Source organism: Mchenga conophoros, linkage group LG16, assembly GCF_057382185.1.
Source record: "Mchenga conophoros isolate Kocher_MC1m ecotype Shallow Benthic linkage group LG16, M_conophoros_male_GT1.1, whole genome shotgun sequence".
In the NCBI taxonomy this organism is placed as follows: domain Eukaryota; kingdom Metazoa; phylum Chordata; class Actinopteri; order Cichliformes; family Cichlidae; genus Mchenga; species Mchenga conophoros.
This window is the reverse complement of record NC_140541.1, coordinates 34432125-34494359: the sequence shown is the minus strand read 5'-3', so window position 1 is coordinate 34494359 and position 62235 is coordinate 34432125. Positions and strand designations below refer to the sequence as shown.

At 39.9% G+C, this 62235-nt stretch overlaps 2 protein-coding genes across 3 annotated transcripts; both read left to right on the top strand.

Annotated features, from left to right (window-relative positions):
- The first annotated feature begins 29623 nt into the window (after positions 1 to 29623).
- Positions 29624 to 41890, top strand: LOC146557203 (protein FAM171B-like). 2 transcript variants are annotated; one of them, XM_085249986.1, is made up of 8 exons: positions 29624 to 29886; positions 36227 to 36460; positions 37077 to 37169; positions 37261 to 37419; positions 38833 to 39003; positions 39117 to 39233; positions 39437 to 39557; positions 40644 to 41890. In XM_085249986.1, the coding sequence occupies exons 1-8, from the start codon at positions 29706 to 29708 to the stop codon at positions 41521 to 41523; spliced, it is 1956 nt and encodes a 651-aa protein (XP_085106112.1). In that variant the 5' UTR covers positions 29624 to 29705; the 3' UTR covers positions 41524 to 41890. The 2 variants fall into 2 exon arrangements, with proteins under 2 accessions (XP_085106112.1, XP_085106113.1); XM_085249987.1 differs by lacking the exon at positions 29624 to 29886 and adding an exon at positions 33745 to 34030.
- A 2904-nt stretch (positions 41891 to 44794) lies between these two features.
- LOC146557202 (uncharacterized) lies at positions 44795 to 48902 on the top strand. The gene is made up of 6 exons (XM_085249991.1): positions 44795 to 44893; positions 45648 to 45918; positions 46027 to 46164; positions 46594 to 46725; positions 46854 to 46885; positions 48196 to 48902. Exons 1-6 carry the CDS (start codon positions 44870 to 44872, stop codon positions 48469 to 48471), a joined length of 873 nt encoding a protein of 290 aa, XP_085106117.1. The 5' UTR covers positions 44795 to 44869; the 3' UTR covers positions 48472 to 48902.
- The last annotated feature ends 13333 nt before the right edge of the window (positions 48903 to 62235 follow it).

Here is a 62235-nt window from a genome sequence, read left to right as displayed (position 1 = left end):
GGAACTCAGAAGTATCTGCTGGCCACAATTTTGTTATAAATGTTTTTTGTCGGAGACACTGGAGGTGGGTAAAGACAGGTAATAAAAACCACTTGCCTACGGTTTAAGAGAGATGGATGTTTTTGTTAAAACAGAGACCTTAATAGCATTAAATCTGCTTGGTAAATGACACATGCAGCTTACAAATTAAGTAAAAAAATTAGAACCAAATGTTCTTTGATCACATGTAAGATCTATTTTCCTTCTATAACTCCCAACTGTACCACTGTCCAGAATTCAAATGGAGTTTTTGTGCTTAAAAAAACACATATTAGTCTAGATCAGGGGTCAGCAACCTTTCACACCCAAAGAGCCATTTGGACCCGGTTTCCACGCAAACGAGAACACTGGGAGCCGCAAATATACTTTTTACTTATACTTATACTTATACGTTCCAGACCATCTCCGAGGCAAGCTTTCCCAGATGAATGTGCTTGATCCCATCTGCCGGTGGATCACTGACTTCCTGACGGACAGGAAGCAGCACGTGAGGCTGGGGAAGAATGTCTCGGACTCCCGGACCATCAGCACCGGCTCCCCTCAGGGCTGTGTTCTTTCTCCTCTGCTCTTCTCCCTGTACACCAACTGCTGCACCTCCACCCACCAGTCTGTCAAGCTAATCAAGTTTGCAGATGACACCACCGTCATTGGGCTCATCTCTGACGGGGATGAGTCTGCCTACAGGAGGGAGGTTGAACGTCTGGTGTCTTGGTGCAGCCACAACAACCTGGTGCTGAATGCCCAGAAGACAGTGGAGATTATTGTGGACTTCAGGAAGCACACAGCCCCACTCCCCCCCATCATCCTGACTGACACCCCCATCACCTCTGTGGACTCATTCCGCTTCCTGGGTACCACCATCACCCAGGACCTGAAGTGGGAGCCCACCATCACCTCCGTCATCAAGAAAGCCCAGCAGAGGATGTACTTCCTGAGGCAGCTGAAGAAATTCAACCTGCCAACACGGATGATGATGCAATTCTACACTGCAATCATCGAGTCCATCCTCACCTCCTCCATCACCGTGTGGTACGCTGGAGCCACTATCAGGGACAAACAGAGACTGCAGCGTGTTGTGCGCTCTGCTGAGAAGGTGATTGGCTGCAGACTCCCATCTCTGCAGGACCTGTACACCTCCAGGACACTGCGGCGTGCAGCCCGGATCTCAGCTGACCCTTCTCACCCTGGACACAGTCTGTTTGACCTGCTCCCCTCAGGCAGGAGGCTCCGGTCCATTCGCACCAGAACCTCTCGCCACAAGAACAGTTTCTTCCCCTCTGCTGTTGGACACATGAACAATAACCACATGACTGTCCCCGCCACTAACACATGACCCTACGCTGTGTCACTGCATCATTTCATGTCTGGCACTGATCACCACCTGCACTCATGTATATATCTTTCTACGTAGCACTCTTAATTCTTATTCTCATGTATATATGTTTGGCACTGATCACCACCTGCACTCATGTATATATCTTTCAACGTAGCACTCTTAATTCTTATTCTCATGTATATATGTTTGGCACTGATCACCACCTGCACTCATGTATATATCTTTCTACGTAGCACTCATAATTCTTATTCTCATGTATATATCTCATGTATATCTCATGCACATATCTTTCTTTCTACATAGCACTTTAATTCTTATTGTCTGCACTGAAGCACCGCAGCAATTTCCTAATGTTGTAAACCTCAACATCTGGCAATAAACCCATTCTGATTCTGATTCTGATTCTGATTCTGATTTGATATCTAAAATGAAGATAACACTGTATATATTGTTTTTTACCTTTATGCTTTGTGTGAATAACTCAAGTGTGTTGCTTATGAAATCTATGAAGTGCTACAGAAAAAATTACATTTTGTTTATGTAATGTACCACCCTTATATCGCCTTTGGGCTTTTGGAGCCTTGACCTGACTTTTAAAAAACAATTGGAAAAAAAAGCAAAAAAAAGAAAAAAAAAAGAAAAAGATATTTGCAATATTCTGCCTAAATATGTAGTTTACCTGGTTAATGTGTGTGGCAAGGCGTGGTCTGCAGCACCGCTGAGCTGCACCCGCAATCACGCCTCGCCACCTTCACGTCTGTGCTATCTATGCTGTTGTGTTGGTGTGTGTCAGGCTGTGAGCTGAAAAGCTACAGCCGGCTGTGTGCGTACAGCAACCGTGTGTGAAAAGTGGTCAATAAAGAGATGGTGAAAAGCATGTTCATGCAAACATCGTCGGGTCTGCCGTGGTATGTTTATAATGGGAGTTCTGCTCCTGAACCTCTGCGCACGGCGTCTGCAACTCGGGGCTGTACGAAGTCACTTTCATCGTTACGCAGGACTGTAAGCTGTCATCTGTGAGGCGTGAGCGGTATTTGTTTTTAACATAGTTCACGGTGGAGAATAGTTGTAGTTAGTTCCGCGAGTGTGACGCTTATTTTGAGCGATGAAAAAATGATAAAATATAATTGTATTTTTATATTTCAATATCACAATCTTCCAATTTAGAACTACAAGTTTAAAAAGAACTAACATAAATAAAATACACTTCAGCTAAATACTTCTAATTTATTTTCCCAAACCACGTGGAGCCGCAGTATAAGGACTAAAGAGGCGCATGTGGCTCCGGAGCCGCAGGTTGCCGACCCCTGGTCTAGATGGTTAAACAGCACATTTGATTAAGTATGAACTCTCTTCAGTTCTGATTAATTGGTAAAACATAATTAAACAAAATAAATACTCAACACTTCACTCTCTCCAAAGTCTAAACGTACTCTTTCTAAGGAGAAAAGCTTCTTTTTCTATAGAGCAAACAGGATAAAAATATTTTCTTTTACTGCCAAATTAATTTATTTGCAGCTGCATTTGTAGTTCTGTAAATTATTTCAGTGATTTTAGTTCATAGTTTGATTACCTGGTATTCAATATGTTAGCTTAAAATGTTTGTAAAAAATAATTCAGAGCTTCACAGACGAGATTTAGGCTGACGGATAACATTGCACCTCACCCAGATTCAGGGTTGCTCAAGGCACGCTGTTATTATTCTTGGGATGACATTGCACCATCTCATCCAGCAATGTGCCACATCTTTCTCCTCAATTATGTATTTGTGTTCATGCACCCGAGGGCCATTTGAAGCTAGCATTAGCTTCCAGTCCCCGTGTGTCTCTGACATATGTCTCTATCTCAAGAATGTAGGATATTAACTTTATTGCCATAGTCCTTTCAGTAGAAGAGCACCTTTACTGTAGCAATAAACATGCACTGCAATAAGGCAAATTCACAGAGGATCGATTTAGGACTTCTAGTAGTGCCGCATTTTCACCTTAGTCTGGACGATACCTCCTTTAAGGAGAGATAAAGTTTATAATGTTCTCTTCATATCTTTCCTTCATTTTTGTTGTTATAATCAGGATACAGCACCAACTTTGAAGCAAGTTGCCCAAGTGTGCTTAGGAAACTTTTACAAGCTCTTGTCTTTCCATGACCTTATCGTCTCGTTTTGTTGACTTGTCTATTGTTAGTCCACTGTGCTGGACTAACTTTTAATATCTTACTTGCACAGGCTCTGTGAGTACCCTTCAATTTTATAGAGCTGCACAGTGAACACTTTGAAGTCAGTAAAATCCCCTGTTTTTGTCTTCTTCTGAGATTGTAATGAAAAACAATAAATTGTATTGTCATGTTAAAATTGCTCGGAGTTGTCTTCTGCCTATAAATGAGCTGAATGTAATAGAGAAGCCATGCATCTCAAACCTTGTGTAATTCAAGATAGTCTGTTTAGCACAGCGTCAGCCACTGGCTTGTAACTCCAGCCTCTCTACAAAAAATACTAGAATTAAAAACTGAATTAATACATTTTTAATAAATTAAAATTGAAGGGCAATATTGACGATACTGATACTTTTAACCTATAAAGGGAACTTATGTAGGGGAGAGCAGTGTGTTATGATTTATGAGCTGAATCATTGTACATTTAACAATTTCTGTACCCATTTTAATGAACACCAAACACCAGTGACGTGATTTTTACCCTTCACAATGATTAGTTAACACAGTAAAAAAAAAAACAAAAAACCTGTCATCTTTTCTTATATATTGTTACTGTATTTTTTTTAGAGACCATTAATATAAATGTGCCTGCCTTTAAAGGATTCTAGGTCAGCTTCTGTTGTTTAAGTGTGCTATAGGCTATAAAGAACTGATGTGACAGTCAACAGAAAAAGGTTCATGCATTTTTCATAGTGCATGTTTGAGGTATGGTTTTCATTTAAAAAAAAATGATAATACTAATGTATTTAACACAGTTCAGTGGGATTCATACTGAAAATTTAGAATGAAAAAATGTATCGATGTGATACTGTGATACCATTGTTGGTATCTATGTTAGTATTTGGATCAATTTCCTTGGGAAATGATATATAGAGACCAAAACAAGTTTTACTCCCGCGTCATTGGACATTTTATACTGCGAGTCTTTGTGAACTGAAACCAGCCTCAAATGGCCATTTGAAAACCTGCATGCAAAATGATTGTACGAGTCAATATTGTCATCTTATTATTTACAATTTTTCAAACTCCAAACCATGTAACGTCAAAGGATTAATTAATTTTACCAGTCCTACATATCTATAGTCCTAAACACCCTGTTTTAAAGACTGCGACCTATATTTGCTCAACTTTGTCATGTTAGGTAAAACGGGCAAGAAAAGAAAGAGAAATTCAACTGAGGTAGAAAATCTGTGTGAGCTATTTCAAGTCTGTTCCATCTTACGTTAAGATGACTGACCACTATGAATAAGACTCAATGCTGGAGACTCGAGACTGAGCCAAGACATTTCTGTCTCTCTCTCTTCTTTACAGTGTGATGATTGAGAGCAGAGGGGCTGACCCAGGACACGCTTTGGTATTCCCCCGGATAAGCTGGAGGAGGTGGCTGGGGAGAGGGAGGTCTGGGCCTCTTTGCTTAGGCTGCTGCCCCCGCGACCCGGCCCCGGATAAAGCGGATGAAGATGGATGGATGGATGGATGATTGAGAGCATTGTCTGTCCTCAACAGTAAAGGTAAAACTTTTTTCTACTAACTGTACACGCTGTGTCATTCTACCCATCTTTGCTATGCAGGACAAAAAATGCGGTTACTAATAACCAAGCAAATCAGCATACATCATAATGTCCTCCTCTGTTATTGCAAATTAGGACGCAGTTGATTTGATTAGGTAAAGCAAGGTCACAAGATTAATCTCCAGCGTTCATCTCTGCAGAAGTCTCCTTCCACGCAGCGCTCCAGCGTGACCTTCCTGTGCTGGGAAAGCCTTTGAGTAAATCACAAAACAAAGATTTCCTACACAGGCTCTGAGATAAAAACCACTTCGAGCTTTGCTTTTTTTCACCCTCATACTTCAACTGCTACAGTCGCTCTGAACACGTCAGCAAAGTTAACATATATGAAACATATATCCATGCATCTTGAAGATTTGAACTACTTGTGATTCACTGAACCTTCTTTTAAGTGCTCCTGTCATGACCGTTTAAAAGTGCCACATTACTGGTGCGTGCTTCAGTGGATCCCCTATGTATCCACGATGACAAAGCTCCATTTATTAAGCAATGATTCACTTGTCGATCTAAGTAAAGAGGCCCAATATAAATTGCAAGTACAACACAACAAAGTGAAGCACTGCACAGCAACTTGCGCATCCCATGGCCAAAAAAAACGCCTCACCTGTGGATGCTTAATTGGAAAAACGACCAGAAATGCCTTCACAGAACAGGTGGTCCGTCTCAGGCTGGAAACAAGAGTTGAGTCATTCATTTGATCATCTTTAATTATATTTGTTGCACCTGCCTTTTATCAGTGTGCCATTAAAAACATCACGAGTTCCGTCCAAAACGACACTTTCTGCGTAACTGGGATATATAATTTTCCTCTGGCTTAATTTGAGCGAACTGTCCCTTTGGAAGCATCCGTTTTATCAATGTGTTGCCAGCACATCATAGGTAATTTGAACACGTGTTTTCACACTCACACTGGTTATGTGTCTATGCTTGGCCAAAAAAAATGTTCTGTTGTATAATCAAGTTACCAGACCGCAATATATCCAAACAGCTGGTGGCCTGTTTTAGGTGGTGCTGGGGCTTCAAAGGCACTGCATCTGTTTTGGATCACGCCAGTGTTCATCAAATTAGGTGAGCTCACATTCCGGTCTCGACTCACTCTGGCCGTGGTAGATCGCACTCAGGTCTGTGCCTGGAAATTTCATTACAAGGAAAGGCGAGGTCAGCTGCTATCTGTGCGGTCCATTTTCTGTCAAGCAAATTTTATTACCATGGCCAAACAAAGACGCTCTCTCTGAGCAAGAATTGATTAAAGGTTTTGCTTCAGTGCGCTTTGATACATTTTATGACTTTAAAGATGCCATTTCAGCATTAAGTTGTGTTTTGCACACATTGTTTTTTTGCACAACACTGGTCACTATATTCTTCATTTCCGGTTAATACTTGTACAGCTGCTGTTATTGTGTATATATTTATTTATATTTAGATTTCTTCATACATTCTTATATAGTTCTATATTGTGTATTTTGTTGTACAGTTATTTTATTTTCAACTTTAATTTATATATTTTATCTTATTCTTCCCAGTTAAATTTACCCTTCATTCTAATTTGTGTTGTACAGTTATTTCATTTTTAACCTTAATTTATATTTTATTCCTTCTTAGTTAAATTTACCCTTTTTAATTTTTCCTATCTTATTCATAGCCTTTTCCTTTTTTGTTTTCTTTAGGTCACGAGCAGTTGTCCAAGCATTTCACTACATATCGTACTGTGTATGACTGTGTACGTGACAAATAAAATTTGAATTTGAATTTGAATTTGAATTTGAATTTGAATTTGAATTTATGTAAGCAAATTGGTAAATGGAAGTGTTGAAAGGAAAAGCATTAAATACGTTAAGGTTTGAAGTGGGATGATGGTTATTAAAGCTCTAAGGATGATTATGTCTTTTAAGAGAAAAAGCAGCTGGACTTTAATTACTTCAGCTTGTAGGGATACCTTTATATAAAGCTGTCTTTTTATTTTCACCACATTCATAGTGTGGTTGGTAAGTTCATTTGTAAAAAATTACCTGACTGAAACATCCTAAAATTTGGGATGGACTTTAAAACTGTGAACAAGTGGGAACCTCGAATGTGAAGTGAAGCCAACATGGAAGTGCCTACTGAGGCTGACTCCAAAAAAAAGTTCCCATGAAAAAGCATAAAAATGGTTCTGCTATCTTTGCATAGACCCCATCTTTATAACAGCTTTAAGGTGGGGGGCATTCCATTTTCTTACTGTTCTCTCAAAGCAGACAAATTCACATTTTATTTAAACATAAAGTTTGACTTTATTTAAGGTGATGTTTCTGCTTAGATTAAAATACAGACAGGCAAAGTATTTATTTATGCGAACCTATACATTTATGGAGTTTATCCATGAAGAAAAGCAAATGTGGCATGATGGACTTATCCTTAGAAGTTTGGCCCCTTTTTTAAGAAATATCTTTTAGGTTTTGAAGTTGAAGGGTGGTGGACCAAAATACAGACATGAGGCAATAAAGCAGAAGTAAAATGTGAGGCTGTAGCGAAGGTGGAACTGCTGGACCCAGCGCAGATAGAAAGGTGTGACGGGTCAGATCAGACTTGATCAACTGTTCATTAAGAGCGCGTGTGCTGGTCTATTAAGGTGCTGAAACTAGAAGAGTGTACTCTAAAGTAAGTTCAACATAGGCAGGCTTTATTTGGAATAACTGGCTTAACAAAACCTGTCCCAACCCCAGACTTTCTCCAAAAGGCTCTGTGAACACTTGCGTAAACAGGGATGTCTGATGTGTCATTTGCCTCTTCTTCTGCACAAAATCCATCAGCTGAGTGCCGACCACTCCAGCCAGAGACGTTATCAGAGGAGCAGGTGATAAATATGTACAAGGAACATGACAAATATAACAGTAAAATATAACATGGTTGTCACAAATAAGGCATCAGAGTAATGCTGCAGAAAATTGGTAACACTGAATTCATGATCATTACGAGCTCACCAAGCAAAAAATATCTATTTTGCTGCACTCAGTGCTGTGCATATTAAATATGACAGCTGCACTAATATTAGATACTTTAAACTGATTCCATTTAAGCGTTACAGGTTAATCAGAGTGTTCAGGTGTTTCACTCTCCCATAGCCTTAAAAAGGAGACACAGAATCACTTGCTGCTGTAACGTTACAGCAGGGCTTCGTTCGGCTCGATTACAGCTCAACGGGTTGCATTTATGAAAAGACAAATCCATATAACACTCAAAACTTGCTGCTATTAAAACAATCAGTGACTCAAACTCTAAATGTATCTGAATATCTGAATATAACCGGCTGTGGATCAGGTTAAGTGTTCAGCAGTGCTTGCTGGGTAAAGAGACAGCCTTCTCTGTAACATGCAAACTCTGACTTTATCCTCAACATAGCTTCCTACACTTTACTCTCACTTCCTGGTGAGTCCTACATCAGAGGGCACAGCCAAGTCAAAGCAAACATGATACATAACAAGAGAGAGTGCAAACTCTGGAGGCATGACAGTCGCAATCTTTAGCAGACATTACCAGGCTTATTGGTTTCATTTCTCACATAACTGCACATGAATACATCTGTAAATATGGTTTCTTCTCAAAATTGCTATAATTGGTTTTGCGGATGACTGTGAGAAGCTGCAGTGACAAGAACCCCCACTAACACACAAAACCAACTGTTGTCATCACAGAGAATAATGCTCCGACACACCACAGACTAACCATCTTCCTTTTCTCTTTCTGTATAGACAAAAGTCTCCACTGCTATGCCTTTTCGTTTGTTTCCCATTATCTGTTAAATAAATCAAAACTATGGGAGTGCCACACATGCCCGCTTCTATTCTTCATGTTATTGAACTAGCAGGTTGGAGAAGAGGATGACAATCCCCAGCGAAAAATGATAATGATTTGTTCTTCCTGCTGCTCGGTGACTGCGGTGATTATTCCTAAGTGTTTCTGTGACAGTGGTATTGATTCACCCTGATATTCACAATCCAATCACCTTTGTACTCTATGTGAGCTGGACCAGCACATTTTTCTTTAAAAATCACTATAGACCCTCCTGTCATGAAACGTGCTCATATAAATCTGCTCATAACAAATTGCATGATTTTATTTTAATGAAAAAGGAAATGAGGAACAGCAGAAACTACAGACAAACATACAGTGAATGCAGTTTTAGTAAATACAAGCAAGGATATGAACTCTTCTTTTACCTGTTTTCCCTTTTTTTTATTCCCAAAGAATACCTTCAGAGCAGCCACAGGCAATAGAAAATACAATACTGTGGCGAACAGTTCAAGGTAAATTATATATAATGTTGGTCATATGACGTCCTGTGATTGCATCTCATACATCCAAACAGCTGCCACTGAGACCGAAAGCCACTGTGTGACTGTGAATTTTCAAAACTTCAAAACTGTGTACTTCAGATGGACTCATCCCTGTCCTGATTCTCAGCTCTGGAGTCGATGACGCTCACCAAATGCTTGAAAGCCCATTACCTGGAATAGGTGCTCTTGAAGTACGATTCAATTTGAAAGGCTTCTTTCCTGCAATGTCTGTTTTGATATCTTGCCTTCTGGGAGTTCTTTGGTGTGTTGAGAGGGGAAAAGATATTAGAGTGGTGCCGTTTCCAAAGACTGTTACAACAAAAAGTATATATCTGCTGTTAGGAGAACATAACGACTGCAGTGCAGACTATGCTTCATGCAAGAATTACAAGTTAAGTAAGTTGGGTTTTTCTGTACTAGTTGTTGAACTCTTAGTAATGTTAATAATAACACTGGTGAAGAGGAAAAATAGCATGGCAGAGTTATCAGCTGTTAACTTTTGAAACAATATCAGTATCAATTAGAATAGAATAGAATGCCTTTATTGTCACTATACAGTTGTACAATGAGATACAGAGCATCTCCTACTCAGTGTAAACATGCTGGGGGGGGGGGGGGGGGGGGGGGTACAGTTCTGCAGCGCTATGTACATATGGACAGTATTAACATAGGGAAAAACATATATATATATATATATTAGGGGTGCAACGATACACAAAATTCACGGTTCGGTTCGATACTTTGGTGTCACGGTTCGATATTTTTTCGATACAAAAAAAATGTTCATGCCTTTTTAATTTGTCATTTATTAAAATTATAAATATATATTTTAACTCAAAAGTACAGTTTTTAAATTTAACCCTAACCCTTGTGCGTGTTTTTTATTTTGACAGCGAATGCGCACCTGCGACCACTTATGTGCAGCCCTGGTTATTTAGCTCGTCATATTGCAGCCACAGAAATTCTTTTGTCCATGAAACCATAAAGCTGCACTTTCTTTTTGCCTTATAGTCTGATTTGTCATAACTTCTCCGTTTTGTGGTAAGCTTTTCTTTGGCTGTCACTTCTTCACCCTGACCTGTCTTATTTGGCTCAGCAGAACTGAAATGCTTTTACACACGGACTCACATAAGCTCAGCGATTCTCTGCGCGATCAACCTCTCACATGTTTAAGCTGCAGGAGATTTCACTTGTCATGTTTGCATAGTAAGCTAACAATTAATAAGACGATGTCAGAGGAATTGGTGCACAAATTATCATCACTCACAGATCAGTGCTGTCGCTCTCTATACACAGTTCGCGCGATTGCAAAGTGAAAGCAAAAAAACAAGCGCAAATTCAAACGCGATTTCAATATGTCACATATTGACAGTGGCTCACCGATGCCAATGACATAATTACCCAGCTACATTTCTGAAAGAATGCAAAAGCATTGACATATATTTTTCCTTCCTACAATAGCCCGACGGGCAGGGCAGAGATAGATTTTGGTAGCCCGACTGAAAAAAATCGCTAGCTCCAGGACGTCGGGCTAGCGATATTGCAAGCCCTGTATCTGATTGAGGAATCACTCATCTTTGGAAAAGAGAGTTTATTACAGAGAAATGTCTCTTTCCAAAATAAAAGCTATACTATCCACTTCTTCTGGGCTATATTCTCAGCAGCATAAGGAGAATCATGTGCTAACAGCTGTCTAAATGACTCGGCTAAAGTTAGTAGCATGCTTGTTGTTTTGGTCTTTGCACTAGGATGATGTCTGCGTAAATGTGCAGTCATATTCGTTGTGTTCCCACTAGTGCTTTCAGGTTAATCTCGTTGAAATGACCTTAACGCCACAACACGGCAAATCTCCGTTAACGAGCTACCGCCGATCGCCCCGTGTGTGGGGCTAGACGGCCAACAGTTAACGAGCTAACTGCGCTAACACACTAGTTCACACCAATGTAATTGAGCATTGCATGGCACATCCAACATACTGTTTTACTTTAGTCCATGACTCGCTTACCTTCAGGGTCATACGTCACATGAAAACCAAAATAATTCCAAACGCCAGATCTGAATGAGGGTGGGGGAGGTCCATGTGTCTTGCTAGCTTGCCCTGCGCTCTTCCTTCTGACTATGCTGTCTGTGTTGAGTGCTCAGTGGATCTGCGCTCGACAGTGCAGCCTAGGCGGAGTAGTCGAACGCAGATTCACTGAGCGCTCAACACAGACAACATCGTCGGAAGGAAAGTTGATAAAATAAATTACAAATGTTGTATTGTTTGATACATATGCGTACCGAACCGAAAGCACTGTATCGAACGGTTCAATATCGATACGAATATCGTTGCACCCCTAATATATATATATAAAATGTACAATATACAAGACGTAAGTAATATGTAATAAATAGTGTTATGTATATACAGTTGAGTTATTGCACATAGAATTGGTATTGCACAGTGGTGGTCCATAGAGGAAGTGGGAAGTGGGGGGCTGTGTTATCTGTGCATGTGTGAGTTCAGGGTGGTTATCGCTTTAGGGAAGAAACTGTTTTTGAGTCTGTGGGTTTTTGTGTTGATGCACGTGTAGCGCTTCCCTGAGGGAAGCAGGCTGAACATGTTGAAGCCAGGGTGGGAGCTGTCCTTGATAATGTTTGCTGCTCTGCTGAGGCAGCGGGAGGAATAAATGTCCATCAGGGAGGGGAGAGGGCAGCCGATGATCTTTTGTGCTATCTTGACCACACTCTGAAGCCTCACTCTATCTGCTTTGGTGCAGCTGCTGTACCATACCGTGATGCAGTAGGTTAGCAGGCTCTCAATGGACGAGTGGTAGAAGGTCAGCAGCAGGTTGGAGTTCAGCTTGTACTTCCTGAGGACTCTCAGGAAGTGCAGCCGCTGTTGGGCCTTCTTGATGACCGCTGAGATGTTTCCTGTCCAGGAGATGTCAGCAGAGATGAGGACACCAAGGAACCGGAAAGTGTGGACCCTCTCCACACACTCCCCGTTGATGTAGAGGGGGGCCAAATAGGTGCTGTGTCTCCTGAAGTCAACAATGAGCTCTTTGGTTTTCTTAGTGTTCAGTGCCAGGTTGTTTTCTGAACACCATGCTGCCAGCTTCAGGACTTCCTCTCTGTACTCTGCCTCGTCTCCCTTCGAGATGAGTCCGACTACCGTGGTGTCATCAGCAAACTTGATGATGAGAGTGTTGTTGTGGGTCGGACTGCAGTCGTGGGTGTAGAGAGAATACAGGAGGGGGCTCAGCACACAGCCCTGTGGGGAGCCTGTGCTCAGTGTGCGAGTGGAGGAGAGATGAGGACCAAGTCTTACAGTCTGGGGCTGGTTTGTGAGGAAATCCTTTATCCAGGCACATGTGAGAGGAGGGAGGCCAAGAGTGACCAGTTTGGTGATGAGGATGTCCGGGATGATTGTATTAAAGGCTGAGCTGTAGTCCACAAAGAGCATTCGGACGTAGCTTTGCCGCTGCTCTAGGTGACTCAGCACAGCGTGGAGGGCTGTGGCGATGGCGTCTTCTGTGGATCTGTTTGCACGGTATGCAAACTGGTGGGGGTCGAATTCTGGGGGGAGGTAATCCTTGATGTGCTGAAGGACTAGTCTCTCAAAGCATTTCATGATTACCGGTGTGAGGGCCACAGGGCGGTAATCATTCAGGCTGGAGATGGGAGACTTCTTCGGCACTAGGATGATTGTGGCTGATTTTAGACAGGATGGGATGGCTGCCTGATCCAGTGAGAGGTTGAAGAGTCTGGTGAAGATGAGGGTGAGCTGGTGTGCGCATGCTCTTAGTACCTTGCCAGGTACTCCATCTGGACCGGCCGCCTTCCTGGGGTTCACTGCTAGGAGCACACGTCTGACATCGTGCTCTGTTACAGTGAGTGGAGCGGTGCAGGAACCAGGTGAGGATGAGGATAGGAGCAGGGCTGAAGCAGATGAGTGTTGCTGTTGTGGTGTTTCAAAGCGGGCGAAGAAGCTGTTTATTTCCTCTGCCAGCTGCCCACTCGGGTTTTCTGTTTTCGCAGTACTGCCTCTGTGGTTGATGATGTCTTGCATTCCCTGCCACACCTCTCGTGTGTTGTTGCTGGACAGGTGGGACCGTGCCTACGATGGTGTAGTGGTTAGCCGATTGCAAAAAGTCACTGGTTCAGTTCCAGCTGGAGACTCATATCCTGCTGAGAACCAGCCTATTCATTATGTCCTCTGTAATGGACATTATTGAACTATATGCTTTGTACCCTGCCTCTCGCCCCAAGACAGCTGGGATATGTTCCAGAGACCCTGAAAAGGATAAGTGGCAGAGAATGAATAGATGTCAGGAGGATATCCCTGTGAAAGGATAGTGAAAACATGCAGACCTGCTTGCTGCGGTGGCCCCTTCTGGCAGATTAGTAGTTTTCTGATGACCGTACTAATAAATAAATCTTATTTATTTAATCATTACTAAGCTCACTTTTCACTGGGCGGCTCTTCTTTCTCGTTTAATAATAACAACTTTTAGTAAAGGACTAACTCCCTTTCCTGTTGCTTCTCTCACACACCAGTGCCCTGTACTATGAAGCAAAGTCAGCATACCTGGGATATCTTGGCGATGGCAGCATCTGACCAATCACAATAATGGATAAGTGTGCTGGCAGCAGAGCCTCTGTTTTTATAAACAAAGTAGAAATGATTCCATTAAAACTCCAAAAGTTGATTCTGTTCATCTGGACGTAGCGTTTTCTGGGAGAAACGTTTCGTCACTCATCCAAGTGACTTCTTCAGTCTCAGCTGACTGCAGGTTTCCCCAATCTTATAAACAGTACATTTGCATAATGACTGAAACCAGCCCACTGAAGGAACAATGGGCTGGGAGGTCAGTTCCTTAATCATAATTATGCAAATTCTCATGACCATTGATCAACAACCACTGACCAAAACCCACTGACCAAAGACCACTGATCAATGGCCATGAGTACCATTCACAGAGAGTTGGGGAATGGCTGCAATCAAAGCATTGTAAGATGGTGAAAGATGAACCCTTAGGCCCCCTCCTCGATTCAGAGATGGTCTTTCCCTTTTCACAGAAATGGCCTCCTTGACTCCGCGCTCAAACCAGCGTCCCTCCCTGTCCAGGATGTTACATCCTCATCATTGAAAGAGTGTCCACTGGCCTGTAGGTGTAAATAGACTGCAGAGTCCTGGCCTGACGAGGTAGCTCTTCTGTGTTGTGCCATCTGCTTCGCCAGAGGTTGTTTGAACTGACCTTCCAGCCCATTCTTCCCTCAGTGGGCTGGTTTCAGTCATTATGCAAATGTACTGTTTATAAGTTTTAGGGAAACCTGCAGTCAGCTGAGACTGAAGAAGTCACTTGGATGAGTGACGAAACGTTTCTCCCACAAAACGGTACGTCCAGATGAACAGAATCAACTTTTGGAGATTTACTTTCCTGGATGATTGAGAATGCATCAAGACGATTCCATTAAAAGTACAAGGAGATTAAACACGTGATACAGTGTGAAACAGCACAGCTGCTCCAGATGTGAGACAAAAAAGCAGTTTAGTATTAAAACCACTGTATGAATGTGTGTGTTCTTTAAAACATTGTGGTTAGTAAGACTGAGATTGAGCTGATTTTTTAATGAAATTTAGTCTATTTGAAGTCTGGAAAGAGAGAAAAAATGGCGATCGTTTCAGTGAACAGATTTATCAACACTCTGTGTCACTAAGACCTGGGAGAATCTGATGGATTATAATTAAATGAATGTTTAAAAGACCGTTTTAGTTTTTATTCTTTCAGCTTTTCTGGAGAACTGACAGGTAAGTATTCCCTAATTTCATACCCCTAACTCTAATCTGGAGCATAACCTGTTGCTTGTAGTGTGCGAAACAGAGCTGATCGTATGGGCTAGTAATTCTAATACCATTACTGACACTTATTTAGAAAGTTTATGTATGGGAGAGTGGTGTGTCATGATTTGTGAGATGAATCCCCATTAAATTTGAACACAGTTTAATTACAGAGTGAGTTTTACTTTCCAGAATAATTAGCTAGCGCAATAAAACACTTTTCAGTCGTCTTTTATTTTGAAACTCGTTTTTTCGGAGACCTGGAATCTATACACGTCTGTCTTTAAATCACTTTTGTTACTTAAGAGCTGCTGAGTCACATGACTGCAGGACAATTAAACACAACAGAGAAGGGAGGAGGGGGCGGAGCAAAGTTTGGAGTGTTGGCACAGTCATGTCTACTTTCTGATGAATGGGAGCAAAGTAGTGAAGCATTGTTTCAATATCTATACCAGCATTGGTTTCTATGCTATCAAGATTTGAAATAATTCACCCACCCCTAACTGCTACGGTGCAGGCTAGGATTGTAGCATAAGTCTATCTCAGGAACAAGTTTAAATTACCTGAATAATAAAGACAGAAGAAAAGATTCCTGTCCCACAACAAACTTGCTAAAAAGCAGTCAGCGCAGCTCCAAAAGCTGTAGTTCGTCCAGTGGCCACTTGTAGCTGGCTCCATTTTTAAAACGTCCAACTTTATGGCATTAAAAAGCAGGTTTACAGCCTGCTATGAAGTGCAAAATCAATCTGGATACTGGAGTTATAGATGTGGTCACTTTGAATGACACTGTGCTTGTGATGTAGATGGCTTTGTATCATCTTTTATGCACCTGTCTGACAAATAAGACTACTTGCTGTAGGGCACAGCTGATCCAAGAAGTGCATGCTCCAGTCTGGTGTGTGAAGTTTTACAAGCTGCTGAGATATCTGAGTGAACCAGACAGGATAAGTGCTTATGAAAATGAACGGAAGGGAGTTTCTTTAACTTGACAGCCACATTTAACGGAAAGTCTTTCTCTCAGCGTATTTTCAATGACCTGAAAAATGGTTTTTCAATTTTCACTTTACAGCCAAAAGCAAACCTTGTTTGGATGTCTGACAGAGCCGTCTTTTTTAACATCCTTTCAATGCTTTTTTGCTGCTTTTATTGACAAACCAATCCGTAAATATAAAATGACTGCAATTCTCCCAAGGCCTAGATTGCTGCTGTTTTATGTCACTGTTTTCTGGCCAGTAAGTTTAATGTTTTGATTTTGTTTTCCTGCTTTGAGCCACTCATCCATATTCAGGAACATCTTCAAATCAGATGTTGGGAGCCTGCAGTGTGTAAACCGTCTGTGTCGGAAAACCGGAACAAAAGGACCATTTGAAGCTCTGTTTGAGTTAATATGCCCCAATGTTAGCTGCATGAAAACACATATTTCACCGACAGCATGTTCAGTCAATTTGCAGTCTAATTATAGCACATGATCCACAGCGAAGGACTCGCCAGTTTGGAACAGTTCCATCTTGAGCAGCACCTGCAGCTGGCCTGTTTCTCTGCCCCATTTGGCTTATCGCCTATCCTTTTCAAAGACCGAAACCAAGATATATGTGTCAGAGCAAAACTGCTGCGGTGTTTCCTGATATAAAGGAAGATCACTTTTACAATACACCTGGGTGGAATTTATTGTGCCAGCACCTCAGCCTTGAAGAGATAAACAGAGGGACCAGCACTTACCCTGTGCCAAGTTCTAACATATAAGAACCGAGACAAGAAGGAGAAGATATGTTTGCAATGCCCTGTTTTCCCCATGGAGAGATGAGCAGCCTGTGATACCTGCAAGTGTCCGCCGCTGGCCCTGTTGTGCCTGAGACGATCGGCAGCATTTGCCTCTGTTAAGTGGCAGAAGAAAAGAACGTTTGTTGCTTTCACTTATTCACTGAACAGTACCAAAACCTTACAGGATATTTCACCTTATTAAGTTTACGCTGTTGCCATGAGAGTATGTCTTTACATTATCCAGCTATAAAGTAAAATAAAAGAAGTACAAAAAAAGAAAACTGTGCTTTGGGATTACTCAACATTGTGCAATGCACTGTCTCATAAATCAGAAACTCAGAGAACTCACAAATCTATTTCTAATTAGGTGAACATATTACAGCAAATACTCTGCAATTTTATGCTTTTTTCATGAGGTACATTGCTTCACAATTCAATTTAAGAAGAAAAGCTCGGAAGCTTATTGTCCCTTTTCTATCTGCCCTGGTAAAATATACTCAGACGCTTGTCCTGGTTACTGAATTGTGGAGCTGATGCTATAAACAGTCCAGTCTCCAAGTGGAATTATTTATAGTGGCGGTGCCTTCTTCATGGCTTCCAGCCTCTCTCTGTTATCTGGTGGGACTGATAAAAGCAGGGACATGACGAAGAGAAATTGGCCTCATTTACTAACAGTGCGTACACGCTTGTAAGAATGTTTCCATTCACATGTTAGTCATTGTCTTCACTTCATTGAAATCCACTAGGCCACTTTATCTAACCCTAAACCCTTTCAACAAAATAAAGGACGAACGCATTAAAACGCACACCCTGATGGAGAGATCCAGTTCAGTTTTGCAGAATTTTAGTGTATCACTGCCAGAATGACAAAGGTGGGAAGTCACCAAAAAGGACCAAAAGATAGAATTGTTCGAATAACTAAGTGTAACTTTCTACACTGTGCTCTATAAAATGATGATTTCCTGTTTGATTACAACATTTGAATCTGAAATCTAAATTTGAGGCTAAAAAATCACATTATTAAGACTTTCTTCTGTCTCTCTTATTACAGGAACAACAAAAATGTTTCTTTTGTACAATTATTTACGAACCAGAGTGTGGACTAAAACTCTTCTAAATCTGACTTTATGAATATTTATACTTCAGCATGAGAATATTACAGGAACATGCCCCAGTGATGCCACCCATGTCCCACTTTTAAAGTCTCTAGATGACCATTTTGGTTTTTTGCAATCTTGTGGCTCTGATTGTGCAATGATGGGACAAAGTAAATTAATGTTAACTACTTCATTGATGTTTTTGGCTAACATGTTGAGTATAAACTGAAAAATCATGTTGTGTTAAATAAGAAATGAAACCACTACTTGAGACTTAAAAAGATTAATGTGTTTACTGAAGACTTTGATCTGACGAGATGAGTTGTTTTCCCTTAGACGCCTGTACAGTCTGACCTCTTTTTCAGAACAGGAGTTGCTGTTGGTACTTAACAAAACTTAAGGTACTTTGCTTCACTTTTCAGTGCAGGACATACGGCCTCAGTCACACAGGTCTAGAAACCAGTTAGCAACATTCTGTCAACCAGTGGTTGCTGGGGAAAATGTGTAGTTGCTGGAGTTGATTGCTGATAATTGATGTGAAATCAGTTGCTGCACTAAAAAAGGGTCTTCTTTGAATGTTTGCGATGACAATGCTGCAAATTACAGGTGAATTAGTGACCTAGTACTCTCAGAGTGGTAGTGAAACTGTGAAAAATGCAGAGAAATAGTGAGAAAGCAAACAAGTCCCGTTTCCCTGTTTACGTCACACTTTTTCAACTTTCACTATCTCGCTAAGAATGAAATGGTGAGTTCATTTTGCCAAGTCTTCATGCAAACTATGGACCACCATGGCTATCAATTTAGCCACCGTGGCTAAATTGATAGCTAAATCAATAAAAGGAGGTTTTTGGTGTGAAACCCTGTTTGTGAGCAATTTCATCTCGTTTTTTCCCAGACTTTTTATACTGGGAGTCCTACAACAAAATAATAATGCCATAGTGTCAAACCCGTGGCCACAATATTAACAACAGGAAGACAAGACCAGGTGGTCCTCCTGTTGTTAATATTGTGTCAAACAGATTTCTACTTAAGGCCACAGTTGTGGCTCTAATACCCATCAGTCCATGTGTGTCCCGTTGCTGACTAATTCACTTTTTAAATCTCGTTTGACCTTTTTGTTCAGTAAGGACAAACGGCGGCTGTTCAAATTAATTTTCAATTTTTTTTTATATTCCATAATTTGATTTTTGAATAATTTAATAAATAAGCAGTCACAGCTAATTTTTAAAATTCCAAATTGACTTTGCCCGAGCCCATTCCCTGCAGGAGCCCTGTTAAACAAAGCTTTTATCGTGAACGCACATATACCTGTGTTTTATCAATTTTTGACAATTAAGGAAATTAATTAAATTTGACTTCCCTGTAGTTTGGATAGAACTTCATCTGTTCTGCAGCTCAGCTTAGACATGGAGTGGAATTGAAAAGCAGAACACACATTATCAGTGATGTCGGCACAACCCACTGAGTAAGAGAATGTCAATTTTAAAGCAATTATTGTAATACCACAGCAAAATCAATACTTGAAAAATTCCCTTTAGACAACATTAGTTTCATAACAATCATCTGTAAGGCCTCCTTCAAAGCTTATATCAAATTATTATTTTAAAAATGTGCTGTTTCCATACTTTTATTTTAATAAAACACCATCAGATTTTCTCTGGTCTTCAGCTTTCATCCCCCATCGACTCACGAGAAACAAATATTGTTCCGCAGATGAAATCACACAAATAAATCGATGGATTTTTGCCTTAGATCTTCAACAACCACATATTCTAGTGTATGCCTTTATCTGCACTCTCAGAATCCACATGCTGATCTATCTGTGTGCACAGGGAAAAGGATCATCAGCTGGTTTTAATATACAGTACCTCTAAGTGCTTGGGAATGCAGAGTGGGGTACTATTTTGGAGGAGAGGCTAAGAAAAGATAGACTTTAAAAGAAATGCCAAATACTGCATCCATCCATTCTCTGAACCACTTATCCAGCTCAGGGTCACAAGGGCCTGGAGCCTACCAATCATCTTATAGTTAGGGCTAACACACATAGTCGGACAAACGTGTTCACACTCACACCAAAAAGGAAATTAGAGGTGCTAATTTTCCCAAAGTTTAAATGTTTGGACTAAAGGTTTTAGAGGGTCTAATCGGTTCTCTAATAACAAAGACCTGACCTGTGACCGCAGCTGGTTTGGGTCAGGCAGCTGTTTACTAATGCATAAGCATTTGCAGCATGTGCACAGATCTTAGGCACTAAAAGAACAGTGAGAGGATGCTTTTATGTATCAGTGAAGTTGCTGTTAACAACAATTTCACAAACTATACTTCTGTGAGCACCTTTTGCTCTTTCTCACTTTTCTTGGGTACAAGTGAACTTTTTCAAGGTACCTTGACAGGAAGTTTTCCCACGTGTCTTGAAGGACTTGCTTCAATTCTTGTGTGGATTCAGAGTGTGTTACTTGCTCCCATCTTTTCATATAATATCAAGGCACTGTGGGAGCCATACCATCTGTTGCATTATGTTCTATTCATTATGTTTGATATTGTTGAATAATAATAATAATAATAATAAAAGTAATGGATTGGATTTATATAGCGCTTTTCAAAGCACCCAAAGCGCTTTACAATGCCACTATTCATTCACTCTCACATTCACACACTGGTGGAGGCAAGCTACGGTTGTAGCCACAGCTGCCCTGGGGCAGACTGACAGAAGCTGGTCTTGATGAGGTCCAGGTATTTCCAATACAGGGAGGCGTGGGCCCAGGGCGTGAACCCACCATGAGTTCCGCCCCGGCAAAACAGGAGAGAGAGAGAGAGAAACAAAGAGAGAGAAAGAGAGCAAGAGATAGGAGCATAATGATCAGTGCCTTGCTGATCCCCCAGGCTGTGACAATTTACCTTCTACCCCACCCAGAAGGATGTTTTCATTTAACATTAAACCCAGATCTAAAGTACTCCAAACTACAGCAGGTGTCTCCAGGACCACACTTTGAAGTACTCACACATTCACTCACAGGGTGAAAACATTAAAAGGCTGGTAATTAACCCTGGAATTGGAATGCTCAGCTTAGGGTGCAGAAAGAGGAACTAGGCTTGTTGTTACACTGTCAGTGTGAATAACACTAATATAATGTGCAGTGTGGTGGCTCAGTATTAATTAAACACAGGAGCTCCTACAAAAACAAAAACATGTCTCTTTGAGATATTTTAAATAATTATTCTTCAAAACTCTTCAGCAGGTAACAGCAAACGGGTGGAGGTACAAGAAGTCGCACAGATGTTGAGGAAATGAATCAAACTAGGAAAGCCTGGAAACACACTTTTTATCTTGAGGATGCTTTGGATTGGCTTTTCTTATACTTTTTGAATCCATGAGTCCACTAGGGTCTCCTTGGATCCGAGTGACTTGACGTTCCAGCTGGACATTTGTATCCCTGCCTGCTTTTTGTGACCGCGTGAATTTCTCTCGTGAGAATTTACATTTTAATCTACCAGCTATACAGTTAGCCCAGGCCCCTGTTATCAAGAAGGATAACAGGAATGACTACTCTGCCTCGTATCTCCAGCTGTCCGTGTCCATGTCACAACAGAATATCATCAAGGTTTTAATCTTTGGATTCAGGTGGTTTCAGTCCTATTGCCACAGGTGAGTAAAACCAAGCCCATGTCAATGCAGTCTACCTTTACAAACTTTGAGTGTGGTGAGAATATTTGAGAATTTGATGTGGATCTCTGAGAGGATGACACTTTTGCAGTCAGTGTTTTAATTTTTGTCCTCCCTCCTGGATATTTTGCGATCAGCTGTAAAGCCTTGATATGTTCTGGATGAGGTTACATGTGTAATTGGTGCATTGTAATGTAAACTTTCTGAGGATGAGTCTGCACGATCACAAAAAACAGGCAGGCACACGGACCTCTGCACTGACCCTTTGTGCTCACCTTCTGATGATGAATTTAAGCTCTGTTAGAAATACGTCTCTTCACTGTGCTGAGTGGGGTGAGATCTACCGATTTACTGTGATACTCCTTGGTAATGCTAAAAAATATTGCCTTAGCCTTGAACTTTGCAAGTAAGCTAAGCCTGCTTGCTAGAGATGTGTCAGATACCCACGTGTCTTGACGATGTTAGGGTACAGTTAAGCCCAGCCTGATAACAAAACAGTATCGTGGATTTGCTGAACTTGTTTCAGAGACCAGTCAAGTTCAATTAGTTTTACCTGTGGAGATCCAAGAGTGTTTTGTTCACAGCTGTAAACATGTAGCCAGGCTCTAGTGGCCAATGCAGGAACTGCAATGTTTGGCAAACCTGCTGTTGTCATCAAGTGAATATTCAACACCTGCTTTTTATTATTGTGATTTAAAGCACCTATTGGAATTTGTAAAAAGAGACCTTGACTTGTGTCGCTGCTCATCCAACATTCCTGACCAGAAATACAAACATGCAAAAAAAATAAATAAAAAATGCACAAAAAAAGACGTATGTGAAGATAAACCTTGGCAGAGGTAAGACATATTTGAACACCCAGGTCTTGGTTGTTAAAGATTAAATCCAGCATGCTGGAAAACAGACCTTGAATTCTTCTTGAAGGCTTTATGGAAATGAGGCAGCTGTCCTTGACAATGCAATTGGATGAGAGTCTACAAACTCCTCTCAGGAAGTCAGCTGCAGCAGCTTGCTGCAGCGTCACACCAGTCTGAAGCATCGCAGCTGATGCTCAACACGCCAGCTCTATAAATCATTCAGGACACATATCTACTCTAAACCCTGTTATTTCTGTTTTATATATGTCAGTATTCAGCGCTGATGTAAATGAGCTTTTTGTGTGAAAACATCAATTAATGTTCTGTTCTTGTCCTCATCTTTTCTCCTAATCTCCAAATCCACTTCATTTCAGAGACCAAACAATGAAAGGCTCAGCACCCACCCCTGCTGAGAAAAAAGTTGTTTAACAAGCAATCAACAAACATTTTAATCAACAAAAGCCTTAGGGGATGAGTTTCATGTCTCACGATGGATAAATCATAACACTTTGGAGTGCACTGAAAGCCGATGTAAATTTGCTCCTGTTTAGAGGCTGCGGTGAAAGTATAAGCTAATATAAGAAGGGGTGTTCGCACAGAGAATACCCAACGATCTGCAGGGTCGATGTGTCCAGCTTGTGCTATGCTCCTTAAATGAGACTCATTCAATATACATTAACTCAGTTAGCCTGGCATTTCTTGCAAAAAACATAGCATGCACAGTGTAACTTCATTTACCCAAAATACTTCAGTCTATCCTGCACTAGGCCCATAAAATATAAATCTACCCACAGATTAAGTAAGTAAAGAGACAGGCCTCCCTCCTCGTCTCACCTTTCCGCCCTGAAGCAGACGTACCTTTCTTAAATCTGCTGTGGGGGGAGGGTTAAAAAGTGTTGTCACGTTCTCTTGTTACAGAGCAGGAGTTGCTGATGGTTACTGCTAAAGGAGCTCACTCTTCCATGTTCAGTAACACCACTTCCTTGGTGGTTTAATTGCAGTTTGAGGAAAACTTTCCTTTATGCACGTCCACAGTGTGAAATGGAGTTCAGGATGTCAAGTCAGAGACAGCTAACAAACACTTCTGTGGGCCATCACCACGGGGCTAAATTTCACCACTGGCATGGTGAAATATTGCCTTGTGGGCAAGACTGAGTTCTGATATAGTGCTTATGTAATACAGAAGGGCATTTTAATGCCTTTATTAGTTCCAGAGAGATATCCAGAAATGAGGGTGAAAGACACTGATCAGACATATCCCGGGCATGTTGAAGGTCATAGTTAGTCGTAAGCCACAGTGATGCCATTTCCCAGAAATGGGAGGAAAATGGCTTTAAGAAAAAAAAAAAGGTACTTGATCATTTTCACAGGCCAGTGCTATTAAGGCAATCTTTTCATAGTTGTACTGAAGTGTGACAATGCCAGATGTGGTTTGTCACTATCAGCTGGTATTTCACCGCAAGATCACAAAATTGTTTTAGTGATATTTAAGTAACCTAAGAAATATGCTTAGGAGCTCATATATGAGGGTACCCATGCTGTGTCAGCCACAGGTTTGTGAAATCCTATTTTGAAGCCTCGACTTTAGCTCTGTGCTCATCACCATCGTGATTTTTGAGTCTAGCAATAATCATATTTGAATGGGAGGATGGAGTGCTATTCCACAAATGCCAACAAGGATGGGACAATAAAATACTTGAGTTTCATTCCTCAACACGGGACCAAGATCTAGGACTGGCTGTGCCACAGAGAGTATAAAACCAAGTTTTCACAGCAATCTATACAGTCCTGTTAAAGCTTTATATAACTCCCATTTTTCTTTATATAGTAGCAGAGTACAAATGATATGTAGATTGTATGTATACTGAAAAAGCCCTGTGGTTCAGAATCTGATTTACTAATATACGCATGGTGGTAAGAACTAAAACACAGGGAAAAAAACACTCCATCGCATCATCTTTGGGACAGTGCCGAGAAATTAGACTACTTCATTATTACTGCTGAAGGTTTGTCATGGGGTGTAGTTCATTTTCCACATGACTGCATAGAGTCCTGTCAAAACTTTTTTCATATGACTGTATTTGTCATAAAAAATGTATTAAAATGCATTTTAAAAATGTGTCAAAAGATACCAGCATCATAAGCATGGATTAAATAAGCATGGATGGAAACGCTGCAAGCCACAGCTGCCTGTGTTAGCATCACCAGCCAAACACTGCAGGACTTGATTCAGATGAAAGACAATACTAAGAGAGATACAAAGGATACAGAGAAACAATGACCATTACCTGTAGGCTAGAACAGATTAGCCCACGGGTATTTGGGCATTGGTTCTCCAGGTCCAACTCTGTTGTCAGAAGGAAACACTCTTTACGGACCAATGGTATTACTTCAATATGTGTTTTGATGTTGGTGATAAAAAGCCCCTTCTACACTTTAGTTATCAAACCATTCAGTGGCCTCATGTGCTTGTATCGGCATCATCACCCTGGCAGTTGGCAGTGTTGATGAAACGCTTCATCAGTTGTCTCTGTATGACAGTTTTTAACATCGAGCCCACTCTCATTAATATTCACATGTCAACATGTATCCCTTTTTGGCACGCAAGTAAAGATTAGAAATCAGAGAAACTTCTAATGTTCTCAAAATGTATCCCTGTAATTGACATGAAATTGTCCAAACTCAATCTTAGGTTTCTTACTTTTTGACTTAAATTTAAAAAAAAATCCAGTTAGTTTTCCAAAAGCAGATGTGGAGTTTGGAAAGCTCTGAAAACTCCCGTGAAGACCTAGAAAGTCTGTTTCAACAGAGCCCTGATGTAACGTCCTGCAATGTCTCCTCTGGAGTAGCGCGATCAGCGTTCTTCTTTGCCATTGTTTTAAAACTTCCTTTTAAGTCTTTATTATCTTGCAATAATATTCCACGGCATGTCAGCAGACCCCAAAAGCCATGCTGATGTTGTCAGTATTAATGGCAAGTCATGCACCTCCAGGCAAGGGCTTATTCACTGCGTGACACGCTGTCTATCACTTTGTCATTTTTCCTGTCTTACACACTCACGTCAGTGTGTTGCCTCTGGTCCAGCCTTGGTATTTTGAAAGAGAGCACAGCTGCAAAGCCCTACATTTTAATCCGCTCCACCCGCTGGTGTCGCCACCTTTTTTTTTTTTTCAAAATGACAGCAAACAATTAACGGGAAATTAGTCACCAAAGCTCAAAGTACTTAAAGATCCACCACTTGTGATATTGGTAAAAGTATATATATATATATATATATATACTCTTCAGCCCACCAGACCTGTTAATTGTTACTGGCAAGAAATTGAAATTGTAGCTTCACATCAGTGTAAGAAGATAAATATATAATTTTTGCGAAATATTGCAAATACACTTGACTACAGATACATCTCAGGTGAAAATACTGACCGCAAACCACCAAAAACAAAAGAATAATTACACATCCTTTGGATTTATGCCAGAATTGTTTCATAATTTAACCCCACAAATCCAAAGGGACCTTAATTAAATCCCCTTTTTTCAGTTTTTCTTTGACAGTAAAAGCTTGTTGTATAAAGCAAAGTTTTTATTTAAGCTAGAATCCGAGTCTGTTCCCCGAGTGCTACAATACCTCATACAGCACACAATGTCAAATGTTGCTGCAGCTCGAGGAGGTGGTGGTGTGGATAATGCCTGCTTTTGTGCTGAGGCGTTTAAAGACCACATGAGTTTAAACTCGAGTGTTTTTAAAGTATTGTAATGGTTCTTTTATTTATGTTATTTATTTCGATTCTTCTTTTTTTGGATATATGAGGTAAATGGTCTGGTACATGTATAGCCACAGCTTTTTCATTCATTCAATCACACACACATTCATACAGCATACACCCAAGCACTTTTTCTAACATTCACACACACTCTGATAAATGCATCGGGGGCAACTCAGGGTTCAGACATGCAGACTGGAGGAGATCGATCCACTGACCTTCCCACTGGTAGATGACCCACTCTACTGCCTGATCCAAAGCCTCCACCTGCACCCTCTATGCTTTTCAGTGTTTCTGTGGAGAACAGTTAGAAGGTTTATTTGGCAATGACACACCATGACCAAGACTCCTGTGGTGATTAATCAAATCCAGCCAGTGTTCACCTTCAGGGTGTTTCTCTTTTTTCCGACTTCACTGTCGTGTCCTAGAATTTTGGAAATTCAAAATGATGAGAAACTGAGCCAAGTGCACCTGGGAGAGGATCTGCAAAGTGAGAAGCTGTCCTTCAGTTGAATTCAATTCAGTTTCCTTTACATAGTGCCAACAAAAATAGTCACCTGAAGGAGTAATAAATATATTTGTATTATGATATATATAGACATTTACTGTAATAAGCTGTTTATGGTGATTACAGTACATTTGGAACAAAACAGCTGGAACTCTTACACTTCAGTATTTACATTTCATGCACAACAACACTGTTTTTACAGTAAGAAACTTATTGTAGATTACAGTAAAGACACTGTCAAACCTACAAATCTAGCTACATTACTGTAATTGCCTTCAGTCAACACTGATTAAGGCTGATATTGTACATTATTAATATTAGTGTTATAAAATATTAGTTTATTTCTAAGGCAATGAGTAGTTAAGCTTAGTTTGATAAAAACAAATTTAAACAGACGTGTTTCTTCCTTTATCAAAAGAAACTAATAAACTGCAGCATTGTGTGCAGAAAGACAAAAGAGAGACGCTATCTGAGCTCCGATAAGATTAATAGAAGAAAGCAGTCAGGGATGGAGCAGAGCGCTGGCACAGATTTCCAGGGTGAAAGCTAGCAGATTTCCAAAACAGTCCCCATAGATGCAGCTATTTATGTGGAGAAATGAACCATTACTGTATCTAATTTGTGGCAAATTGATCCTGGAGACTAGGGCTGTCATCCATCCTCGTGCTTGTGTGTTTAGACGCCGATTTATACTTTGTCAGAGGGGAATAGAGCTGGGAGGACAAATGTGTCAGCTCACTGCCTCGCTCAGGCTCCTGTCACAGAAGAGCTATGATGGTGAAGAAAGCAGCTGGGGAAGGATTCACTCATATTTTGGCAACAGGAAGCTCCGCAGGCGGACATAAGTGAGGAAACCAACCTTCAGGTGACATAATGAAGTGAAGCAGGGCATGACTTGTACCTTATTTAATCTCTCGATATTGTTAGCGAGTACAAAACAGGAAAAAACAACAAAAAAAAGCAAATAAAAACGTAATTATGGTCTGGAATAAAACGACTGCCAGGGTGAAGTGAATAACACTGATCATCCGATTACAATGCAGCGTTCTGCTGGGAAACCTTGACAAGCCAAGCACACCCCGACAGCAGTGGTCTCCCCCCAGCTGCACATGAACTCAGAACATAACAAAGATTTGGACAATTCAGTGAGGAAGCTGAAGTCCACACTGAAAGTAAAGAAAAATAACAAAACTTGTAAATGTGCAGAAAACAAATGGAAAATCAACCACAGTTTACCTAATTAGAAACCTGCAGAGCCTATACTACCACAGTGTTGTTATGCTGACCTTTCCAGCCCCAAAATTTACATTTCAAACTTTAAAACACATAGAAAAAAGACTGAAAACTTTATCTTTTACCCCCTTCACGCACAGTGGCCTTTGGCCCACAGCTTTGCCTCTGTACTCGGGAACAAATACAGAGGAAGAGTGCAGCGTGGTCGAATTTTGAATCACTGATTAAAATATTGCTGTAAAAGTAGAAAGAGAAAACTTTAAAAGACGCCGGAGGCAGAATTAATGTTTAATGAAGGCTTTTAATAGACATGCAAATTTCCACAAATGTATAAATAACCATTAAATAAAGACATCTAGAACTACAACTGAGATTTGAATCATTGCTGCTGCTATCAGCACTGCTCACACTGCAACTACAACTTCATTTAGAAGTAACCGCCTTCAGGTTAAACTGCTGTTGTCAAGATAGTCTTTTGAACTGGTAACTGAAACGGAAACGTTAAGTGTCACTTCGTTAATTGACATTGCATTATCCCCATCTAGTGGTAAAAACCACATGATGCAAGTGTTTGCACATCAAATTAAAACACCATCCAGCGCACGATGAAAACACTGCTGCTGAGGACTAACTTTGACTCTAATGTAAAGCTACAATAGGAGGAAGGTTGCAAAACTTAAGTATGATGTGATGAAACTCAAATATGGTTCTCTACATCTCTCAAACATCAATATAGTCCTCATTTTTTAACATAAATCATTTGCTTCTAAAACATAATCAAATATATTTTTTATAACATCATTTAGACATTGGTCTGTGCTAATTAAGCTCATCTGTCAGTGCAAATCAACGCATTTTGTCCATTTCATGTTTTTAGTTTTTATGTCTTGTTGAAATTTTTTACATAAGGTTAAAAAATAGTACTTGTACTAACAGCAATAATGCTAGCAATATTAGTAATGATGACATCACATGCATAAAAGAAAAGTTTGAAAAGTGCATCAGAATAAAAAGAAATATAAATAAATAAATAAATAAAAGAGATAAAAACATTTTGCAGTGCTTATAGAATTAATACAGTCAGCGTAAAAGTTAAATAAAACAAATAAAAACTATTTTATTTATTTATTAAACTCTTACTATTATTGTTAATTCAAAAACAATATGCTTTTTTTTATAATATTTAGAAATATCTAGGGTTAATACTGTGCTTTATATTAAATAAATAAATAAATAATGATAAAAATAATAATTTTCAAAAACCCTTGGAAAAAAATAATGTCAGTCAAAGTTTATAAGAACTGATTTGCAAAAAAATAAAAATGTAATAAAAAACTGAATTAAACCCATTAAATTAGATGGATGGATGGAGCGGCTCTCGGTGGAAGGGGGCGGAGTTTCCTGCGCTGTTTGAAGGGTGGCTCACAGAAAAGTAGTTGTGATGGCAGCGGAGTGAGCATCTTTGTCCTTGTGTACTTTGTAGATGAAACCTGGACCTGTGGTGAGTAAAAACGAGGCTCTTTGAAAGTCATGCGCCTGCTGTTTTGCGTGTCTCTGCTGTGCTCGCTGGTTTTATGCGGCCGTGGAAGGGCTGAGTTCACTCCGGCTGCGGGACACCCTCTGCATGCCGATGATGGGAACTTTTCAAACCAGGATCCCAGGAAACAAGAGCCCTTTCAACTCCAACAGCAAGCGCTGGAGCCCAGGCCAGGTCGGTGTAACGTCGATTTAAAGTTTACACTCTGTCCTCAGTTAAATGTTTGAGGAGCAAATGAACTGCATTACATCCCGAGAACATAACTTTTCTTTTAACAGTTCTTTTTATATATTCATGCTTCATCTTTCTTCCCCAAAAGGCTGCAAGTACCATATTATAAGAAACCTTTATTGAGCCGGCTTAGACCATCTGTATGAGGATTTTCTCACAAATCTGCAGATTTTCTCATGAGCAATAAGTGATGTTGGATCTTCCTGCTGCCAACTCATGAGTAAGGTGTCTCCATCTGTCTCCTTTTAGCGCATCGCCACCACCAGGCACAAATTTGATCATTTCGTGTGCACATTATTTACAACATTATGACAGTATTAACATATTAAAGTGTTCTGGGATTTGGCCAAAAAGCATGTCAAACACATGCTTGGAATACAGCTCAGACAGCTCTCGATATCAGCTCAGTCTAGATTATAATTCCATGCAAATCATCTGCTGGCGCTACAGCAGGCTCATTCTTCTTTTTAACTTCTTCAATTTGTCTCCAGCTGAGCTGTTTTAATTCACAACATTTAAGGGAGAATCTCATTCGGAAGCTCGTCTGTTCTTCTCCCTCGCTCGCAGACACGCTTGAGCTTTTCGTGACAGACTTTCTGCTTCCAGAGGAGCTGAAAGAGGGATTTGTGACCTCGCTCTTATCAACTGATTTCATGACTTATTCATGCTGATGTAGGAGTGCATTACCATCACATGATCCCCCGGTCTGTGTTGTTGACTACAACACTTGGAAATGTACCCAAGCATGCTGTCGTCTCTGGCCATCCCTCCCCCCGTCTGCAGGCCTGCAGCTGAGTCCTGACAAAACCACGTCCTCTTAGCTTCCCTGTCCCTTCAGTTCCAAGTAAACTCTCAGGGGGAACAAATGCCCACTTTCCACTTGAGTTAAAAACAAAACACCCCCACAAATACAGATGGCCTCTTCACCCACACTGAGATTAACGTCTTCATTGTTGTTCCCTTCAGAACGAGCAGATCGGCAGACTTAACGATTTAATCATTCGGCCTCGGGGAACGTTGTAATTATTTGACAAACATGACCATTTTAGGACATCAGCCCCTACTTCACTAACCAACCCCCAACCTCCAATGTGATTTTTTTTAATGTCTTAAACCTTTCTTCGGTTTGATATTGCTGACTTATGCTTGTTGTACCCCACATATTAAAAAGGTTTAATTGTGTTGTCGTCCATCAGTGGAATATGTGGCCTAATTCCAACACATACAGACAAATGTGGGGGAGAGTGGGGGTGGCACAAGAGATAAGTCCCTGTGGGACCATCTGTCTGGTCTGAAAACTGACCAGTCAACATGTTTGCGTTCCTTCCTGTGGATCTCTGATTGTTGTTGTCATGTCTGATAAAAAGAAAAAGGTGATAATGTGGTGATGCGTGTCAGCATTTAGCCACAGACAGAGTTTTCAGTCATTATCGCCCACTTTAATATTTCACTTCAAATCTGCACATATTTATAAAGTAAAGCTTTGTGGAATTCTTTATTACTTTTCCGCGGAGGATGATAACACCATTCCAGCCACATTGTACACACAATATGGAATCCATTTCTCATCTGCACTCACTGACCTCAGACGGCCCACTTCATAAACCTGGTTCAGTTCGCCAAATGGGGAGATTATAGTAATCTGGCACGAAGCACCTCCACTACAGATTTAGTGACCCCCTTCTGTTATGCTTGGCCACTAAGGCGGAACACACATGAAGCGGAGGCTGCCTCTCCCAACACAAGCCTCCTCGTGTCCATCTGCACTGGTGTAAGTATCTTGGTGGGTTGATGATAAAACAGCCAAATGGACATGTTTGTTTCTCATTGTGGCTGAAAATAAGGAGCTCCGGGCATTTGTCTGCCTCTGATCAAAGAGAATTGTTCGGGGCAGTGATATGGCTTGATGTGGTTATCTGGCTTTGGCACTTGGTGAAACACTGGGAAAGCTGGTCGCATAAAGCTTCATGAGTTTGCAGTAAACCTTTGGCATCTCCTTTGGAAGCAGGATTATAAGCAATCAAAGCAGCAGCGATTTCATCCGCTGCTGCTGTCAGAGTGGTTTTGTCACCATTAGAGAAAGATGCTTATGGCATTACATCGCTGCTGTGGCAGTAAGCAACACTTAGCCATTAATAAAAAGTGTTATGAAGGCATTTTCATGAGCTCATGGTGAAAAATAACTACAGAACTGATGATGATCCAGCTGTTGAGATTTACGACTCCCCAAACTCACTTTCCCAGCTACGCCAGAGGTGCAGCTCAGTTGACAGTGTTTATTACAGTGCATAAGGTGAAGGAAGCTAATGTAGCTCTTACCACAGTGTTGCATCTGTACACAGTAAGCTCTTTGCATGGAGCATTTTCCTTTTCAGCGGCTTTATTATATTTGATATGGGTCACTGGGCTCAGATGTTTACAGCTATTCTGTGCAATCATTCGTTTGATTTCTTTTTCTTCAGTAAATATGTGCTGCTTTATCCTCGTGCTTTGTAAGCTACCATGACAGAAAGATGGATCCACAGAGTTGTTTTACTTCATTGAACCACTGCTTGTGTTTGGACTGCTGAACTTGGCTGTGGAAAAAGTCACAATTTAAAGATGCATTAATTGATTTTTTTTGCCACTTAGCAAAATACGATATGAGCATTAGCACCTAGCTGCCTTTTTACACACTCAACTCTGATATTCATCTGAAAGGCTGAGGTACCTGTCACGTGTTACTCCAACTCATATAGAAAAAATAGTGTGCGGAAATGCAAGAGTGAGGACCCACATACAGGATGCAGACTTAAAACCAAAAGTGAGCTGTTTTATTTGGGATGATGCAGACTGATAGAGTCCAAAATAAAATCCAAAATGAGAATACAAAGAAGAAATCAGGTAGGGTGCTCAGCACACACTGTTCACTGAGGGGACTGAGGGGAGGGTAGGACTATTTATACACAAAGTGATAATCAGGGAAGTGGAAACAACTCAGGGAATAAGACACAGGCGTAGATAATTCGAGACAGAAAATAAGGCTCGAAATCAGGCACCATGGCAGATATGTGGATCTGTAACAGCTCAATAGGTAGTAGCAAACTTTGTCTGCTGTTTGGTGACGAGCAGGGCTGAAGTGTGCAGCGCTTCATAGAATCTTCTGAAACCATGTCCACTGGAGGGGAAGACACGAAAGTCTACAATATGTAAATAATTAAATCTAACAAAATGCATTGGATTATCTGTGCCAGATATTTATTTTAGCACCATCTGGTTACTGTTAGCTATATGCTAGTGAGTTACTGTAGGTAAAGAAATTGCTAATATAAAAATGTTACTCTGAACTTTGTTAATTGTCCACATTTTCCTGCAAGAAAAATCACCAAGCGTCTTTCAAAATGATTAACTTATACAAATGCAGTAGTTTAAAATTGAAATTTATTTATTAGTGGCTGCACTTATAGACACATGACGTGGTTTTTCTGTACCCACCATCAGAAAGATATTTAAAGTGCATGACCACACTGCAGCCCAGACCATAGACTGTATATAAAAGATGGCTGTAGCTTCCCAGTCTCAAATGCAAAGTCCATTCCATTTTCCAGCGGGGGGAAGATGGTAAAAAGACAAGAATCTGAGTGCCTCGGGCTGTTTTGATCTGTGCCATTGTAACATAGTTAAATAGAGTTGAAGTTAAATCCCGCTAAATGGGACATTGGCGCCACCTACTGTCGAAAAAGTGACCCTGAATATTCACAAAGGGCAAGGGATTCTGGGTAATCCTCAGAATAATGGAGGATTCCTGCGAGGTAAGGAATTCGCAAATGTCGTGGGGAGGAAAAATCATATCGCAGGCTGTTAAAGTAATACAGTCTGACCCGATTATTTTTGTTGTTTATACATCATTTGTTGCGGGTCATTTCTCCAGTCTTTATGTTGAACTGAGTGCACGTTTATGTGAGATTTCTTTATTGGGAGGAGAGGAAACAAAATGGGAGCATAGTTAGCTAACTCTGTTGTTGCTTTCCCGTTTAGATTTTGTGCTGATTGCCCACGACATTAAAAAGAGAGCATTCTAACCATTGCCTTTTTGTTGTGAATGCAGGTATGTGACTGTGCCACACTGTTTAGAGAATTTACATTGTTTCATGTACAGCTTTAAAATATATTTCTATATTCCTTTCATTTGGGAAATTTAACATGCAATGTTAATGGTGTTGAAGTTTTTCTATTTTGGTTGTATAAATTTACCACTATACGATCACACTGCAAGTGGAAATGTAATCCTCAGAATAATGGAGGATTCCTGCGAGATTTTGTGCTGATTGCCCACGACATTAAAAAGAGAGCATTCTAACCATTGCCTTTTTGTTGTGAATGCAGACCAGAGAAGACACTACACAGAGGTCACACCATCAGTGCACACTTCACTGGGAAAATCATCAAGTTCATTTTGAGAGTCATGGCCCCCCATTAGGATAAAAAAAGGATTACTAAGCAATTGATTTCTGTGTAAGTGACAAATAGCTTCAGAAGCCACAATAGTGACAGCAAAAATGCTGAATTTGAGTCTTGACAGAAGGACTTTTACCAGGACTAACCAATGGACCACATCATTTGGGTGCATGCACACGCAGCAACCGGCAGTGAATGAGAGCTTGGCGTCAGAATCACCTTAATTAAAAGTCAGAAAATAGAGCAAGTGCAATCATATAAATATCTTGGCACCATAATCAATGAAAAACTGAACTTTGATCAGAACTGCAAATCAGTTGGTAAAAAGGGTCACCAGCACCTTTACTGCCTCAGGAAACTTGCTCATTTCCACATTGACCAAAAAAATTGAACTTTGTTTTATCATTCTGTTATTGAGTCTGTTTTATCCTTTTGTTTGGTGGCATGGTTCGGTCAGACCTCAGTCACTCACTGAATCAGATAGTGAGATGGTCCAGTCACCTGATAGGTGAGCCACAGTCTTGTTTAGCGATGACTTTATCAATCCTTAAAAATGGTTCCCATCCTCTACAGGGTGAATTTCAGCTTCTTTCCTCAGGACGGAGGTTTCTATCTCCAAGGTGCAGGAATAAGCGTTATAAAAACAGCTTTGTCCCTGTAGCTGTTACTGAATTAAATAAGAACTGTTTTTGTTTTTGATTCGAAACATTAAATTACTATATATGTGCTACAGTGAGGTTTATATTTATTAGGTATTTGTGTTTTTGAAGGGATGCCAAATGCTATCATTTTTTTCCGTAAAGCAAATTTAACTTACCCATGGGTATGAATACAGTTACCTCATCTTACCTAGGTGCCTAAATATATATTTTGTATGCATTCATTGTAGAAGACAGAATTGACAAGGAGATACGTTGGCATAAAACGAAAGCAGCCGGGAGCCATGAATCGTTTTCTTCACCAGGGTGGGCGAGGCTTTATCAAGCACTGTCTCTCTAAACATGACCTTGTATGCAAGGCTGCGTATTGAGGATTTAAAACAAAAATAAGCAGCTAAAAGAGGCTAAAATACTCTAATCTAATCGTGTTATGGATTTAATCCAATGCTTAAATAAATATTTTGATTAGTGTAGCTTAATGCATCGGCTTCATCCTTTAGTCAGTGATTCTTGTTTGGCTGTGATGGATTATTGAGTATTTTGTATTGTTATGCAACACATTGCCCTTTAGAAGTCTCCATTAACCTTTTTATTGGTTTATTCAGTGTGAAAGTGGCTAATTGAGTAAGGTGCCTAAATGGGATTCTGTGGCTGCTGCTTGAAACATTTAATGATTAGGAGACTCTCACGAGAATTACAGTATTGAAAATATGTACCCTAGGCAGCTGTCTGCATGCTGATGTGGCAAAATGTTGCTGTGACTGCATGCTTTGCTGGACTAATTGCCCACTTTCAATATTAGCATTTGTGTCCCCATCTTTACAGTCCACTGGGATTAATTGATTGATGCCCTCGAGGGATTCCGTAAACTAATTTTCTTGTTGTTTTGTCAATAATGTCTCGTCCAGGTTAATTAGCACTGCAGCCACCTCTGTTCTGCTGAAATATTAAAGTTCAGTATTTGAAGCTTTTAATGTTCATGGAGCTTAAAATGATACATTTTGTTCAGAGAACATCAGAAACTTGCTCGTTCAGGGGTTGCAGTGATGCACTCTTACATATTTTTTACCTCCTCATCATAACTTCTATAAACTTGCAGATGTAAAGTGTCACATTTGTCAGAGCTGCAGCCATGACTATGCTCCCATCATTTTGTGAACCTGCAGTTATCGGTTTTCTTTCCCCAGGTTCTACCTTCAGCTTGAAGGTCCAGGTGAATGATGTGCTGAGTCGTCAGTACCTGAGCCAGGCAGTGGTGGAGGTCTACGTCAACTACACCAAGACCAAAACAGCTCTTTCTGGGGAGGATGGTGGGGTCTTGCTTCACATACCTTACCACACTGGGATGCTTCTCACAGTTGTTGCCTGCCATGACGGCTACATTTGCACACTGCTGCCTTGTAAAACCGACAAAATGCCAAGTATGTCATCTGTTCAGGGTGTTTGCACATTGTGTGGATGTTTTTTTTTTTCCATGCTAGCTCTCATTTTGAAATTTAGCTCAGCTCAAACCATTTATTCTTTGGTTATAGCTGAATGTCACATGTTTACACCAGCACTGCAGAGAGAGAAGAGAATTGTGGGGGTTTTATTTCATCATGAAAAGCAACCAGGGAAAACACTTTGATTCATGCGCACTTCTTTTCGAACGTTCTCTGTTTGTGCAAGGCCAAACGTTCCTCCACCTTTCTTGCATTTGACACCTAATTAGCTTTTCCTGGCTGCTGCAATCTGTCCGGGATTATTTTTTGACCCACATCTGGAGTGTTTGCTTCTTTTGCTCCTCTTCCACATTCAATGCTACATTTTTCCTTTTAACTAAAGCTTTGAATTGAAACCTCTTTAAACCTGAGCTATTATTGCTGTAAGCCTCTTCCAGAAAAAGGCTTTTTCCTTTGCTTGTATCATTTGAGGGGACAGTATTAGCATTGAAGAATAAAAAAACCCCACACTGCCATCTAGTGGAAGAAAAGTAAACCATAGTGTGCTAATGCTAATTTGGGTTCTTTCCTCCTTTTCTCTTTGTCACTACTGTAGTATTTTCATCAGTGACATTATCACTTCAGGGTGTGAATCAAGGGAACATCTGGCTTTTTGAGGATTCTGTCCTGATCACTGGGAGAACATCTGGTACTGTATAAGCTGTTAAAGTCACTGATGCTCCTGTTCTCTGTTATTGGGAAATGTAATGTCCTTACAAATGTTTTGTATCATTTTGCAGATGCTTCATCCCAGCCTGTGGTCAGTTTTCCTAAAACCCTGCTGAACCTGACACACAGCAGTAATATCACCTCTGTTAAAGCCTTCCTGACCATTCCCAGGCTGACGTCAGAGCAGGGGGGCTTCCTGGCCACTCGAGGCATCATGAGCAATAAATCTGGTATTTAGATGTATTTTTTGTTCTGCAAAAGCATGAATAGCATAGTCAGAATTACCAGGTGTCTCACAGGTGCAATGCATTCATTACTTTTTTCTTTATACTTCATAATGTCTGCATTTTGGGGCAGCGAAGTGATGCAGTGGTTGCTTCAGAGCAAAAAGGTCCTGGGTTTAAACCCAGCAGTGGCTGGAGTCTCGTTGTGGAGCGTGCATGTTCTTTGGAGGTACTTGGGCTTCCTCCCATGAGGTTAGGTTCATTCTAAACCGACCATAGGTGTTTTTGAGCCAGCTCTCTGTGGTAAATGGACTGCTTCTTTTACAGTACTTTTCTACCATGCTTGAGCACTCAAAGCACTTTATACTATGAGTCTCATTCATAGGAGCACATTTTTCTATGCCTAAGTGCTTTCTATCTAACATTCACACACATTCACACTCTGAAACCCATCAGGAACAACTCAAGGTTCAGTATCTTTCCAAAGAATACTTTGGCATTCATACTGGAGCAACAGTAGACACCGAGGTGCACCATACGTTTTGCCCCGTGACAGCTGGGAGAAGCTCCAGCCCTCCTTTTGACCCTGGATGGACATTTCGTTGATTCATTTAAAAAGTTATGCTATGACCTACGCTATGACCAGTGTGTAAAATGGTCACCACAAAGCCACAAGCTATGCATATTTTGACAGAATATCATGGAAACGAAACAGAAAATGAAATGCAGCTCCAACAAAGGCCGGGAAACTACTTTTAACTGGGTAAAGTCGGCAGGAGACGATTGATCGAGTTTCCTTGAGTTATTTTTTAATTTCGTGTTGTGGAAAAAGTGATGTGAAGTGACACATTACTACACATGGCAGCCTCAAAAGAAACGTGTGATCTAAAAGACGTTGGATGCTGATCTGTGGATGCACTCCCACTGAAACCCACAGATGATTAGCAGACAGAACGGCAGTTGAAATGAAAGTAACAGCGTGAAGACAAGTACTGGGGCACAAAAAGGGAATACATGAGTACAAGAAGAGCCGCACAAGAACATAAAAACAAACTTTCTACTTGTCACATATATTTTTTTGAGGGAGTTTTTGAAATTGCCTTAAAACGGAATTTGTTTTCCTTCACATGATGAACTTTGGCACCATCTTGTGGTTCTAAAGACAAATACACGTGAAATTTTGGCTTGAAGCAGTTAAGGCCTTTACACAGTTCCATGAGTTTTGAATGGGTAACAATTATTTATAAGTTCTACACAGATTTAAGCAGTACTAAACTACAATACCAAAGCTGTATTACACTAAAGTATTATTACATGAACCTTTTATTCAAGAAAAGAAAAACAAAGCTGTCGGAGCTAAATTTGCCCAGGGCACATAATAACCTGCTCTTCTCTTACACATTTATTAATGTCCTCTAGGATACGTCAGTGTGGAGTTAAGCCCGGTGGCAGCTGTCAGCGTGCAGCTTTTCTCAGGAGACACGGAGTTACATGTGACTGGGCCTGTGCAGATGAACCTCAACATTCCCGACAGCTTTGGACTTCAGTCTTCGAGTGTTATTCCAGCCTGGTTCTTTAACCAGACCACTGGTGAGTAGAAATCATAATCACACACATACTAACGCCCCACTCATCTGATAAGTCATTAACATAAGTGCGAGAAAAGAGGATATAAGTGTAAAAGGGTTGCTGGGTCTCTTCAGGGGCATGGATGAGAAAAGGATTAGGAAAGGTGACATCAGTAGATGGAAGTCTTGTGTGGACTTTCACAGCTCCTCATCTCGGCTACTGGATCGCAGCACCTGTGTCATCTAACAGAGGTAAAAGTCACTTTTAGCAGTACAGACTTTCAGATATTTTCTGCACTGGAATAATTAATAAAATTGGATTTTATCATTGTATTAATTTCATTATTCACAACCTTGGAAGGCAGCGACTAATATTACATATTATTACATATTTGATCACATTTTATATTTTCTATTCTGGACTCTCTAAAAGTCCTCCTTCTGATCTTCTTCAGGTTTCTTTGAACTTGCCATTCCCATTGACTTCATCATACGGCATTCCTTTTTCCTGATGGTTCTCTTTGGAGGGACACTCGTTATTATCATCTCTCTTCTGGTTGGGTTATGTTATTGCAGGTAAAAAGAAAAGAGAAAAAATACTTTTATACTAAACTACACCAGATCCAACTACAACATTAGAGCCACCTGCCGTATACTGTGTAGGAGCCACCTGCGCCAACACATCAGTTCTGACCTACTGAGATGTGGACCTGAAACCTGTGGCGAAGTCCTTTAATGCCTCGTATCAGGATGTTTGCAGTGGGTCATTTGGGTCCTGCAGGTTTTCATGTGGGAACTCTGTGGATCAGAGTTGCTCTGGGTCAATGCTTTGTGCTCTTCGATGGGATTTTGCAATGTAGCAGAATCCTTTAGTCCTTTATTTTCACAATAGGGAGATCTAAGACAGGGTTGGGCAACTCCAACAATAACACCCTGGGTCAATACACCTGAATCAAATGACTAGTTCATTACCAGGCCTCTGGAGAACTTTGAGACATGTTGAGGAGTTAATTTAGCCATTTGAATCAGTTGTGTTGGATCAAGGATACATCTAAAACCTGCAGCACATCAACCCTTGAGGCCTGGAGTTCTGACAAAGTATCCCAGTTTGGCCCACTGAGCTGCTTTACTTTTGTTAATAATGACAATGTTATGACAAAGGAGTGAAAATGGCTGGAAGGTTAAAATATTCTTAGACTTAGACAAACTCCCTGAATCATAAAGATATGAACAATAGTTTACTTACAGCAACTCCGCTGTCATGTCATGCACATTGCAATTACATGATCATAGTGACCAGAACAAAAACCTTCACACAAAGGCTCACTAATTCAAAAGTGCTGTCCAATCTCTAACTTTCAGTATAACCATGTCCTATATGGGCTATCACTTAGAAGTCACAATATACTTTTAAGTGAATATTTCACTGAAAACCCTCTATCAAATATTCATACTGTGGTCATGTAGCATCACCCAGTTCTGCATAATACAGGTAATGACGCGTGTATCATAAACCTTTGCCCTTTACACACTTGCTGGGCTCAATAGGACTATCAGGGACGAGCTGTTGATAGTTTTCTGTGGCGTATTCCTTTAAAGAATAAAAAATTAATCTTAAATTTACCCAAATAATCATTTACTAATGTCCTGGTTTACCTGCAGGTGTTCCTCTGGTGAAACTAAAGCAGCAAAGATCCTACCAGTGACGACAAAAGACCAAAAAACTTCGACATGTGATGATGATCTCTTTGAAGGGAAAGCTTCTCATTCACAGGACCAGCAACCTGAAGAAAAGAGGGACAGTAGACACAATGCTTCTTTCATAGCCAACACCAGTGCTGTGGCCATTATGCTGGAGAATGATCTGAACACGGACCTGAACGATTTGACGTGTTCACACAAGACTTCAGAACAAAGAGTTTCTGTATCTCTGACAGATAATTTGTTTTTCTACAACCAGCCTGTTGCAATTCTTCACACTCCAGCTTTCTTCCATTTAGAGGAGCAACCAGAGGAGGCCCAGTGGAGCAAGTCAGCCACCCTGCCCCGTGCAGGGGCTTCAAATGGTGCTGCCACAGAGCCTTTGAGTAAAGAAAACTTCACCCAGACACAGACAAAAGGTCCGCCTGAGACCCAGCACCAGGCAGCAGAAACTGAAGACAAGCTTGGAGCTTCAGGTGGCTCCCAGACAGCAACCTCCACCAACACATCCAGGCTCCCAGAGTCAGTGTCAGTGCCCGGGACGTTACATAAAATCTTGGACAGCAGGCACTCGGTGCACGGACAATCCAATATCTCCTCACTTCAGCCTCCTCGGGCCTGGTTTGTCTCACTGGAGGGCAAGCCTGCAGCTGAGATCCATTACGCTGTGTCAGAGCAACAGAGGAGACGGAGACCAGTCGAGAGTCGAGAGACCAGTTTAGACTCTGGGGTGGACATGAGTGAACTGAACCAGACGTCTGGCAGGAGGGCGGTAACGCTGGAGCGAAACGCTACTTTTGTCAAAAGCGCATCGAGCAGTAAACATACGTCTGCACAGTGACTCATCTCTAACAGCCTTATCACCCATATCGCTCCAAGTTTGTTAATGAACAGCATCACGTTTGTATCACAGGGGAATTATGTATGTTATTCATGAGATTCAGTGCATTTCTGCCATAAGACCTCATAATGTCTGCATTTCAGCTACTGTACATCTAGAAGAGTCCACATTTCACAACAGAGCGTATGGACTTGGTGATCGTTCGCTGTGGATGTAACAATACATGTGCTTTTAACAGCTTCTAACATGTGTATGCACTCAAAGAATAATGTATAATATTATAGTAAGATGTTGTATATTCATTTATTTTGTGTTACATATTTCTGTTTTCATGTAAATTGCTAATGTGATATAAAATACCGGAACCTGGTGATGTTTAAAAGATTTTGTTTGTTTATCAGAGGGAAAATCAGAGGGAGAAGTCGTGTAAATCCACATGTTTGTTTCTGTGTTAATGCAGGAAAAATACATGCATCCATTTTTTTCTACTTATTCAAGTCACAGTGGGAGGTGGGGTAAACCCGGGACAGGTCACTAATCAGTCTCAGCACTAACACGGAGACAGACAAACATTCACACTCTCAGCCTGTTCAGGATCACCAGTGGACCAAACCCCATGCAGGTGTTTGGACTGTGGGAGGAACCCATGTACCAAAAAGACAAGCCAGAGCTCTCACAGACAGGCTCCAGGCTGGATTCAGTCTTGTTGCTGGGAAGCAACAGTGCTAGCTAACACCTCGATAATAGCCAGTACTGTCACAACCTGGCAACTTTGAGCCATGACAAAAGGTGAACACTCCTTTAGGGTATGCATGTGTGTGGAGATGTGAGTGTTGTAAATACAGTGAATTACAAATAGCAATAGAAAAACAAGTGGAACACAGGGTGTGAGGGCAAACAGGTCCATGTGAATCAGAATCAGAATCAGAATACTTTATTGATCCCTGGGGGAAATTATTTTTTGTTACAGTGCTCCATTTTAAACCAACATTAAGACAAGACAGACAATACGCTAACTAAGAATAGTACAATATATACATATATATACATACATACATAAGTCACTTATAAATAAATAGTTGGAAAAGAAACATGTGTAGCTGTAGCAGCAAACAGTGTGTTAAGTGGATGCGTTGTACAGGGAGATGGCCACAGGCAGGAATGATTTCCTGTGTCGTTCAGTGGTGCTTTTCGGTAATCTCAGTCTCTCAGTGAACGAGCTCCTGTGACTGACCAACATGTCATGGAGTGGGTGGGAGGTGTTATCCAACATTGTCTTTATCTTGGACAGCATCCGCCTCTCCGACACCACCTTGAGGGAGTCCAGCTCCATCCCCACAACATTGCTGGCCTTACGGATCAGTTTATTAAGTCTGTTGGCATCTGCGACCCTCAGCCTGCTCCCCCAGCATGCAACAGCATAGAGGATCGCACTGGCCACCACAGACTCATAGAAATTCCTGAGCATTTTCTGGCAGATGTTGAAGGACCTCAGTCGCCTCAAAAAATAGAGACGACTCTGGCCCTTCCTGTAAAGTGCTGTGGTGTTTTTAGCCCAGTCCAGTTTATTGTCAATGTGTACTCCAAGGTATTTATAGTCCTCCACAATGTCAACACTGACCCCCTGGATTGAAGCAGGAAGGAAGAAGAAAGGGCCAATACAGAGCCCAGATATTGCCTTTTGGCTCAAGCCACTAAAGCCCTGAAACACACAAAGGAAAGGTTTAAAGTAAGGGTGGTCATAATATGTTCGATTTAAAATTACAGATCTGAAAACAGCTAAACTGCTAAAACAGAAACAGAAAAACAAGTTAAAACATTTTGCCTTTGCCTTTCATCACTCTCTCTATTCTAAAAATGCTGAGTTATAGATATAATTCAGAACATATACATTCACAATTTTGAGCCAATTGTTAGAAACCATCACTGGCTGACGTCCCAAGGAGCCAGACTTTCGTGTTATTTTTCCTTTTTTTTGGACATTGGCTGCGTTTTCACTCATTTTCAATCCAGTCTCATACATCCGACCATTCTCAGATGATGTTTTAGGCTGCTAAACTAGGAATCAAGATAAAAATAAGGTCCTGAGATGCATCTGTCCTTTCAGTTGTTCTATCTGCTTTTCACTAAAACCTCATCAGAAATGGTTGCAGTGGAAGGAGCCATTCTTGAGAAAAGGCCGAGGTATGCAATTTTACACAAGAACTATTCTGAAAATTAGTCCAACAAGTTTTATGTTGTGATGTTTGTTTTAGTTCAAAGTGCCAACTTATACGGAGAGGAGAGAGGTACAACAGTGAGTATCTACAACTATAAAACACCTTAATATCACCTACATGGACCTCAACACTATTGAAGCAGTGTCATCTTGCAGGAGGACAGAACAGAAGGCAGAAAAATGCTTGCTGCACCTACTTCCCATTTTCTTAGCAACATATAAAGAAAGAGAAGGTGGCTCAACACTGCACATATTTGCAACAAGGAGCAACAATGCACACCGAGAGAAGGGATCAGACTCATGAAGCTCACCTTTGTAACCCGCCATGTACCTGACATAAGGTAGAATCTACATTTATGAAACAGGGAGTTAGAAAGAGGCAGCGTGATTGGTACATTTCATAATTCACATAAGCAGCTGAGCTCTGATAGGATTCGATACCAGTCTGAGCAACAGAGACCTTGACCACAGTTGTAACCCACCAGTTAGTCTGCTGATTCTAATTTCACCTTAAAAGAAGAGAAACCTCAAAACAACAAAAACGAGTAATTAACACTACGCAATAAATCAATCAATAGCCAAACACAGCACAATCTGATTCTTGGATTATTTTGCAAAATGTAAAATTAGAATAAAACTGGACTTTCAGAAAGCACCTTAACAAACCCAGCCTCACTCTGAGCAGCTGATCAGTCAGCTCAGTCAGTTCTGAGTATGCTCAGCCGGAGTTAAGCACATTTATGACATTTTTTAAACTCCAAAAACAGCATGTGGTCACATCATCAACAAGGCAATTCTGATGAAGCAGGCTGTTTATTTTCTCAAGATTTCTAAGTTGTGTTCAGTTTGATTTCATAAAGTAGTCTGAACCTAAACTGTCTCACATCTTATTTACAATGGGGAAAACTAAAGATGGGCCAGCTGGGATCCTAACTGGGCATGTGAGTATGCTGCCTGTGTGTTACCAGTATTATACTGTAGTTCGCATGCCTGTCGATGTGTTTGCATGCCACGTCAACAGAATCAGGAAGTAACGAAACTTTTTTTATTTCACAGAACGACAACCACAAGAAGCCCTGGCCCTTCCTTTTCCTGCTAAACTTTAATCGCTCGCTTTAGAGTCAAGTCATGACTGAATTTCTGTCAACAAAGGTAAGCAGCACGTATTTGCCATGTAATGCAGTCCATGTAATTCTACCAGTGATATTATTTCGACTTGATATGCATTAAGAAACATCGGTTTTATTTTAGCCTATACATACTACTGTAACCATTCCTCGCCGTCAGTCCCCTGACCGTGGTCGGGAGACGCGAGGGGAGATGCTTCCTCCAGGGCCGAAGTTTATCCTCCTTCGGGGTTAACTCCCTTCACTTTTGTGGAGTAGTGAGACAGACAGACACTACTCTGTAAAGGCTCTGTAAATAGTTTGCATGTACAGAGGCGTAAACGGCTTGGTCCTTTACGCACAGAAAATTACGCAATCTATTGCCATGTAATCTATTCCATATGTGGCACATATTTTAAGAGAAGTCCTTAAAGGCACCATTATAGCAGAAGAAGCTTCTTCCCAGCATGGTACCAGAATCTTTACTTGTGAGGTTTTGAGTTTATTCATTTAGTACCAAATCGGGCAGAGCACGTGACCCTTGATATTACGCTAACCCAGTAAAACACTTTCGATTCCGTTTGAATAGTTTTCATTTTACGCCAAAGATAAAACCGTTCAAAGTTCGGAAATAGTAACACCGCTAAAAAAAAAAAAAAAAAAAAAAGCTCACTATGTATGATGCACGCAGACCCACATCCGGACAAACAAGTCTGAGTCTCTCACACGAACTGCGTTAAAGTCTGTGTCATGCTCAAGAAAAACGTTGAATTCCACAAAGTATGTCTGCACTATTTCAGGCCACGGACAAACTAAACTCACAGCTCAACAGACTGTGCGTATGGCTTTCGAGTGACCCTGAGTACATCCTGGAGCACTGCGGGGATATCCTATCCGTGAATGAATATAAAAAGGTAATAAAGCAAAGCAGTGGTTCAGAGCAGATGAGAGAACTTTTGGAAATAATCATTCAAAAAGGAGAAGATACCTGTCAGAACTTTATTGACACTCTGAGGAAGCACCAAGGACACTTCCCACAACTGAAGCAGTTTTTCGTCACTGAAGCTGAAGGTGTGTGAAAGTCCCGTGTGGTCTGGGCCGAAAATGAGCCTCGGCCTGTGAGATTACCACCAAAGGAAAGCTGAGATTACATTATTCATATATATGTCTATTTTATAGTTCCAGGTTCATCCACTCCAAGCATGTTTGCTGATGGTAGCAGTGTTGTGTCCTGCAGAGAAATTACAAACACAACTGCAAAAAACATTTCAATTAACATTCAAACAGTAAGCCAGCCGGCAGACAGCAGTTTGTCTGGTAAGAGGTTTTTTATATTTTTTTCTATGTGGAATCATATAAGGGAAACCATTAAATGCACTCATTAACACTTTATATTAGGTACACCTTTTCAACTGCTTGTCAATACAAACATCTACTCAGCCAGTCACATGGCAGCATCTCAGTGCATTAAGGCAAGTAGACATGTTCAAGACAAGCTGCTGAAGCTCAAACCAAGCATCAGGATAGGGAATAAAAACGATTTGAGTGAATTTGAAGTTAATTTGGTTTGGTAGTAGTTCATTATTATACAAGCAGTGAAACAGCTATTTTGCTGTATTTCAGTTGAGTCAGTAGCTATTTTCAAACATATTTCAAGTTTGTTTTCAGTTTGAGTCTTTTTATATAGATTTTATTACAACAAGCTGGAAATTAATTTTTTCTTCTTATTTTTTCTGCTTCTTACAGGAAATATTAAACCCCAAGCAGATCTCACTGCAAGTGGCGGCGGTGTTATATGTGCTGATAAAATATCAGGTGTCCATGTTGATGAGTGTATAAATTTCTCAGTGAGTGTGAATGCACCACAAGAAAACACAGGTAATATTTTGACCTTAAATGTGTAATTATTGTTGTTGCTTTTTGTTAGTCTGTAATTCATAAATCAAATTATGCAAGATTAAAAAAAGACTTTTGGAAAGTAAGTAATTCCTGATGGTTTTTCTCAGGTATGGTAGAGGACACACAGCCACCTCCTGAGGTACAGTACAAGAATAGTGTTACTGGCAAGAACACACATAGAGGTGTTCACTGACACAAGATGGTATTGATGGTTTTGGGATAAGTCAGTTGAAGTTAAAGTTATGCTTCCTACACAAACAGGGGAAAAAAACGGATATCCTACAGTTTTAGTAAATATTGCACATAGTAGGTCTTACCTCAAATGAACAATTGTAATATTTTCTTAGTTGGCCAATGATCTGGCACACAATCACTTGTGAGGTCAAAGTGTATTTTTTGTTTTTAGAATTTGTTACCTTATGCAGCTCTTTCTCCTAAATGTGCCACGGTACTGGCATGGTTATAGGGCATGGTTTATTCTTCCTGAGAAGACTGATTTGCCCTCCTCAGTGTATCATTGTAAACATATAAAAATTTGAATGTTCATTTTTGTCATTTCATTCTAAAAGGTAAATTCGACCGATATAACATGTAAAGTGAAACATTTCAAGCTTTTTGTGATAATTTTAGGTCAAAGCTCATTAAGAATCACAAATTAGAGCATCTCAAATGATTAGAATATTGTCTAAAGTCAGTCAAAAAAGGATTTGTTACAAAAGAGTGCATTTATCCACTCGGTACATGGTTGGAGCTGCTTCAAAATAAGTGGCTCAGTGCAGGGTGACATTTAGCTCAGCTGAGTGTTCCCAAAGCCTGGTAGTGACCTTCGCAGTTCTCTGTTGATTTGGGTGTTTCTCAACTTCCGTTTGGTGTTATCCCAAAGATGAGGTGCAGGTGTGGCGAGTTGGCTGGCCAGTCGAGCACAATAGTATCACGGTTGGCAAGTCATTTAATAGGAGTTGTGGCACTGTGGTCAGGTGCCAAGTCCTGCTGAAAAATGAAATTGTCATTTCCATAAAGCTTGTCAGCAGGTGGAAGCATGCTCTAAAATCTCCTGGGAGAGGACTGTTTTGACTTTTGATTTAACACAACAACATGGTGGAACACCTTCTGTATTCAGCAAGTGAATATATAGAGTTTTTTATAAATTTTATAAATAACATTTCCATAATAAAAATAGTGAAAACAGTTAATCACACAGGTGAATTTGTTTTTTCTGGACTGAAGTTTTGTGAATTAAGCCTCCTCACCTGGACTTTTCAGTCTTTCAGTATTTTGCTGGAAAAATATTTTCCTTTAAATGTAATTAATAATGTAGTTTGGCATGGATAAAAGAGGAATACATGGCACCAGTGAAAAAAAGAAAAAAAATCAAGAATTTATACAAATGCCTAGAAAAAAAATACATTTACTTCAGACTAATCAACAATACACTGTCATCTTTTTCAGGGTCCTGCTGTGAGAAAGATCAAGGAGCACAAGGTGGAACTCATTAACTGCCTGATGGGGGATGTCTTTATTCTGCAGTGTGTGCATGCCAAAGGAATCCTCTCTCCCAGACAATATGGAAATCTGAAGCACTCCTCTAACCCAGAACAAACTGTTACCAACCTGATAGATCTTCTGATGAGTAAAGGTGAAGAGACCTCCGATCAGTTTCTCCAGATTCTTAAAGATCCTGAAGTTGATGCAACGTATCCACAACTGAAAAACATTATAAAGTAACTGAGATCAGATCATATGTAATTTTTTTTTAGCTAGGATGAAATTAAATAATGGTAAAGGGAATTTAATTTTTTGAGCAGTGTATATACACACTTGCACATTCCCACAATTTTGATGTAACTGTGTGAGATATACCCTTCTGCTTTTCAAAACAGGGCACTGAAGTAAAGACTATCCTCAGAGTTTCATACTAAATCTTAAGGAATTAAAAATGAAGCATGTGAAATGATTTTGTCTTGGTAGTTTGTAGATGATACACTGAGATTGGTTGTATACGTGTTATAGCTATGTATGGGCACCAGGTGACAGCATGAAATATGTTTATATTGTTAGTAGAGTTTTAACTACTACTGAAGAGAACACAGATGTTACAGCACACACGAAGTTTCACAAAAGTTGAGTGTTTAATGGAATAAAATGAAACTACTTCTCACACTGCTTTTTAAACATTTTTCTTTCAGTAATAATAAAACTATGTTGCTGTAGTTTCAGTGCATAGCATTTCAAACCATTTAAAAGTATCCTACTAATATCCAGGTTATCCATTAATAATTGCTGAGCTCTAATTTAATAGCAGAATACACATTGGTTATTCTGACTGTGCTTTCCATCCCCGTTGAAACAGTAATCCATCACTACAAGTTTTCCCCTCTTGGGTAATGTTGTATTCTGCTATAGTGGAGACTCTTCATAATCTACCCCAGGGCCTCCTCCCAGTAGGACATGCACGGAGAGAACACAATCTTAAGGGGTTTAATATGAGTGTCCAGGGTCTCTACTCATAGACTTCTTCTACTGCCACTCATAGTTTGATGCTGTCCTTTAATATTTTTGAGCAGTGAACATCAAAGTTGGTAGCCTGTCAATAAGGGCAGAAATTTATTAGACAAGATCAAATTAATCTGATTAAAGTGAATGGAAGATTGTGTCACTTCAAAATAATTCTTCTGATGAGTTAAAATTGTTTTACAATGAATTATATATAAGTAAACTAATGTTTTAAAATGCATATTATAGCAAAAACTGTTCTGTACAATGCAGTCAAATATCAAATATGCTTATATGGTGAAAGCTGTTTTTAAAATTCCAGGACAAAGACTTTTTCCATTGAGTTTCTGGGTCACTTGTACTGTACTGTCAAAAACACTTATTTACATTGTTTGTAACTGAGACGTATTTTATGTTTTTATGATACAAACCATTGTTCTATATTTAAATCATACACCAGGTACAACATTACGACCACCTGCCTAATACTGTGTTGGTCCCTATTTTGCTGCCAAAACACAACTGACACAATTCGTGAAGCTGAACTTAATAAATTGTGTAAATAATCAGTATTTATTCAGATTTGGAAGTACACATTTGTTGAAGTGCGTGCTTGTGAGTCCTCAAAAGTTACACACAAATTACTGCACACATTTATAAGTCTTAGTTCATGCTTGCAGATTCGTCTGTACCCATTTGTAACCCTTCTGAGGCAACTTTCTCTCCATACTCCATTACAACTTGGGCCTTGTTACACTCACATAAATCCTTACACTTGCACATTTGTCACCATGACAGGTGCTTCCAGGTTACTTTTGTTTCTTTTGTCTGTGAAGGTTCTCAGTCATCCAGGTCATCGTAGTCAAAGGAGCTTGCAAAGAAAAGCGTCTGGACTTCTTTAAGTTGCTTGAAGACGTTTCACCTCTCATCCGAGAAGCTTCTTCAGTTCTAAGGTCAAATGGTGGAGAGTCCCAGATATAAACCTAGTGGGAGTGACCCCCCACAGAGGGACAAAAGGACCCCCTGATGATCCTCTAATCGCCTGAGCCAAGGTGGGAAACTGGGCGTGGGTCCCAATCAGCCAGAGTTTCGGGTGTGTTCATTGTGAAACCTGGCCCCACCTTATCATGCAAATTCCTGAGGTCAGATGGCCCAGGATGTGAGTGGGCGTTAAGGCGTCTGGGAAGGGATCTCAAAACTGGATTATAGATGGCAGAGAGTTGGTGTCGTAAACCACCGCCTCTGTTCAAAGATGGTCGCTCACAGTGGACATAGATGGCTTCTTTCACTCCTCTTTCAAACCATCTGTCCTCTCTGTCCAAAATGTGAACATTGGCATCCTCGAAAGAGTGTCCTTTATCCTTAAGATGCAGATGGACTTTGCAAGCTCCTTTGACTTTTGTTTCTTTTGTAGGTTTAACTGTACACCAGAGAACACTTGCAAGGAGAAGTTTCCATTTTTGCATCTCTCCTGTGTTTTTGTACCATCATGAAGTTTAGTTGCTGCTGTGTAAATTCTCCTTTTGCTTGGTTTACATTTTTCTGATATTTATTACTACTCAAAGTGTTTTTCTTAACCTCTTTCCTCACTGATGTCCAATCACGCCTTTTTGGATTTTAAACTCACTAAAAGATCTCCTCAGAGCAGCATTTCCCGATGCTGCAGTGTGAAGGCGTTGCCTACAAAGAGCATCAGGTAGAATATGGCTTTTCCAACTTGGTAGAATTATAGCCTGTAATCATGTGTGAAATATGAAAAATAAAATGTAGATGTAAATGCAATTCTAAATAAAAGGTCTATGGATGTTTTTTGTTTACAGTTTTGGAGGTTTTAGAATATAATACTGTTAAGTTTTCAGATCATATCCTTCACAAAATGTAGTTCAACAAGAGATGTTCTGTTTCTTTGGATGCAATCTTACCAAATACCAAAGATACAGACAATTAATAATATTTTTGGATAAAAACTGGATAAAAAGCACAAGTAGGAGTATTGGTTGGTTGAAACCAACCAAAGTTTCCATTATTTGATTCTGGAAAATTGCACTGAAAGAAAATTTGCTTGTTCAGGGTTTTAAGTGAGACTTACGAAGTTAGTAAGTATATGTCACACACAAAGGACATGCAGAGGGTTGGTGTGACAGAGGAGGATAGTAGGGACGGGGTGAGACTGGATGGTGATCTACTGTGGTGTCCACTAAGGGAGCGACTGAAAGAGGAAGAAGTGTAATGTTTATTCACTCTGACTGAATTTTAGACATTGTTTGAAATTAATTCCCATAACTGACGGAGCAAATTAAGCCCTGTAAAAGGTGACTTCAGTCAGTGTGTGTGTCTGTGACCAAATGATATTAATCGCAGTTGTAGTAAATGGTTTTTTTTGTTTTATTTCGTTTATTACCTGGAAGTAGTACTTCATGTTACAGATTTTAACTGAATTATGCTGCTGAACAGTAAGACTTAACCAGACAGAGGAAAATAATTAATGTCCTTTGTTTAGTGACTTTTTATAATTTAATATGAAGCTGAGAGGAAAATACCATCCAGACGAATTGTAGAGTTCAAAATGTGTGTTGACGACCTCTTTGCTGAAAGTTTTTATATATTGATTTCTCATGGATGAATTTATCCCACCGCAACCAGACTTGGAGGAAACTGAAGATTTAAAACTCTGCAGTTTCAGTTTTCTTCAGGTTATTGATCAGGGACTGTGTTACACCTGCATGATGATGCTACAGGTGCCTACAAAGAGCAGCTGGTTGGTCAAATTAAGCTTGGAGATGTTTAGAAATTTAGATTGCAAATAAATTTCTAAACTATTTGGAATTTTAAGTGTAGCAAAACATACTGATGCACATTTCAAGTGTTCAAAGCAGCCTATGCTATGATGTAGAGCCACTAGAGGTCACAATTACACAGTTTTTGAGTTTGAGTTTACTTGCATATAGGCAGGGTGGTTAAGTCTGCTTGGATCACACAGCATTGCATGCTTTGTTCTACATAGCACACACTGAGACAATGTTCCACATTTTTACTGGTTTAAGTTTAAAACTTGTGAGTTTCACAAGAAGCGTGTGATTCAAATAGGCTTATGGAAACATCCTTACTGAAACCCAGAGGTGTTTAGCAGAGATCATCTGCTAAAATAAGAGTTGTTTTAACAATCAATGCAGCAGAAATAGTGGACAAGCAAGTAGGAGTGATACTAGTAACACTAGATTACAATCAAACCTTAGCTTCCACTTGAATTTAAATAAAAATTTTGATTATTTGTTCTTCTTATGATCAATGCTAAACCTTTAACCTGCATAGTTTGGTCATGTTTTACACGATACATCCCTTTGCTTTACATTTACTTTGCTGTGATCCAATCACCCTGCTTACTTATGGTCTCATGAATTAAAATTTCAGTTTCTAAACAATTTCATCACCCAGGCAAGTAGTTTGATACGATTCTGGCTGTTTACCTTGCTGCTTCCATGAATAAATGATTAAATGTCAGAAAACATGTATGTATGTATGTATGTATGTATAATTTCATTGAAAAATACATTTATTTCAATAGCTTCCAGATCAGGGTGTGTGACATTTACCCCGTCCAAACTTCACAGTCAAGACCTCACAGTGTAAATTGTAATCACAGCAAATAGATGTGGACAGGATCCTATCCAACTGCCTCTGCTGAATATGAGTATTCAGCAGACTCACACTCAGTGACACTCCCCCTGCCTCTGGTCAACAGCCAATGATCGACTGTCTCTTTCCAGGACGCAAAGAGCTCTGGATATGTGGAGTAAGAGTACAGAAACAAGGTGGCTGGAGGATCCGTTTGGAATGGAAACAGTCTGACGCACTTAGGCGATCATAAAACGCCAACGGGATTATCGCCGGCCTATGGGGGACAGTGAATGACACACTCTTACACCTCATGTGAACTGTGTGATTGCCTCACCACAGTATATTTCTCTGGCATTTTTATGGCTGTTAGCCTCTATTGAGGCAAAAGAACCCAACTGTGAGTGATTTGTTGAAGGAACTATTATCACATGACAAAAAGCTTTTCTCTATTTACAGTGAACCACATTTGGCATGTTCTTTGCTGGCTGTCAGACAGTTGTTCAAAGGTCCTCCGGTGATTTAGCTTTGTGGTCGTGTGCAATACTGTCTGATAAACATCTGTGGCTGAAAAATTAAGCCAAGTGAGCTGGTGCCAAAAACTGCATTTCCTCAAGGGGTCCCTTGGGAGTGGGTCTAAAAGTGAGTCAATCTCCACAGACTCTGGAAAAAAGTCCAACTTTACAGCAGAAATAAACCTGTTGACAGCCGGGCATGAAAAACTATTTGTCTATATTGCTAATATAATCTTTTATGCTGATGTTCTTATAAAGGATCAATTTGAATTTCATTAAGGCTTAAAGTTATTAACTATGCTATTTCAACCAACAAAACTGGATTACTCAACCTTTTTGGGTTTATTTATCTGGTTACTAATGATTTGCTGAGTTGAATTCTAGTATTTTGTATGTAAGTTTTAGCACTAATTGTCTTTCTGTGTCTGTGTGAGGCTCCATTCAGTTTATGGATACATATTGCTAACCAAGCTAGCTAGCTTTTAGCAATACACCCTCCATCCAAATATTATCACTTCTGCCTCCAAAAACCCCACATGGCATTGACCACAATACAAATATCAATCCTTCACAAACCAAATGTTAATGTCATGGTGGTTATATACAGTCTGTAACTAATAAAGGACAGTTTGAAAACAAATCTGAAGAAACAGAAATGGTTTATAAATAAATAAACCATTTCTGTTTCTTCAGATTTTTGACTGTTTTTCTTAAGACCAGATTCTCACACATCTAAAAATGTAAGTTGACAACTGACTGAAGAAATGTAGATATGATAAACAAGTGGCAACTGATGTAGCATTGAGCCGCTAGCATCAAGAAAAAGTGAGCAGCCACCTGAAGAGTCAGCTCTGACTTAACGCCACACTTAATTCAGTTTGACTGAACTTTGGAACGTGATACAGGTAAAGCAAGCCTTGTGTGTTAGTTTAAACATCGTCAGTCAATTTTATAGACTTGTTATTTTCTTTAAACTTTTTTATTTTAACAGTAAATTTGACCATATAAGAATTTACTTGGTCCTCTTCTGTCCCGTAATGCTGTCGGCACTAATTTCGCCAAATAACATCAGTTCTAGTGATACCGCCCTTGAAACCAAAGCCTGACATTCATGGACCATGTTAGCATGATAATAGAGGACCAAACGCTAAACATTAGCATGTCCTATTGTTCCCCCTGTCCTCCTGGCGTTTAGGACATTTTTCACATGCCACTGCACTGCCAAGGTTTCGAAATATGAACCCCCGCTGAGCCAGACAATGAATGCAACCGGGCGGTGAAAAGGGTATATCTGTTACATAGGCGAGAGGCCAGCTCAACAGTATTTATTTTAACAGCAGGCTATTAGCAGGAATGTTTGTCTTGTGTATTTACACGGGTTTCTAGTTGTAGAGACCCAGGGTTACAGACTGTACTAGATGAAGACCAAGCTGCACGTGACAGCGATTTGAGAGCCATCATCTTAAGACTCAGAATATAACTTTTTTTTGTTTTTGTTCTTTTTTAACCCTTCAAGAATAAAAACAATAATATAAGCTAAAAACCTGGTTCTAGTATACAAAAATACCATGTAAAAGATTGTTAGGAATGTTAAGTTGAATGGAATAGAAATCCTTTATTCTTCCCTCGAAGAAAGAAAACATGTAATTGGTTCTGTTTGTTTGTGTGTCTGTTTGTTAGCAGTTTAGCATAATGATAATATTAATAGTCTTGAAATTATGTGTAATCGTAAATAATATCAGCTCGAGATGACTTAATTTTGGTAAAATGGGTCAATGTTAAGTTCCAACCAAATGTAAAAATCAATAAAACTTTAATGAATTATCTTCAAACTACAAAGCCTTGGGGGACATGATTACTTAGGTTGGCTAAGCATTTGACCTTGACCTACATTGTTAGGGCCCAAGGTCAAAGCTGACATTGGAAAAAAAATGTCAAGAAACAGTATGAAGTAATATATCACATGAAAGGGTATTGAGAGAGTTGTACAACACACTTTTAAATTTTTTTTTATATGATGCTCTATGACGTTACAATGGTGCTATAGCAGGCTGATGTCATCATACTGTACTAAAAACAGGCTGATGCCAGCAAAAACATCATAAAACCTCAAAGTTTTAGTATAGGTCTGGCGCTTTGGGGGGAGTTGTGCTTTCTGTTTGCTCTTGCTCTTATTGTAATTAGGATTTGGCAGATGATGTTGTTCTATTTGTCAAATGAATTAAAAGATTGAATAAAAAATAAACATTAGAAAGCACAAAAACTGCTTTTAATCTCATTTACTTCACATAACTGATAAGCCTAATATTTTACATACCTATCAAAATTACTGCATTTAAATTCATTTCAAAAGACTAATGGCAACCCTAAACTTGCTGCAATATATATATTTTATATTAAAGCAGCTATAATAAATCTTTTACCAAAGAATTTCACAATGAATTGCTGAAAATTGCAGAGAGTTTTTGCCTGACTCTGCAGCCTCCCTCAGCAGAGGTAAAACAGAGTAAATATTGGACTTGTGTTCCCACGATGATCAGAAACATGATCTACACTCTGGTTTGCTCAGTTTCTTCTCCATTGAAGAGGTAAGCAACTGTTTACTAAGCATTCACGTGGTTTGACAATGTATTAACATGTCAATGTCTAGTGCTGCCCCTGAAAAACCCCCAAAACAAAACCACCACCCAACAGATGGCCCAAATTTTCAAAAATGTTCATGAGCGTCTGCAGCCAAAAAACATTATGTGCTTCTCATAAATTAAACCTTGCTGTTATTAATAATTTATCCCACGTTTTGCTTTTAAGGAACGCCTGTTATACTCCTTGTCAGTAGTATAATTACCACATTAAAATACAATACTATTACGCCTTCCTACTGCCTTTGAATCCCGTTTTCCTCATGTAAGATACTGAGTCGCTGAAGCAGAAGATATTTTAAAGCCCAGCTACCAAATGGACAACACCTGTATTAAATATACGTTAGAGAAATTATATTTTACAATGTCAGTGTGTTTTCTCAATGTTGAACATTTTAAAAGCATACATCAGCCACATGCTTAGAGTAATTATTTGTCTTCTAACAGATCTCAGCTGTAGCTGACAGTTTGTTATTTAAAGAGGTTTGTGCAGCGTGGTTGGGTTTGGAAACAATAAGTCGAATTGACAGGTTTCCCTGCCTGCAGCGCATCTCCATCTGGAGCTCTTGACTAATGTTTCTTGGAGTTATCGTGACACAGTCCGCCTTCCTCTGCGTGCACACCAGTCACCATGTTGACCCAAAATAGAGCTGCTTGGCATAAATGAGTTCAGATTTAGCCTGCGGCTGAGAAGGGGTAGACATGGATACCCTGGCAGACTGCTGGGTCTGAAGTGTCACTTCACTTCCAACAGTTTTTGTCTGTCGCATATTGATATGTAGCCATGAAGGCATAGAGGTTTTTGTTTTTGCCATCTATTGGCTTCACCTAGGTTTGCAATTACCGTAAACCCTCTAGCTAACCCTTGCATAATAAAGGGAACCTGTTAGAGGAACCTACAAAGTGTTGCTCAAAGCTTAATTAGCCTCTGTGTTATTTATGTAAAAACAATTAATTTTTTTCTGTACATGCAGACTTTTACATTGAAAACTGTATCCCTGGACACGGAGTTAAATAAACAAACAGAAACTATGATTAAAAAACATTTTTATTGACAAAAAGAGCAAAGTCGAAAAGGTAACCGCATAACTTAGTGATTCATATGTAACACCCATGTCTTGGTATTTAAAAATGCTTAAAAAAACCCCAGAAGAATAAATAAACTTGATAAGTCCTATGGAAAGTGAAAGTCTGATTAACTCAATTAAAAAACAAACAAACTATTCCTAGTATTTTAAAACTAAATATATTTGTTAAAACCTTAAGATCAATTATCAAACTTTGACACATCACAGTCTCATCCAGAACTGGCCCCTCAAATCATTTCAAGGTTCAGTCTTCTAAGCTGTAAAACGACAGGGGTCATGACAGGTGACAGTAGATCCTCCTACAGTTAGCATAGCCCGGAACAGAAACAAAGAGAAAAATGCTGACAAAACACAAATAAGCTGCTGACTACTAGTTTTTTCCCTTAGTTCAAATGATGGTAGGAGGCAGCCTCACTCAACCTAAAATATTGCTGAAATTGAAATTTTGGACCTATTAAAATTAAGTTCTCTCTGGCCTATCATGCGATTCATCCATCTATATTGATTTGGAGATATTAGCAGTCTGCCTTTTCTTGTTATGAAACTAAATGTTACTGGCTTTGTTCTGCTCAGGAATAGATATGAAAAACTCAGCAGCAGTGTCTCTTTCTAGAAACTTTCTACTGAACTACTCCAACTACATCACTGTGAACGAGGAAGCTTGACAGGATGTAAAAATCAATGGCATCCGCCGAGGCTGAATAGTAATGTTAGCTGCATGTTTGCTTTCACTGGTGGGTGTAGAGCTTTATACAGCAAATAATTCCTACTTGATTCTGCTCACAGCAGGCCCTGTGGATTTTTGTTTTTGGCAACCATGTCATGACACTGCTGTTGAGTTGTTAAGACTGATATTGTACTTCTCACAGCACCAGATGCTGAATACTTCCATTGTATTCAAGAGAAGAGAGACACCTTCCTTTGACCAACACAGATTCTCAATGAATCAACAACATGAAAGAGACAAACATGCATATATTTGATGTTAGGGTAAGTTATCATTTTATGACTCTTCACCAAAGTGAATTTAATACTTGCTGTTGGAGGGTGTGAAGAAAAGTTTATGTTGCTTTAAGTTTGTGGAGGTATTTCATTGGCCAACTGAGATCTCCGACCTAACTAATACCTATTGATAGTTTTCATGTAATCTCAAAAACAATTTAATCTTACATTGGGAAGAAAAAATAATCAGTATTGAGAGTTTTAGAGGTATTTCAGTGTGGATTGACAGAGCTGCCCACATTACTCCACACAGCTAGCATGCCTACAAACTTGTAAACATGGCAGCACATCTACTCTCATTACGTAATTATATGACTGCACAATCCCAGATTGTGTTAATGCTTATTTATTTCAAAAGACCAAAGGATTGTGATTGTCTGTGAACAATAGAAAATGGTACATGTGCTTTGCAGACAGGGTGGATCAAAGATGGTTGCTGATCGCTCTTCAAGCCTTAAGAAAACGGCCAATTGATTTACAATAGTGGACGTGCAATTTGAGCCTTTCACAGCGAACTGAATGCATGCAAACATACCCTCTTGCACAGACAGAACACCAGATTTCCTTATAAAGTTTTTCTGGAACCTCTTTCGGTATTTATTTGGCTCGGTTGCAAATGCAGAGCAGCTGTTTCTCACACAGGTCTGGAACTGATGTATGTCACAAGAACTGCTCGGTAAAGAGCCTGGATTTGACCCTGTCTGCAGCCTGTTCTGGTTAAAAATTTCACAGACATTCAGTTTTATGATTTTAGTTTCGATAAGGATGTTTGTTGACAGTGACCTGTTTATCATGTTATGCTTAATTTCAGTTAAACAGATGGATGATTAATGAAACCTTGGGTGTGTGCGCGCGCATTTTCAGGTACTTTAAAGACTGGAAAAAAAAGGCAGCACATTTAGAGTTGTTCTTAAAATTAAATGTTACTGTTAAATCAGGTACACTAGGTTAAAATGTGCTGTGAACGATGTGAACGATGCATCTATGCTGTTCTCTTTACTGTGGATTTGTAGCTAATTCCACAATTTTCACTCTCACTGCTCCTGTAGGATTGTTTTCAGGTTCAGGTTGTCTGCCCAGAACCTTCGTGTTATTTTAGATTTTGATTTGCCCTTTGATGCTTGGGTGAATAAAGTGGTACATTGTGTTTTGCCCGAGTGAGATATCCATCTAGAATCAGGTCATTTCTTTCCCCCTGCTGATTTAGAAAAGGTCACTCATCCTTTTATATCCTCCAGTCTTGACTGTTTCAGTGCACCTTACTCTGGGTAATAGCTGGTGACACACTCAAAAAAAAAAAAAAGAACCCCTATGAAAAACAGATGAACCCCTATGAACAAGCACTCTAGTGACAATGGGAAGGACAAATGTTACTATGGGATACTAACATTTAAATAACATTAACTTTTCTTGGTCTGTTTCCTGTGTTCTAGTAATTTCAAGTTAAAGAGACTAACAACTATTAAAACATTTAAGCATTAAAACCATCTATACATTATCTGCATCACAATCATCAAGTGCATACATGAACATCCAAATGACCAAGTGATGCACAGTTTAAACTGCTGTAACTTTACAGCTGGTCTTAATTTGTGATGCTAGTAAGGTACGCTGTAACAACGTGCACATACAAATCTCACTTTAACCGCATTTTAAATAACAGCATCAATGAAAACATTTAGAGCTGATTTTGAATCTAAACTCTGAACATAAGCTGTCATGGTCAGGAACAGGTTATGTGTTCAGCAAAAGTTGGTCAGGTAAGAGACCCACTTTCGTGACATTGAAAACTCTGCCTTTCATTTCAGTACAGCTCACCAACCTATTAATCTCCCTTCAACCAATTACAGCAGGAGGTTGTACTATGGAGGGTGATGTGAAAGAGAGAGATGAGAGTGAATGAATGCTAGGAATAAAGATAATTATATCTAAAAGTGGCATATAAATGACGGGTGCTGAAAAAGCGGAGCTGAGTAGAGCTGCTGCATGCATCCCAAACACTCTGACCCTGTAGCAGCATGAGGCTGCAGTCACACAGGCATTGATAACCTTTGCTAGTTCACAAGGAATTTGGCAATCGATTTTACACACAGCCACCAATATAATAAAATAGTTTTTTCCCCAAGTGACTAGTGACCCTTGTGACTGGGGATGTTTGAGGTCACCTGACCTTCCTATAAAAACTAAAGGTTGAAGTCTAATCTTAAAAGTAATAAGGCTTATAGCTCAAGAGTTATAGCTCACGGGCACATCACTGCAACCCCCCTGGCTTCTGCTCTGCGGCTGCTGAGTGAGCCCTCATCTGGGACTCTCCTCAGCTCTTTCTGGGACAGTGGCGTGACTGCCCCTCTGTTGGTCTTCCTTGGTCTCTTGTGTTCTGGGGGCCTCTGGATGTCTGGAGTCTTGATCTCCTCCATACCTGCTTCATGCCCTGGAGGACGGGGCTGTGGCTCCCCACACCCTCTAGCAGATCATTACATAAAGGAACCTATAAAGCTCTGAATGGTTTAGGACCAAAATACATCAATGACCTCCTGACCCAGTATGAACCTTCCAGATCCCTCAGGTCATCTGGATCCGGTCTTTTATCAGTTCCTAGAGTCAGAACCAGACACGGAGAAGCTGCATTCAGCTTTTATGCTCCTTATATCTGGAACAAACTCCCAGAAAGCCTCAGATCAGCTGAAACAATCAGTTTATTTAAATCCAGGTTGAAGACTCACCTGTTCTCAGCTGCATTTGAATAAAGCACCAAATCCACACTTTTAAGCTTAAATTTCAAAACTTACATTTAACTACTGATTTTATCTACTGTTCTGATTTTATCTGTTTTGATTTTATATACTGTTTTGTTTGTTTGTTTGTTAATTAGTTAGTTAGTTTATTTGCTTGTTTTAATCAATTTTAAATCATGCTTTTTATTTGTTCTTGTTTCTAATGTCTCTGTAAAGCACTTTGAATCACCTTGTTGTTGAATTGTGCTATACAAATAAACTTGCCTTGCCTTGCCTTGCCTTTTAAATACAAGCGTGTTCATGCTCACAGGTGTACACACTTTTTTTTTCTTTCTAAACAGGTAGTCCAGGTGATTGATATATGTATTTTTTGTCTGCTTATTTTGTTGGTTTTTGCCCCCGTCCCTCTTCTCCGCTGTTTCTCTTTCCCTCTTTCTTTCTCCCCTTTCTTTCCCCCAGTCAAGTCTGTCCCATATTTAGCAAGTGAAAATAAAATAAAATAAACAATAAAAGGTGAATCAAATAGACCATTACGGCAAGGCTGGGACGTTGGGCATCTTTCTTCGCCTTTAGACAATAATTCTGATGGCAAAAGAGCCAAATGGGACAGGCAAAAAAAAAAAAAAAAAGTAATAAGGCTGTCTATCTGATAAAGCCAAACTGCGAGCTGATTGCTGAGGGATCCGTGTCCCATTTTACTATCAAAAACTGGAGGACACACAAGAAAGCCTGCAGTCTGAGATCGAAGTGTAGATGCATACATACATGTCAGACATATTTCTTGAAATTAAGGAGGCCCTAAGTGAGAAAAGAAAAGAATACTGGGCGTTGGGTAGCAAAGAACAGGATTTCAAATGTTTATGATGCATAACTTGATATCTTTACAGACTTTAAGTTGACAATTATAGAGATATTAATATATATTTTTTTACCATATGCTGCAAGGTGAAACAGCCACACTGACAGCCACTTTAAAATTATTAGGTATTATATCTGTTACAAACATCCAAATTCGGCAAGAAGAAAATGTGACAAAGCATCTGTACAGAAGGTAGCATGAGAATCATATTGTTAGGGTCCCTGGGTCGTTGACCCAGTGTTTTTGTGTTTTTGGTTCTTTGATTTTGTTATTTCATTATATTCTAGCTTTGCTTTATGGGTTTTAGGATTATTCTTAGTTTAGGTTCTCTGGGTGGGGTTTGGTTAGAGTTTTAGTGTTCTGGTTTTCTGTCTGGGTTCCATGTTGCTGTCTCCCCTTTCTGCTGTATCCCCACATCCAGTCAGTGTCTCTGTTCCCTTTGTTATAGTGCCTGCCCGTGAGTCTGCTATGTTTCCTGTTTTACTTTGAAAGTCCATGTGTGATGTTAATATGTCTGGTTTTGCTTCCTCTTGTCTCGTTAGG

Excerpts from the sequence above, each read along its gene's own strand:
- LOC146557203 (XM_085249986.1), top strand. The coding sequence starts at position 29,706 with ATGCGCCTGCTGTTTTGCGTGTCTCTGCTGTGCTCGCTGGTTTTATGC. Across the intron at positions 37,170-37,260 it reads GATCACTGGGAGAACATCTG|ATGCTTCATCCCAGCCTGTG; the intron begins GTACTGTATAAG and ends ATCATTTTGCAG. Across the intron at positions 37,420-38,832 it reads CATCATGAGCAATAAATCTG|GATACGTCAGTGTGGAGTTA; the intron begins GTATTTAGATGT and ends AATGTCCTCTAG.
- LOC146557202 (XM_085249991.1), top strand. The coding sequence starts at position 44,870 with ATGACTGAATTTCTGTCAACAAAG. Across the intron at positions 44,894-45,647 it reads CTGAATTTCTGTCAACAAAG|GCCACGGACAAACTAAACTC; the intron begins GTAAGCAGCACG and ends GCACTATTTCAG. Across the intron at positions 45,919-46,026 it reads TTTCGTCACTGAAGCTGAAG|TTCCAGGTTCATCCACTCCA; the intron begins GTGTGTGAAAGT and ends TCTATTTTATAG.